The sequence below is a fragment of the Rousettus aegyptiacus genome, unplaced genomic scaffold (assembly GCF_014176215.1).
Source record: "Rousettus aegyptiacus isolate mRouAeg1 unplaced genomic scaffold, mRouAeg1.p scaffold_m13_p_9, whole genome shotgun sequence".
NCBI lineage: Eukaryota > Metazoa > Chordata > Mammalia > Chiroptera > Pteropodidae > Rousettus > Rousettus aegyptiacus.
In genome coordinates, this window is record NW_023416312.1 from 57,407,619 (window position 1) to 57,479,707 (window position 72,089).

Sequence of the window (72,089 nt, forward strand, 5' to 3'; positions counted from 1 at the left end):
CCACAGACCTCCAACTAAAGAGGACTTTCTAATATGTAGCTGTTTGAAACAATTGCTCAAGAATTTAATAGCCCCTTTGATGAACTAGCATTATGAGCCAAAACTGAAATGTAACAAAATCATAATGGCCTTCTCCTGTCTTCAATTCACTTCAAGATGAATCCAAAAGAGTGTCCTTAGATTCATTCAACATCCTTCCCATGTCTCATACACACATGAAATATCCCCTCTTCCTTCTTCACTTCTCATATCACATGCCTACCCATTGTGGTCTGCAGCCAACACTATCACCAAAACCTGGGCCCTTGTTAGAAAGTGCAGAATACCTGGCCTCATCTCAGACTTAGTGAATAAAAATTTACATGTTAGCAAGATTCTTAGGTAATTCATATGAACATTAAAGTTTGATAAGCACAGGTCTATAATGGAGTTTCTCAACCCTGGCTCACCATTAAAATATGTATTGAAGAACTTTAAAAATACTAATGGTTGGCTCTAACCCCTATATTCTCATTCGATTACCTTGGTGTAGAGTCTAGTGATTCTAATGTGTAGCCCAGGAAGTAATTTGTTTATTATTCTTCTAGATGTTCAGATATTTTGACTTTGTACTTAGATATGGATAATCCAACTTTGCTTTACTGTCATTAATCCCTAACATCAACTTCTGAAACCAAGCTGTTACCTTATTTCTGTTAGTGATGGTTGGGTGTCTTTGAGAAACAAAATGAATGCTCCCCAAATAATTCTTGCTGCTTTGCTACTGGACATAATTTTCCTTAATTTCTGTTCTTAAACAATGGGTACTGGCACACTCATGTCTGAGCCTTAAATATTTGTCATGTCACTAGTTGGGACTCAGCTGGGCCACATCCCTAAAATAAGAAATCAAAGAATATCTGACATAATAAACTTTAAACTACTTAGTTAAAGTAGAATTTCAGATTACCCATCAGCCTGGATTGAGAGCTATTAACTGCTATTAAAAGATACTACTGGCCAGGAACGTATTAACACAATTATTTGTTAGAGCTGGTATCTATATGAATTATCCTTGCATCTTCTTGGTTAGTCATAATTAATAAAAATGAAAAAATACCCTTTCATTAAGAACACTAACTCCAAAGTTCTTTGTCATTCATGTTGATACAATAGGTATCTCCAAAGAAATTATGTATTAAGGGGGACTTAAGATCATAATGCTTAGATTTCTCTGAAAGTGCCATATTTCTATATTTCTCAGACACATTAAATGAGCATGAATACAGAGAAAAATCACATTTTATTGAAAGTGATTAAAGTGTTAATTTCACATTGAATAGTGCAAGAGCAATACACTTACTGACAATTTTTATAAGAACTGAATCCCTTCTCGACATATTTAAAATAACCATCTAAAGATATGTGAATATCACTTTTGAAATACTGTGTGTGTATGTATATGTTTAATTTTCATAGTTTTGTTGAAAATAAATTATTGACAGCTAGTTCTTAGCGCACTGCCAGAATAACTTTGAAATCCCAATTATTAATCTCTATTTAAATGAATTGATTTTTTTATACTTAAGACTTTATTTTTTCTAGCTTTATTGAAATATAATAGATAATTAGTTGCTCATATTTACACTGTACAATTCAATGAGTTTTTTTCAATAATACTTTGCATTCAATAATATATTAGTTTCATTTGTACAGCATAGTGATTAGAGATTTATATAACCCACAAAGTGGTCAGTCCACTAAATCTAGTATCCCTCATCCTCCTCACATATTTCTAACAACATTGTTGACTACTTTCCTTATGCTACACTTTGTATCTCCATGACTATTTTATATCTATCCATTTGTACTTCTTAATCCCTTGCCCTTATTCATCACTCCTTCAAACCTCCCTCCCATCTAGTAGCGCTCAAAATAATATCTGTATCTATGAGTTTGATTCTATTTTTGTTCTCATTGTTTATTTTGTTCTTTAGATCCCAAATGTGTGTGAAATCATGAGATAAATGTCTTTCTCTATCTGACCTGTTTCATTCAGTGCAATACCCTCTAGGTCCATCAAGGCAATCTCTTTTTCCATCCCTTTCCTTTTAGTCTGTGTGTGTCTTTTAAACTGAAGTGATTCTGTTTTAGGCAACATATGTAGGGGTCTTATTTTCTTATCCATTGAGTCACCCCATATTTTGGTTGGAACACTTAATTCTTTTTCATTTGAGGTACTTGTTGATAGACATGTAGTTATTACCATTCTTTATTCATGTTTTTGATATGTTTTTTTTTTCCTCTTAAAGAAGTCCATCCAACATTTCATGTAATACTGGCTCGGTGTTGAAAAATTCCTTTAGCTTATTTTTGTCTGGGAAGATCTTATCTGTGTTTCAACTTTAAATGATAGCTTTGCTGGGTAAAGTATTTTTGGTCATAGATCCTGGGTTTTCATCTCGTCGAATATTTTGTGCCAAGCCCTTCTGTCCTGCAAAGTTTCTTTTGAGAAGTTGGCTGCCAGTCTTATGGGTGCTCCCTTGTGGGTAACTAATTGCTTTTCTCTTCCTGATTTTAAGATTTTCTCTTTGTATTTAACCTTTGGCATGTTAAATAGGATGTGTCATGGTATGGGCCTCTTTGAGTTTATATTTTGGGGACTCTCTGAATTTCCTGGGGTTGCATGTCTATTTCCTTCACCAGGTTAGGAAAGTTTTCCATTATTATTTCTTTGAATATATTTTCAACTTTTTGTTCTTCATCTTCAGGTACCCCTATGACACAGAGTTGTTACCCTTAATTTTGTCTCATAGGTTTCTTAGATTATTATTATATTATTAGTTAATTTTTCTTTGCCATTCTGATTAGGTGTCCTTGGATTCCCTAGCCTCTATGTTGGTGGTTTGATCCTCTACTTCCTCCACTCTGTCAATTCCCTGTAATATACTATTCATCTCAGATAATGTACTCTTCATTTCTGACTGGTTCCCTTTTATAGTTTTTATTTCCATTTTTATGTTTTTTGTTTAAATCTCTTTGTTGAAATTCTCACTGAATTCATTTACACTTACTTTAATTGAACAGAGGATCTTTATAACCAGTGTTTTGAACTCTGCATCTGTAAGATTGCTTGACTCCATGTTTCCTGGAGTTCTGTTCTCTCATATGATTTCTGCTTCTTTGTCTTCCCATTTGCCTGCCGTTTTGTGTCTATTTCTCTGTAATAGATAAAGTTCTTATGTCTTCTGGTTTTAACTGTGTGGATTTGTGTAGTAAATGTACGGCAGGAAAATTCTGAGAGGGGTTCAACTGCAGACCAAGTTTAGCCCCAGCCTGTGTCACGCTGGGGACACCTGTTAAGATTCAGCAAGCAATCCACAGATGCTATGCTTATAGTTGCCTCAAGAAGCCACACCAGAAACTGATATCAGCTGTCACCAGTGTGAGTATTGGAGCTGCTCGGCAAGTGGCACAGTACTTTTCGAGGACACAACTAGATGTAGCCTAGGTGGAGTCGTGAGTTGCGGGGGGTGGGGAGGGGTTTCAGGCAACCCTCTGGGAGAGCGACCTCTGTTATCCAGTTCAATGACATCTCAGCTATGGTGGCGCTGTGTCTGCACACTGGGATGGGGAGGGCTCAAGAGAGGAACAATGGATATTGCCTACACTTCTGCCTGGAAGAAAGCCTTGCCTCCCACCCTCACTCTAACAACCCAGCTTCCTCCTTTAAGTTCCCGGTACCCACCTACCACCCAACATAGCGCTGGTGGTCAGAGCAAGCAAGTCCATCACCATGAAAGTCTGGTCGAGGACTGGGCCCCTTTAAGAGGAATGTCTACTGCTGCCGGTGCAAGCCGAAGCTGCCATAGTCTCTGTCGCACTCATCCACTCATGACCAGGTAGCCTCACCCTCGCCTACCTCCAATTGTTGCAGGGTGATTTCTTATTTCTCTCCCTAATTGTAGGGCTTCAGTTAATCTAGATTCCAGGTGACTCTGCTTGTTGTTTGCTCTGTATTTCATCACAACTTTGATGTGATTTCAAGAGGGGATGAACAAAGCTTCTATCACCCGCGCCATTTTGTCCAGTCTTTCCAAGACTTCATTTTTTAGAGCAATTTTAGGCTTGTAGCAAAAGAGCTTACAGAGACCCTCCATAGAGCCTTGCTCTCACACATGCACAGCCTCTCCATTATCAAAATCCCCCATGAGAGTGGTACATTTGTTACAATTGATGAGCCTACATTGGCACATTGTAATCGCTCAAAGTCCATAGCTTACATTATTGTCTACTCTTAGAATTATGGGTTTATCACATGTGTAATGACTTGTATCCATGCCCTATAAGTTTCGTTACATGTATAAATGACTCATATCCATGATTATGGTATACAGAATATTTCTTCTGTGCTTCACCTATTTATCTCTCCTCCTGCCCAGTCCCTGGAAACTACTGATCTTTTTACCAGCTTCACAGTTTTGTTTTTTCCAGAATGACATATATTCAGAGTATATGGTAGGTAGTTTTATCAGATTGACTTCATTCACCTAGTAATATGCATTTAAAGTTTTTCTGTGTATTTTTTTCATGACTTGATATCTCATTTCTTTTTAGTTCAATAATGTTCCATTGTCTGGGTATACCACAGCTTATTTATCAACTCACCTACTGAAGGATATATTGGTTGGGTCCAAGTTTTGGCAATTAGGAACAAAGCTACTATAAACATAGTTTACAGGTTTTTGTGTGGATATCAGTTTTGAATTCCTTCAGGTAAAAATCAAGGAGTGTGATTTCTAGATCATATGGTAAGAATATGTTTTTTTTAATAAGAAACTGCTAAACTGTCTTCCAGAGTGGCTGTATAATTTTAGATTCCCACCAGCAATGAATTAGAGTTCTAATTGCTTCACATCCTCAGCAGCATTTGGTGTCATCATTGTTCCAGATTTTGGCCATTCTAATAGGTGTGTAGTGGTATCTCATTGTTTTAATTTGCATTTCCTGATGACATGTGATGTACAGCACCTTTCCATATACTGATTTTTCTATCTGTATATCTTCTTTAATAAGGTGTATGTTAAAGTCTTTGGTACATTTGTAAATTAAATTTATTGAACATTGATTAACATTGGCCAATAAAATTATATAGGTTTCAAGTGTACAATTCAATAATATGTCATATGTATATTACATTGTGTATTCACTACCCACAGTTAAATTTCCTCTATCACCACATAATTAAGCACTTCTTATTTGTTTTCTTGTTGTTGACTTTTAAGAGTGTTTTGTGTGCTTTAGATAACAGTCCTTGATCAGATGTATTTTTTTGCAAATAATTTCTCCCAATTTGTTGTTTGTTTTCTCATTCTTTTGATCATAATTAAACTTAAATATTATTCTCCAATGAATTTGCTATAAGAGAAGGTATATATGGAATAAAAAATATATAGGTGGATGTAATGTAAAAACAATAGAGAATAATCTTATTTTTTCATTTTAAGAAATATTTTAGAGGACATACTATGCATCAGGTTCTATGCTGTTCTCCTAGGAGAGATAAAAATAAAACCAATAGTCAACAAGATTTGGTAAGTGTCACAGTAGAAGTTTGTGTCAGACTTCAGCCTTCTATAGGATCAGGAAGAAAGAAGTATCCAGCCTTTATGGGAGTTTAAGAATGGATTCACAGAGAAGGTGACAATTAAGATAATGCTATTTCAATTATGTGTCTATTAAGTTCATCAATTTGCTATTTATCCCAGTAATAGTAGGTCATTGTCTCTTGTTGGGCCCTTAGCATTTTATTTTGTTTCCAGACCAGAGCTACCTTCTATAAAATTATTCTAATAATTCTCTTATCCTTGAAAACAAACAAAAAATTATTTCTTTGCAAGTGTCCCCCACCTAGCCTTACCCTTCCTTTCTAGAAAAAAAAAGTCTGTATTTTGGGGGCCTTTTCTGACTAAATTAGTCTTATCATTCCTTTTAATGTCATTGTTATTCACTATAACTCTCTATCTCTTGAATAAATTCACATAACACCTTATTTCCATTTCCTTGCAAAGATGTCTTTTTTCTTAAATGAAATTTATTGGGGTCACAGAACTCTTCTCTTCTCCTTATCTGTGGTTCCATCTCTTGCAGCAGCTGAAAGAGTCTGCTGATTTATCATTCTAAAACTATTTTTTATATTTTATAACATTTAAAACACAAAAGCATAATACCCAATAAACCCAGGTGGGAGACGATTAGTATTTATAAATGCTTTAAGATTTATTCAAATAGTTCTATTATTCTTTAAACTTCCATGCTCTTGGTAGGAAAATTGAATGCATGTTAGATTCACAATGATTTGTACGTGTGTATGTTTCAATTCTCAAAGATATGTTAATGTCATATGTAAAAAAGATATCAGGTAAAGGCAAGCTAGTTAGTAAGAAACAGCCATAAGGAAACAAATCTGGACTTAGTGGTGGCTGCAACCTAAAAAGCAAATGGCAATCTATTGTAAAATCTGAGCACATTCCTTTCTTTTTCTGAGGATCTCAGGATAAGAGGAAAAAATGCAGCAAAGGTAAGTAGAAATCCATGAGGCCGCAGCAAAAGTTGTTTGTATAGGACAAATAATCACATTGGCATCAGATTTGAGTTGTTGTTGTTGTTGTTGTTGTTGTTGTTGCTGTTGTTGTTATATCATAAAACAAAAACAACTTATTTTGTGTGCATAATTTATCCTTAGCTTAGAAGGAAATGTTTTTATTGAATCATAGTTGGCTTACAATATTATATTAGTTAGTTTCAGGTGTACAACATAGTGATTCAATATTTTTATACATTACAAAATGATCACCACAATAACTCTAGTTGCCATCTGTCATCATAAAAAGTTATTACAATATTGTTGGCTATATTCCCTATGCTGCACATTACATCCCATGACTTACTTATTTTATAACTGAAAGATTGTACCTCTCACCTATTTCACCCATTTCCCCATAGCCCCACCTCTGGCAACCACCAGTGTGTTTCGTGTATCAATGAGTCTGTTTCTGTTTTGTTTTGTTCATTTGTTTTGTTTGCTCTTTAAGATTCCACATATAAGGGAAATGATACGATGAGGTATTTGCCTTTCTTTGTCTGACTTACACTAGGTCATCTATGTTGTTGCAAATGACAAAATTTCATTCTTTAATATGGCTAAGTAATGCTCTATTGCATATGTGTGTGTATGTATGTATATATATAATTTTTTTACCCATTGGTATGTTAATGGACATTTAGCTGGCTGTGATATCTTGGCTATTTTAAATAATGTTGCAATGAACATAGAAGTGTAAATATCTTTTTGAATTAGTGTTCTCATTTTCTTTGGATAAATACTCAGAAGTGGAATTGCTGGATCATATGATAGTTTTATTTTTAATTTTTATGAGAAACTTTCATAACGTTTTCCATAATGGCTGTACCATTTTACATTCCCATCAAAAAAGTGTGCTAGGGTTCCATTTTCTCCACATTCTTACCAACATTTGATATTTCTTGTCTATTTGATGATAATTATTCTGAGAAAAATGAGGTAGTTTCTCATTTTGGTTTTAATTTTCATTTCCCTGATGATTAGCGATGTGGAACATTTTTCATGTGCCTATTGACCCTCTGTATGTTTTCTAAGGAAAATTTTATTTGAGTCCTCTGCCAATTTATTGATCATATTGTTTGTGCAGGGTGCTAGCCCGCCCCAGCTGTGGTAAAGCTGCTGGGCAAGGCATGGTGCTCTCACCTGTCCTAGTTGTGAACTGTACAGGATGCATATATATTAGTGCGAGCTTTCTAAAAAGAGGAGGCCAAAAATGGTGCTCACCAGCTCCATCACCAGCAAGTTAGAATGAGATTGTAAAAATGGCATGTACCATTGTTTTCATCCCCAGGGAAAGATTTTTCAGGTTTCTGCCTTTTTAATGCCTATTTAGGAATAGTAAGTATGTTTCCCTCACTTACCATCTAGGCATTTTCAAACTGTTGTTTTTTGTGTTGGATCACAGGATAAGCATGTCTGCACACAAGCCTTTTAAGGGTGGGTTGGGTTCTAGGGTGTTGTGCGGGCAGTGCAGAACGCAAGGCACACCTACTAGCACAGCAGGCTAGAGGGAAGATACCCAAAATGGTACCTACGAGCTCCATTACCAAAAAGCTAAAATGAGAATGCAAAATTGCCACCGACCAGCATTTCTGGCCCCGAGCAAATGATAGTGCAGGTTCCCACCTCTCCAGCATCCACTTTTAGGGATTAGAAAGTATGTATCCCTCACTTATAGACTAGATGTTTTTCAAACAGTTGTTTTATGCTGGATCTCAGGGTGAGTGGTTTGCATGCAAGCCATTTAAGAGTGAGATCTCCAATGGAAGACTCCTAAGATCATTTTACCAGGCCATGATTACCCTGATTCCAAAACCAGGCAAAGACACTACAAAAATTTTAAAAAGGGAAATTATAGGCCAATATCCCTGATGTCCATAGATGCAAAAATCCTCAACAAAAAAATATCAAACTGAATTCAGCAAGAGATAAAAAAGATCATATACCATGATCAAGTGGGATTTATTCCTGGGATGCAGGTTAGTTCAATATCCAGAAATCAATTAATATGATACACTACACTAACAAATTAAAAGGTAAAAATCATATGATCATATAAATAAATGCAGAAAAAGCATTTGAAAAAATCTACCACTATTTATGATAATATGATAAAATCTCTCAGCAAAGTGGGAATAAAGGGAGCATACCTCAACATAATAAAGGCTATACACACACACACACACACACACACACACACACACACACACATATAGCATTATACTCAGTGGGGAAAAGCTAGAAGTGCTTTCATTAAGATCAAGAACAAGACAAGAATGTGCACTTTCATCACTTTTATTCGACATAATATTGAAAATCCTAGCCACAGCAATCAGACTATAAAAATAAATAAAAGACATCCCAAGATAAAATAAAATTGTTATTTGCAGATGACATGATATTATAAAGAGAGAACTCTAAATATTCCACCAAAAACCTATTAGAACTGATCAATGAATTCAGTAAAATAGTAGAATACAAAATTAATATTCATAAATCAGTTGAATTCTTATACACTAATAACAACTATAAGAAAGAGAAATAAAGAAAACAATCCAATTTAAAATTGCATAACCAAAAACAATAAAATACCTAGGAATAAATTTAATCAAGAAGGTAAAAGATCTGTACTCAAAAAAAATTAAGTCATTAAAGAAAGAAATTGAAGAAGATACACATAAATGAAAGCATATACTGTGCTCATGCATAGGAAGAATTAACATCATTAAAATAGTCATACTACCTAAAGCAATCTATAGATTCAATGCAGTCCCTATCAAAATATCAATGGCATTTTTCAGACGACTAGAAAAAATAATCCAAAAAGTTGTATGGAACCATAAAGGACCCTGAGTAGCCATGACAACCTTGAGAATGTAGAACAAAGTTGGAGGCATCACACTACCTGATATCAAACTATACTAATCAAAACGGCATGGTACTGGGGAGAAAAAAAATGATACGTAGATCAATGGAACATAATAGAGAGCTCAAAAATAAATCTACCCCTATATGGTTATTTAATCTATGATAAAAGAGACAAGAATATACAGTGAGGTAAAGACTGTCTATTTAACAAAAGGTGTTGTAAAACCTGGACAGATACATGCAGGAGAATGAAATCACTTTGTGACATAATATACAAGAATAAACTCAAAATGGATTAAAGACTTAAATGTAAGACCTGAAATCATAAAACTAGAAGAAAATTTAGGCAGTAAACTCTCTGACATTGCTATTGGTAATATTTTTTCCTAATATACCTCCTTGAGCAAGGGAACAAAAGAAAAATAAACAAATGGGACTACATTAAACAAAAGTTTTTGCACAGCAAAAGTAACCAATAGCAAAATGAAAAGACAGCCTACTGAAAGAGAGAAGATATTTGTCTGTGAAACATCTGATGAAGGGTTAATATCCAAATTTATAACAAGTCATACAACTCAACCTCAAAAAAATTCAGTTAAAAAAATGGGCAGAAAACCTGAATAGACATTTCTCCAAAGAGGGTATACGGATGGCCACTAGACATATGAAAATATGCTCAACATCACTAATCATTGGAGAAACACAAATTAAAACCACAATGAGATATTATCACTTTATACCTGTCAGAATTGCCATCTTCAATAAACCAAAAAACGAGTGTTGGTGAGGATGTGAAGGAAAGGGAACTCTCGTGCACTTTTGGTGAAATTGCAAATTGGTACATTCACACTGGAAAACAGTTTGGAGAGTCCTCATCAAATTAAAAATGGAACTACCTTGTGACCCAGCAATTCCACTTCTGGGTATTTATCTGAAGAAAACCAAAACAACTGTTTGAAAAGCTATATGCAATCCTATGTTCACTGCAGCACTATTTACAATAGCCAAACTTACAACATTAAGTGCCCATCGGTAAATGATAGGAAGCCAAAGTCACGAATACCCTCAAATCAAACCACATCTAAAATTTTAACCAAGATTTAAATGTTAGCACACCAGGATTTTTCAGATCATTGAAGGAAGAGACTTCAAAAAGGAATTTTAGGTCATTTTTTCCCTCCAAGTTATACTGTTTATACTGTGAAACAATCCATATGAATATCTTATAAAGAAATTACAGAGCACTCTGTGGCTGTACACAAAGACTGTACATATTAATGTGATCACTGCAGCATTTGTCCTGAGGATTCCTTTGAAATTTAATAATGCTTTGTGAAAATATCACCTCAATTTTCAGCAATATTCTTTTTGAACTGGAGCAACTTGCTTCTAGGAGTTAAAATCAACTTGATAATACTGAACACAGAAAAACAAAAGCTTAGACTTGGAAACCTTGGAAGCTTACTAATAGAACTTTGAACTTGAATAGCAGTTTTGCAATGTAGACAACCTTTCTGCTCAATTCAAGCCAGTGAACAACACTAGCACAGTAGTCCACAAGAGGCTAATGTTATTGAGTGAAATCTCTGAACCGAGCCCTTAGAATCCTAGGCATGCAGGGGTTTAATAACTGACTAGTGAATTAAATAGAGAATTTTATATCTAAAAACTGAGTGTAGAGGGTGGGTGGATATGAAACGGGTAAATTACATGTGATGTTAACAGTAGTTCCAGGCAATTTTAGACTGTAGTGCTGCTTTGAGGGACACTGTATTGCCAGACATTCTGATAGCACCTGGAAGCAAGTCATCAAGTGGTTGTGATCTTGAATTCTCCATGTCAGAAAGGTCTCACCTGAATTAAGTTCCTGTCTATCTACAATCATGGAATCTCTATTTGATGCGCACTAGAAACTTGAATTTTAGGTGGTTTTAAGTGACAGTGTCATGAAGATATGCTATCAACCATGATTATGAGCCTGTAAATATACAAATTTATGGCTACTTGGGCCTGGCATTTCTATTACGATGTCTTTGAATCTACTTGGCTGGAAGAATTGCTTCTTTTTTTGTCCTTTGCTATCTATTGATACCTTCCTCCACTTAACTGTTTAAGCCAGAAGCTTATAAGCTATTTTCCTACTTAGAAGCTGTCCTGTAAAGCCTGGAATAAATGGAAGCAGATATTGTGGTAAACTCCCCCACCACTCACTCTCTCTCTCTCTCTCTCTCTCTCTCTCTCTCTCTCTCTCTCTCTCTCTCTCTCTTTCTCTCTCTGTCTCTCTCTTCCTCCTTCCATCTCTCCATCTATTCCTCCCTCTCTTTATTTTATTTTATTTTTGCTTTGCTGAGTGTTGAAAGTGCTCAGGCTTTAAAATACCAAGAGTAGATGTTTCTAAGAATTGGGGAAAACTTCCTTTTTCTCTCACTCCTCTCATCAGTTTCTGTTTCTTACTGCTACCATGCTCTGAATTGGCCTTCCCCTAACATTATAATGTTAATATCCAAAGTTCTAGTATTGGACTAATGTAGATAAGGCAAAATAGGAGGCTATTTGGCTTGCTTTGGTCCTAGGGACCAAGCTATCTCTAGTCTATGCAAAAATAGTTTGCCACATGGTCTAACAGAACTCACCAAGGACCCATATTTTTGTATGAGACAAATCTTAATGGTAATAAGGTTAGTTAAGATTTCTATGTCACAGTTTTCTTATATCTAAAATATGGATAAATAAAGGCACCTACTTCAAAGACTTGTTATAAACATTTAATGAGAAAATGTGTATGGTGTGCTTAAAAGAGTACCTGGCCATTAGTAAAAGCTACATAAATGTTTTCTATTATTTTTATTATTTACTACCAAAAAGTGGATTTGTGTTTTCAGAGCATGAGGATAATCAGAGATGTCTTAGTGGTTTGTCTCTAACTAAATTCATTATTAAACCTTAGTGCTTTCCCTGGATGCTGAAGATGTACCTTGGCTCAAATGAAGAAAATAATGAGAAGAGGTATTCATGTCTGCCAGCAAGATAGTCCCATTTAGGTGTAATCTCAGTGATGCAAAGATTACTTGAAGACAGTCAAAGGCAAGTATCCTTGTTGGATTGGCACCACATATAGTCTGATCCAAAAGGAGATACTATGATATAGACATTGGCTGGCTTAAAAATTAAGTTTTGCTTACTGATCACTCTAAGTTACACCTCACTCTAATAAAAAATTAACCTAGGTACACAGGAGTGGAGTGTGTATGTATGTAGAAAGAAGAGAAGAATGAGAGAGAGAGAGACAGAGAGAGACAGAGAGAGACAGAGAGAGAATTTATTTTCTAGCCAAGAAACAAATGGTGAGCAGTCTTCTTTATACGTCTTCCATTTCAGTCTTTCAAACACAAGGAATTCAGATAAATAGACATGACTGAACCCTGATACCAACTTAACTCTCTAAAGGAATCACTGTTTTGCACATTTTTAAAAGCAGAATTTCAAACTTCAGGACAAGAAGCTCCTTTCCCATTAGAAGTAAACACTCTTGCTTTAGTTAAACTTTAAGAGGCTCTGAGTTGCTGCTCTGTACAAAAATAAAATAAGAAAACAAATAAAATAAAAGCATTAAAATAAAAGCATTTCTCTATTCTTGCTTGTCATTACAATAACAAAAAATTAGTTATTTACTTTCTCTTTCAATCCTCTACCAAGATCTCCTTTTCATACCCATCTTCCCTTGGTTATGTGTCATGCATTTGATAAACTCTATTAACACTGCGGGTTTTTTTGTTTGTTTGTTTGTTTTGTTTTTTTGTTTTTTTGCTTTTGTTTTTGTTTTTGTTTTATGAAGGACTAGCCAAGAAAATCATACCTGTCTCAAGTTACAATCATAGTTTTGGTAAATTTGGCTAAATTGATATACTGACTTAGTCTCCTGCAAATAATTTAGACTGAATATCTAGTGTAATTAACAAAATCCACACACTTGGATATTAAATCCACACAAAGAAATGTAGGTATTGAGTAGTCCTTGGTACAATCTAGATGTGGTCTCTTGTGACTATTCTCCAGGAAGAGATGTGTAGCCTATATGCAGGAAAAAGCTTTTCAGGTTACATCTAAACTCACAGATTATTTTAATATATTATGATCACATTGCATCAAAAAGTTAATTACAATCCACTATTTGAGAGATTGTTCCCAACATTGCTTTGTTTTTTTCTACATCATTTTGTATGTATATGCAGTGCTTTCTATCTGAGCATTCTGACCATATTAAGAGGCATTCAAGTACTTTATTCATTGTGAGGATAAAATAATATAATACGGGGTTTCTGGTAAAGATCATGGAGTAGGTAAATGCTGTGCTTGCCTCTTCTCACAACCACATCAAAATTACAACTAAACTACAGAACAACCACAACTAGGAGTCGCATGAAATCTAGCTGAAGAGAAATCCTATAACTGAGGACATAAAGAAGAGGTTACCTTGAGACTGGTAGAAGAGATGTAATCAAGTAAAGGGCTGGTCCCACACACATATATGGTGACTGAGAATCAGGAGAAATATCTCAGCTATGGAGATCCCCTGAAGGAACAAGAAGTCCGGACCCTATGCCAGGCTCCTCAGCCCAGGATTTCAGTGCCAAGGAGAGAAGTCCCCATAACTTCTGGCTGTGAAAACCAGCAGAAATTGTGGCTGAATGAGATGAAGGGTTGCTTAAGTCACAGACATTTCTCTTAAGGGGCCTATGCATGGACTAACTTGCTGACGTTCTCACTTGTGCTAAGCTTCAGGGGTGGGGCAGCAGCTTGAAGTGCTCCAGAAACATACGGAAGGGACTGGATTGTCTGGCTTCAGAGCAAGAGCTGAAAAGGCAGCTTTCTTATGGACAGAATTTTTGGCATAAGCCATTGTTCCTTTGTTGAGCCCCCCCCAATATGCAGATACAAGCTGCCCCCATATCTGAGTCTCCATCAAACTGACTAACACTAGTCAACCCATGCTGGTGTTTCAAGAGACCCTCCCACCCACCCAAATTGTGAGCCCATCCAAACCACTTCCAGTGGATTTCCATACAAACAGCCTCTCTTGTCACCCACTACAGACTTTCCTAAAATCTCTCAAATATTTTCAAAACTCAAATAAGCAGCATCTGACCTCAACATACCCTGTACCTCTTGCTGAGGAGCCCCAAGCCCAGCACTAGCAGCAGTAGGTCTCAGTTTCTGGCTGGACCTCTCAAGGTATCTCCAAGCCCAGTGTGACTGGTTGCCATCTGTGGATTGCTTGGTGACTCTTGCCAGTTGACCCAGAGCAGGACACAGACTATAACTTAACTTGGCCTCGGCATGCCCCATATCTCTTGCAGCAGAGCACATCCCAGGAAGCCCTGAGGCTGGCATGCCCTGTGGCCAGCTTTGACCAAATCAAAGCACCACCCAGGACTGCATCCAAGGACAACACAGTCAAAAAGCAGACTGTTCCATATGGTCAATCACTCACCTGCCAGTCCTCTGAACCAATCAGCCCAAGGGGGAATCCCTCCTACTGTTGCACAAACAACAACCAAGGCCCAACTCCAACTGGAGGGCACATACAATCTATATGAGAAACACACCTGAAACACTCAACTCAGGTGATCAAGCAAGATGATGCCAATGGGCCACCCAAGACACTGACTAGATAAAGCCACTTTGCTAAGACCAGGAGACTTAAGAGTTTTAGCTAATACGTAAAAACAAACATGAAGGCAGCCAAAATTAGAAGACAAATAAACCTCTCCCACATGAAAGAATAGAAGAAAGCTCCAGAAAAATAACTCAACAAAATGGAGACAAGCAATCTACCAGATGCAGAGTTCAAAACATTGTTTATGAGGATGCTCAATTAGCTTAGGGCAAGAGTACATGAACTCAGTGAGAACTTTAATAAAAAGATATAAAACATAAAAATGGAGATAAAATTCATTAAAAAGAACTAGTTAGAAATAAAGAATACAATAACTGTAATGAGGAATACATTAGAGGGAATCCATAGGAGATTGGATGAAGCAGGGGATAGCATAAACAATTTGGAAAATAAAGTAGCAGAAAACACCCAATCAGAACAGCAATAAGAAAAAAGGAAGAGAAAAAACATAACGATAGTTTAAGGGCTTCTGGGACAACATCGAGTATATCAACATTTGCATCATAGGGGTACCAGAAAAAGAGAGAGAGCAATAAATGGAAAACCTATTTGAAGAAATAATGACAGAAAAAAAATTCCTAACGTGGCAAAGTAAGTAGACATCCAAACCCAGGAAGAACAGAGTGTGCCAAACAAGATGAATGCAAAAAGAGGCCCACACTGAGACATATTATAATTCAAATGCTAAAGTTTAAAGACAAAGAGAAAATCTTAGATGTAGCAAGAGAAAGGCAGCTAGTTACTTAGGGTACTACTATAAGAATGTCAGCTGATTTATCAAGAGAAACATTACAGGCCAGAGGAAATGGCATAAAATTTTCAAAGTAATGAAAAGTAAGACGCTACAACCAAGGTCACTCTACCCTGCAAAAGCTCTCTTTTAGAGTTGAAGGACAGATACAGAGTTTCCCAAAGAAGAAAAAAACTAGCTTGCATCACCAGCATACCATCATTACTAGAAATGTTAGAGAAACTTCTTTAAGAAGAAGGAAAAAAAAGATTAAAATTTATGAATAATAGAATGTCGATAACTACTTATCTCTCAACGATTCCTTTAAATACAATTGGATTAATGTCTCCAATCAAAAGACAGAGTGGGTGAATTGATAAGAAAAAAAAGACCCTTACATATGCTGCCTACAAGAAACTCACTTCATATCGAAAGACACACACAAAGGGATAGAAAAGATATGTCATGAAAATGGAAACAAACAAATAATAAGCGAGGGCAGCGATACTTCTACAGACTTTATAACAATAGACTATAAAATAGACTTTAAAACAAAGGCTATAAGAGGAGATAAAGAAGGACTCAGTCATCCCACTTCTGGGCATTTATCCAAACAAACTAAAACACTGTTTTGAAGGGACACATGCAACTATGTGTTCATTTCAGTATTATTTACAATAGCTAACGTACGGAGCTAACCTGGGTGTCGACTAGTGGATGAATGAATAAAGATGAGATGGTACATATACACAATGAAATATTATTCAGACATAAATAATAATAAAATCTTGCCATCTGCAACAACATGGATAGACCTAGAGAGTATTTCACTGAGTGGAGTAAGTCAGAGAAAGACAAATGCCACATGATGTCACCTGCATGAGAAATCTAAAGAACAAAATAAACAAACAAAACAGAAACAAAGTCATAGAGAACATTTTGATGGTTGCCAGGTTGACGGGAGCTTGGATTGGTGGGTGAAAAGAAGGAAGGAATTAAGTACAAATTGGTAGTTACAAAGTACTCATGGGGATGTAGAGTATAGCATAAGGAATATAGTCTATAATATTGTAATAACTGTGTATGATGTTCAGATGGGCATATTTGGGGGCTGATAACTTTTTAAGTTAAATAAATATCTAATCACTAAGTTTTACACTTGGAACTAATAAAATATTCTATGCCAATTATAATAAAAATATTTTAAATTATTAAAAATATAGTATGTATAAAAGCAAGATATAAACTGCTCCATACCATGCAAGAGTGTGATAGTATTATTACCATGTGGCATTTTCCAAGGAGATGTAGTGGCATACAAAGAGCTTAAGCTCTGTTTCTATATTCCTGTTTCTATAATATCCCTGGGAAGGGTAAAAATGTCCAGAAACTTGACTTACAGAGCTTTCTCAGTGTCACAATATCATGTGAGTTTGAAAGGACCACTAAATATAGATATTATTACCCTGTTTATTTGTCTTTTCAATGCTGTTAATGACCTTTTACTCTCTTACAAATCATTTGACAACTTCATATGATCACGTGTTTTCTCTCCTCCCTCTCTCTTTTCCTCTCTCTCCCCATACTTTCTCTTCCCATTCTCTCTCTCTCTCTCTCTCTCTCTCTCTCTCTCTCTCTCTTTGTCTCTCTCTCTCCCTCCCGCTCTGTAAAATGAGAATGCAAGCACTATTCAATTAAGGTTTCATGGTGGTAGGAAAGTGGGTTAATATTGATAAAGCACTTGGTAGTTTAAAAGGTCCATCCCAACACTAATGAGCATTATTAGAGGAGTAAATTACAGCTTAATAAAGTGACGATTCAACTGACATTACATTTTTAATCCCAATCAGCCAATTTTAAGTCCACTGAGTTTGAGTGCTCAGATAATCTTCTTTTTCCTGGTCAGGAACTAATTTTGCTTGGGTTTATATATTTTTACAAAATTTTCCTAGCTATATGTATAGTAAAAATGTACTATTCAATTAATGAGGGCTTTAAAGATAAAGTCCATGTTCTGACTTTCCCTTTAGAAGTACATAATAGAAATATTTGAGAAAATTACAAACAAAAAATAAGTGTTATTGGATAACCCAATATTGTGGTTAACAAACTCAATTGGTATTTTCTTTAGAAAGATGAAAACATTAAAAAGTTGATTATATAGTGATTTTCTATACATCAAATCCTATTTTTCTATTGTCTGTCATTACAAAATTATGTTTTTCTTTGCACTCCAAATGCTCTCAATACTTAATTATTTTTTGAGGATATGCTAATTACTTTCAAATGATACATCTAAAGGAAAACACAATATTATATATTTTTAAAAACACAATGTTTTAATTATATACAGTGAGCATATACTAAACATAGTTATAGGATAAAATGCAAGTTCATCAGTTTTGAGATTATAATATTAATATTATAACTAACTAAACTAGGAGAAGTCAAGAGGAAAAGTGGAAGGATTTATGAGTGTGAATTTGTTCATCTTCAATACTAAATGATTTCTGCTGTAAATTCGTCCCCATAAATTTGACACATTGTTTCACCTAGGGTGAAATTAGCTGTATTCATTCTCATAGCTTAATAATTAAAATATTTTAAAATGTCATCCCAAAGAGGATGGAAACAGAATTAGAAGAATGTATGCTATACTCAAATTCACTCACACAATGCAAACTAGACAGGGTTACTTTTGTATTTGACACAGGAGTTTAAAATTCAAAAAGAAAACTTTAAATGAAATGGACTCACAAAAGTAGACTAAAAAGTACTTTAGCATTTATCAGAATTTCTTCATAATATTCATCAGGGTATATGTATCTCCCATTTACCAGCACCTGGTAATAAAGTCTTAATTTTGGGAAATGATCTAAGATGAAGGAAGAAAGATGAAGAGAAACAATATGAACCAAACAGTTATAATTCAAACTGAAGCAACAAAGTGTATATAGGAGAGCATTTAATAAAAAAAAGAAAGAAAGAAAGAAAAGAAAAGAAAAGAAAAGAAAAGAAAAGAAAAGAAAAGAAAAGAAAAGAAAAGAAAAAGAAAAGAAAAGAAAACAGAGAGGAAGAATTTCTCAAAAGGGTTATAAACTGTTTAATAAGTTGGATCAGTATTCACATATCCTGGCCAACTGTAGGACAATGAGGAAACAATACATTCATAGGAGATACTCGTTGTTCTACTTCTAGTAAGACCAAGCATAACATTTTCCTCACCTCAGCACTGTGACACCATGATAAACACATAAGTATATCAAAAAGATAAAAATAAAGAGAAAATTCAGCACTGCCAGAAGTTAAACATGTTGTTATAAGAACTTGGGCACTGTTAGGTTAAGGCTCAGATCACTCAGATATCCCCTTCAACACTGCAAGACAAAATTAGATATGCCATCTACTGAAAGATTAATTCTTGCTTGAGGCAAGGAATTAGACTTTAAAATCCCAACCAACCATATCCATTTGATTCATACTATGCTATCCTTATAGCATTTAAAATATGTCATTCAAAGGTATATATTTTACTGCTATAAATAACTCAAAACAGAATTATTTCCTGAAATTTGAGGTTACTGTTCTTTAAAAAAATCCTCATTCGAAAAGTGAAATCAAATAGCCTCAAGTATAAAGACCCTTAATGTGGGAATCATTAACATAACCGAAGTAACACATGTCCTTAATATTTTTTTTTTGTTTCATGTGAAAAGAATAAGGCATGCCTCTCATTAGAAAATGTAGACAAAAAGAGGAAATGTATTGACAGTCTAGTACTTGGGTTAATCTAGGGATCAGGTAACTCCTCAATGCTTTAGATTAAAATAAAAGCACATCTAGATGGAATATAGGAGCACATTTCTGTAGTAAGTGTTCCTAAATTACTGAAAGGTAAAATTAGTCATATGTCACATTTTCCAAGTTTATTGCATATAAAACATATGCTTTCTGGACTCTATAAATACAAAGATTTTCAGGGGGTGTTTCTATAAGTTCATTCCCAAGAGAAGCCAGCTTCCAAAATCATTTTATTAATTTGCTTTGGTTAATTGTAACATAGGATGCGAACCTTGCCAAAAGTTTCTGGATAGGCATTTGACCCATGTTAAAATAGGGTTCACCAGGGATCTAATTGTTGTATTATTTCCTTTCCAATTCTGGTTCAAGGCCCAACTAAAACAACTAAATATTAAAAGAAGAGCCTAGAGAAAGTGTAACCTTTGATTCTTCTGGATCAGTGAATTTTCAGCTCATTGATAATATATAACCCTAGAAAGTCTTATTTAGTTAGAGATAATCTCTAAATATAAAACATTTGGCTGCAGGTGGTCAGTAGTCCACCTAGTGATAAACACTGTTCTAGAGATGTCTTTGACAATACAATGGAAGCTGGTTACTTTCTCATCATTTAAAACAATAATTTATATATAAAATTTCAGTCTCCTGAAACCCTAAAGTCTATCCAAGCATTCTAGTTTAAGATCTAGATCTATATCAAAGCAGAATGCATATTTAATTATAAGTAGCCTAGTTTTCTTTGGAAAACATTCGTAAATTTATAATGTAACAAAATTGTTCCCAGCTTTTACATCTTACTAATATAAGAATTGATTGTATAAAATGTTTATGCACTTTTCCCTACATAAAGATGTCTTTATCTCTGAATTTACCTGAGTCTATCAAAATATTAAAGCTTCCACCTTCCCATGCCTGCTTTGGAAGCTTGGATTCACATTTTCCCCACACCATCCATGTTAATCTACAGTAATTTTCTTCATGACAGTGCTAAAACTTATTCATTTTTATATCCTGCTCCTTTTCTTCCTATAATCTCAGTTCCTAAGATAAAATAGGTCCTCAATAAATACATTTATTTGGATTAGCTTATTATTTTACTAATTACAAAATAAATACACATGGACATCATAGAATATGTACAAAATAAATAAAATGATAAAATAATTGTCAATTATAATCTCATCTATTTATCATGGGGTTATTGTTTGGAAAGGTATTTTAAAAGTGAATCTTGCCTTATCCCAACTCCAAAAGATGGCCCTTGTTAACAGTCCAGTACCTTTATTGTATTTTTATATATTTCACTTATTATATTTTATATACTATATAAAAGTATTTTGTATATTATATATCGATAGTGTCTTTATCACATTCATATCCACATATAAATGTATACGTATGCATACACACATCCAATCCTGTTTTAAAAAATAAGATCATGCTATTTTTATGTTGCATTAGTTGCTTATTTTACCAAAATAAAAATTCTATGAACCTTTTCTCAAGTTAGTTTATGTAAATCTATTTCAATCATTTTAAGCGACACAGTATTTCATAAACGTTTTTGAACTTATCAAGTAATTACTTAGTAAATAAGTGACATTTAGCTAACATCTTATTGTATTATTTTAGAACTAAAAAAGACTGTAAATAAATGGAGATGGCTAATTTTTGTTATAGTATAATAGAATTCCAGAATTATTTTTTATTCTCATTTAGGATGTAAATTTTCTCTTTAAAAAACTAGCCAGACCATTACTGATTTCCAAAGATCAAGGAATAGACTTGAATTCATACTTCCTTTCAAAACTAAATACATGTAAAATTCCTTTCAATCAGTGTCAATTCTCTCACTTTATTTTGTGAGGCCACTAGACTGACACAAATTTTTCTGATACTTCAGAGGGTCTACCACCTACCCTGTGAATTGTACAGCAGTAATCCTAATCCTACTGTCATCACGATAACAATGGCAATAGGCACAGTGGTCATATTTTAATGGCACAACTTAAGGAATGATGTGAAAAAAGTAATGGTGAGAAATCTCAAAGTCAACAGCGTTTACTTTGAGGAATACCCAGCAATAGATCTGAGAAGACCTGCAGATGCATCCAGCACCTATTTCTGCATTGCCTGCAGTTAACAAAGATTTCCTTTCTTTTTCTTCATCTTCAGTAGTATATGTGAAGCAAAACCATTCTAGTCCCAGAAAAGTGATAGCCCTTGATGTTAACATAACAAGCTTGTATTCAAAGGAAAGGTTAAAAGAAAATAGTCAAGATTGCATCTTAAGAATTTTTGCATAAATTTAGGGTGAGAATTTGGACCAATACATTTGTTTCCAAAAGAAAAGACGATGCTCCAAGGACCCTTAGCTGAGAGTATAAAATTATGGAAAAGATGATAAAAGTCACATGGAGCTATTCTGTCTAGAGATTTGAAGATATTCACTGCCCCTAGGTATCATACCTAAAATTATAAATCTAAGAGTAAGCAAACAATAGCTGAACTGCTTCATGCAAGGGATAATACAGTTTGGAATAAATTCCTATGAAAACACTTAAGCATGAACATAAACAGGTCAATTCCCAGAAGCAAATAAAAATAACAAATAAATAATTTAAGAAAGAAGCAATCCTGAATGAAGATAAAAACTCCTGTGTATAGGAATAACGTAACAGATAGCCTGCACATTTTTCATGTAGTTAACCATTTCCAGTTTTTGACAGTGTCACAAAATAGCTCTTAATGCATTTCATGAATCTCTTAATTTTTTCCACATATCTACCACATATTACTATGATTACTATGAAGTTGAGAGTGGAAAGAGAGTCTCTCTCTCTCTCTTTCTCTCTCTCTCTCTCTCTCTCTCTCTCTCTCTCTCTCTCTCTCTCTCTCTCTCTCTCTCTCTCTCTCCCATAACACAGGACTGAAAGAAAGTATTGTGCATGTATTTATATATTTGTCCATATGTTTGTCCCTCTTTGTTTCTGTCTCTGTTCATAATGCATGCGTCTTTCCAAAAGTAACTATGGCTGGTTTAAATGTGGCTTGCTCAAGGCCATACACCAAGTCAACATATGAAAAAAAAGGCTGCAAAGAGGAAAGAGTGTTATTTAGCTATTAAATCTAGAACAGCAAACACTATAGCATCATAAACTGTCAGAGATGAAAAGTACCTTAGAGATCCATCTCTTCATTTACTAGATGAAACTGAGGCTTAGCAAGTTAAATACAGAAATTCAGTTATTCAACTAGTTAGTTAAAGAGCTGGCCTATATTTTTTACATAGTAAGATTTGAGAAGTGTTAGAAGGCCCCGTGTTTCAAAATACTTCCAGCAGAGCCTTCCAGAGGACTTGAAATCTTAAAGGTCAGAATCTTTTATCTGAATTATTAATATTCTGCTGTTCCAAATGTTATGGATTAACTATCCACATTTTTATCTAAGGTCGATTCTTTCCACTTGTGTACTAGATCTCATCCTCTCACCTACTCCAGAAATTAATCATCTCTCCATCTTTGTAGTCTATTTTTTCCTCTTTAACATATAATTTACATCAAAATGCTTTTTATTATTCTCTTATGCTTCTGTTAGTCCCTTCCTAAAAGTATATATTAAAATCTCTTTTGGTCCTATTTTCATTGCAGTTATGGTCATAATTCTCTACTCCCCTTAGCAGTAAAACTCCCTGAAAGAGTTGTCTACATTTGCTTTTGAATTCCTCCCTACCCTTTTTCTCTTAAACTTTGACCAGACTTTACTCCCCGAAACCTGCTCTTATTTAAATTTTCAATGATCATCTCTTATCTGACTTTGCCTATCAGCAGTACTTGATACAGTCAAACACTCTCTCTTCCTTGATACATTTTCTTCATTAAGCTTCCAAGATACCACATTCTCAGGGTTGACTTTATAGCTACCCATTTACTTCTTCCTAATCTTCTTTTTCCGACTATTTAGTATTGCATTTCCTCATACTCTAGTTCAACTTGGAAATTCCAATTACTCTTATCATTTTAAATATCATCTATCAATAATGCCTATATTTATATTGCTCCCAAACTCAAGAATCACATATCCAAATACCTACTCAACATCTTAACTTGGACATTGAATAGATAGTTCTTCTCAAAAACTGAATTCTTGTCCTTCATACCTTTATTTCTTTATCCTCAGCCTTCCATCATTCAGTAAATGTCAACTACATCTTTCCAGTTAGGCCCAAAACTTTATATAGTTATCTTTTATTTCTCTCTTTCTCTCACACCTCAATATCCAATCAGCAAAAAAAAAAAAAAACGTGTTGGAAATGTCTTCAAAATTACACCCAGAATCTGTTATTTTTACCAACCATTATCACCTTTCCTCTCAGTTACTTCATCAGCCTCTTAAGTGCATTCTCTGTTGCTGTCTTTTCTTTATCCTCTGTAGTATACTTTTAGCATAGTTGTGACAGTTGTCAGGTCTGGTTACTCTTTTGTTGAGAGACTTTCTGTGGCTATGCATTTCACTCAAAGTTAAATCAAAGATATCAAAGAGATCTACAATATCCTACATGTTCAAATTGCTCTTATTCTTAATCCCTTATAGGACCTCTTAAATACTTTATATTTATTTATTTATTTATTTATTTATTTATTTATGGAATAAGACATTATTTTTATTGTGGTAATATTGGTTAATAAAGTTATATAGGTTTTGAGTGTCAATTCTATAATGTATCATTTGTATAATTCATTGTGTGTTTACCATTCAAAGTTAAATTTCTTTCTGTCACCATATATATGACCCCCTTTACCGTGCGTTATCTACCTCCTTCTTTCCCCATTCTCTCAGGTAACCACTAGACTGTTGTCTATGTCTATGAGTTTCTGTTTGCTTGTTGCTTTCAGATGTATATCCCACATGTATATGAAATCATATAGTTCTTTACTTTTTCTATCTGATTTATTTTACTTAGCATGATAATCCCAAGATCTATCCATATTGTTTCGAATGACAGAATTTCATCTTTTCTTATGGCTAAGTAATATTCCATTGTATATATGTACCATTTCTTCTTTAGCTAATTATCTATCAAAGGGCACTTCAGTTGTTTACATATCTTGACCACCATGAATAATGCTGCTATGAACGTAGGGTTTCATATATCTTAACAAATAAATGTTTTCAATTTTGGAGGGTAAATACCCAGAAGAGGGATTGCTGGGCCATATGGTAATTCTATCTTTAGTTTTTTGAGGAACTTAAATACTCTTTTCTATAGTGACTGGTAACAGTTTACATTCCCACAAGCAGTGTATGAGAGTTCTTTTACCCCACATCCTCTCCAACACTTGTTATTACTTATCCTGTGGATAGTATCCTAACAGGTATGATGCGGTATTTTATTGTGGTTTTGATTTGTATTTCCCTATTATGTAGTGAGTTTGAGCATCTTTTCATATATCCTTTGGCTGGTTGTATGTCTTCTTGAGAGAAGTGTCTGTTCAGGTCCTCTGCCTCTTTTTTTTCATTGGATTCTTTTATTATTGTTTAGTTGTATGACTTTTTTGAATATTAGCCCTTTACTGAAGACATTGTTTGCAAATATCTTCTCCCAATTAGTTGGTTGCCTCTTTGTCTTATTAATAGTTCCAGTTGCTGTGTAGAAGCTTTTTAGTTTAATACAGTCTCATTTACTTATTTTTGCTTTTACTTCCCTTGCCTTTGAGGTCAAATTTATAGACTCTTTAAATCCAAGGTCCATGAATTTAATACTTATGTTTTATTCTATGTAATTTAGTCTATTAGGTGTCATATTCAGGTCTTTGATTCATTTTGAGTTAAGTTTGGTATACAGTGTTAGATAGCAGTCTAGTTTCATTCTTTTTCATTTAGCTTTATAATTTTCCTAGCGCCATTTATTGAAGAGGCTTTCTGTTCTCCATTGTATGTTTCTAGCTCCTTTGTCAAACATTATTGCCCATATATGTGTGAGTTTATTTCTGGGCTCTCAATTATGTTCCATTGGTCTCTGTGTCTGTTTTTCTGCCAATTCCATGCTGTTTTGATTATTGTTGCTTTGTACTATAATTTGAAGTCAAGCAGTGTGATACTTCTCTTCTGGCCTTATTCTTTTTTCTCAGAATCTGTTTGGTTATTTGAGGTCTTTTGTGATTCCATACAAATCTGATTACTTTTTGTTCTATTTCTTTAAAAAATGCCATTGGGATTTTGATGGAAATTGAATTATATTTGTATATTGTTTTGGGTGATATGACCATTTTATCTATGTTGATTCTTCCAATCCATGAACACATACTATCTTTGCATTTCTTTGTGTCTTCTTCAATTTCTTTAATAATGCCATGTAGTTTTAAGTATTTAGGTCCTTCACATTCTTTAAGTTTATTCCTAGGTATTTTATTATTTTTCTAGCAATTGCAAAATATTTTTTTTAATTTTTTTATCTAAAATTTTATCGTTAGGCTATAGGAACACAATGAACTTTTGTATATTGATTTTGTATTGTGAAACTTTCCTGTATTTGTTTATTGTTTCTAATAGTTTTTGGGTGGAATCTTTCTATGCAATATGCAAATGATGTATTATATAATTGTACACTTGAAACCTATGTAATTTATTATAAATGTCACCCCAAAACATTTAATTTAAAAAAAAATCACAACAAATCATATTAAAAGTAAAAAGAAAACTGTTCAACTAAAAAAAAACTAAAAACAATGTTTGAGTTAGTGAGTAGAATACAAATATGTCATATATATATATATATATAGATAGATATGGAATGTGATATGAGAGACTTAACATGCATTTTCTAATTTAAGCTCCATACACAAGTAAGTAATAGAGTCCACAACTATTTGAATACAGTACCATTTTAACTCCTTTTGAGTAGTATGGTATGTGTGTGTGCGCATGTGTGTGCGTGTGTCTGTTTGATGCTTGTAAAATTTTACTTTTGCTCACTATAATAAAAAACATTTTAAGTGTAGACATTATTTCATTTAATATAGATGGCCTTTTAACTCTTTAGTCTGTAGACTTTTTTTTTAGCTAAATCTGAAATAGAAAGGAAACTCCAAGTGTGGAAAACTTTAAACATGGATTTCCAGAACCTAAATTTTAATGAATCTGTCAGCAGAGGTAGGATGTCTGGATGGTCTATGAAGACATAACTCACCCATCAGTGTAAAACATATATTTATTAATGATAACAATGATCATTTATTGAATGCTTACTTTATACCAGGCACTGTTAAATGCTTTCCATGAATTGTCTTATTTAACACTCATTAAAGTCTGAGTTAAGTAATACTATTTTGTCCATTTTACAGATTAAAAGACTGAGAAACAAAGCAATTTAATAACTTAGTCAAGTGTCAAGCCCTGAATGTTAGAATTAAGAGTTCAGCTTTTAACACTTATATTGTAAATTACTAAGGTAGCATGAAACCTCTAATTTTCTCTTACCAAGTATTTCTGTTTAATTTTTACATAAAATATTTAAAGAAACAAAGCAGAATATTGCAATAAGCTTTTCATAATTTAGGCAGTGCTTCATGTATTTATATAATGCCATTTATAAAATGCCAGTTGGATATTGCCTGTCTACATATTCTGGCAAAATGAATCCATGCTTAGTGTTCTTCATAGCAATACTTTGTCATCCCTGAGGACTATTCAAAGGAAATGAAACACTGATTCAATAGAAATGCAATAATCAAAGTATGTACATGGGTACATACATAATTTTTTTTGCTTTGTTGATTCTAAATTTTGATTTCTAATTTCTCTGAGATTTCAGCATCATGTATTCTTTTCAGTCTCTTCATTTTTTAATTTAATATATGACAACATTTTGAGAAGTATAATTGTTTTTCTTCATCAATGAAATTTTATCACAGTAATGTATAACTGTCTCAACTTAAAACCTTGCTAAGTTATTTACCAATATAGCATATTGGGGACATATCAGTTTAAGAAGCATAGAAATGATAAATGCAGAAAAATAATACAGTAATATCATATGAAATATATAGTTAAATTCATGAGTTGTGGTGAATAAATTTTCTTATTTCAAGTAAAATACGATTTACTTCTGTATTTTGGTTAATCTCTTAGCATATTCTCCTATTGGAATTTCAGCTCTCTTCTTCCTTTATAGACTCAAAATGACAAACAGATAAAACTCAATGCAGTGCTAATGGGAAAAACACAGCTGGGCACATGACTTCTAAGTTGGTGGCTATACTGTGCAATGACTTTAGACACAAGGATGTTCTTAAAGCAAAATGAGATATTCAACAGAACCAAAATGCAATCCTCTAGACTGCTATGTATAAGCAAGGAACTTCAAAAGAATTCTGACACATTTTCTGTTAAGTCGTACCAATGTAATGCCCTTAAGTCACTCATGACTCATTATTCATATGCTCTTTTGAAACTATATATGTCACCTACTTACCCAACTTTAAGATCTTAACCTCATTAATTTTCTTGCATGCTCTTTCATTTCCTATTCTTTTTTCTTTTATAGCCGCATCTTTAAAATTTGACATTTACCCAAGATATATGCTTTTGACAAAGGCATTCTGCACATGTGCAGTCACTGACGTTAATAGTATATCCTGCTAAAATGTATATATATTTTTTTCATTTAGGACTATGAGTCAGAAATGGCAGGGCACAGTTGGAAATAAGTGTGATCTCCTCTTACTAGAATCTGTGAGACAAAAGTGAGTTCAGAGTTAAGCCAGAGTAAATAGCTACCCACTCAATGCCCTGATTCCTTTTATAACATGCTATGCAGAGGGCAGGGTCATCCAACCTCAGCTAAATAATTTCTAGGGATGAGGAAGCTGACATGTTATGAGAAGCATAATATTCCATTGCTAGGCTTTAGAAATGTGTTATTTTTCTCAACTTAAGTCTGGTTTTATGCAATTTCAAACTTTTTTTTTCATTTTCCTCGTTTTCTCAGCAATATAGACTAAGTCTAAATTGACCGTATAATAAATAATATGGTTTAAATTCTGGTAAATGGATATCATATTCTCCTGTCAAAATTTCTCTTCTCTAGGCTAAATGTACTTGATTCCTTTAAGAGCCTCAAACAATTATTTTTTTTTCTTTTTCCTGGAAGGTTTCTTATCTTTCTCTAAGGTCAAGTTTTTCCTAAAATTTGACATCCAAATGTTCATTTCCAGCATTCACTATATTAAATATATATAATATAAAACATTTATATTTAATATATAAATATAAATATGAATATATATATACACATAAACATAACATATATGTTTGCATTAAGATCTTTTTTTTAGTTCTATTTTTTTTTTAAAGTTCAGCCTGATAAATTTAGATACAAAACTCTGGAACATTTCCAGGCTTTGGCTGTCAAACTCATGATAATCCATCAATTACTTTGAGTATTGTAATCCAGTAAGCATTGCCCAGCCCATGTTTCTTAATCTTTTATATCAGGTTATAACAAAAATGTTGTCCAATGTATGCCTAAAATCAAAGATGAATTAGGGTTAGAAAGTGTACCATGAGATAAAATTATATAGGGTGCTACATCAGCAAGGTGGCAGAGAGAAAGCCCTAAACTTTGTTTTTCCCTATAAATATATTTATTAAGCAACAACTCATAAATAAATTTCTTTGCAAAAAATGCAGAAATGAATTAAAATAAACCAGATTCACTGAAATTGATAGGAATAGATTCAAGACACTCTCTCACTAAAATCACCACTCCCAGTATGATGATATATGATCAGAAATAGATACCCTAGCGACCAGCTTCTCCCAGAAGAAGGAAAGAGTTAGCTTACACATGAAGCACCCCAACTTTTTCAAAAAATCTCCCCAGAGGACCAAATTTTACCTTGCCAGTCTTGGAGCTATGATAGAGCAAGCTAGTAGAAGGTCAAGCTCTTTCTTTTTCCTCAAGACAGAACAAGTAAATAAAAGAATCCTAGCTCTCAGTTTCTCTCTGAGGAAACACAATATCGATCTATATACTCAATGTCTCAATTTCTCCAAGGCTGTCCAAAGAACTGGCATCTGTCTTGTCAGCCTTGGAGTTCTAACCAGCTGGACCCAGTCTAGCCTAGGGAAGAATGGGACTGGTGACTTGAGTTGCTAAAAGCCATGGATACTCTCCCCGATTCAGCACAGAGTGAACAGAATAAAAGCACAGCTTTCTGCTTCTCCTTGGAGAGGGAACAAATTGGTCTTGGCATGGAAAGCCACAACTTCTCTGAGGACACCCCAAAGGACAGGCTTCTTACTTTCCTGTCTCAGAATGTTGATGGGACCTGGCTTAAGCTAGCCACCTTGGGGCAAATGAGAACAGATATTGATATTTGGAATGGTGGTAAACGTAACCCCCTGAACATAACCAACACCTGTTTTAACATAGAGTGGGCAAATGAAAAACCTAGTTCCTAAATTATCCCAAGAGAGGGAAAGAGTTGGATGGGATGTCCAATGATCCAACTTTTATGAGGACTGCCAAAGGAACTGGTTTCAGTCTCTTTTTGTCACAGTGCATTGATTGGACTTGTCATACCCTGGGTGCCTAAGGGTTGCAAAAAACAAAGTGTGTTAAACTAGCACAAAAATGTCGAGAGGTTCCTAGGATCTTTATTGAGCTGACTGGTGCAGATATTCTCCTGTAAGAGTTCAAGAGGTGGTTTCTTTGCCTAATGTACAGACTTCAACACAAAGATTCAAGAACAATGAAGAATCAGGCAAAAATGTTCCAAAAAATAGATAAATCTCCATAAACAAACCTTATTGAAACAGACTTATATGATTTATCTGACAGAGAATCCAAAATAACTGCCATAAAGATGCTCAATGAGGTGAAAAATGTATCAAGAAAGTAAAAATTTTAACAAAGAGAAAATATTTAAGAAGTACCAAAAAGAAATAATGAAGCTGAAGAACACAATAATTGAACTGAATAATTCACTGGAGTTCAATAGCAAACTAGATTAAGCAGAAGAAAGGATCAGGGATAGTGAACACGAGTTATTGGAAATTAGAAGAGGTGGGGAAATAATTAGTGAAGAAAGCTTAAGGGACCTAAGGGATATCATCAAGCATTATAGAAATCACACTGGATTCTGGGAAACATGACAGAGTGAGAAACATCCTCAGATTTCTCCCCTCGAAACAACTGTAAGTGGAACATCTAAAACTCAATGAGAAACACCCAAATTGCACACTGGCGCTCCTGAATACGGGATCTGCACATAAGAGCTACCACGTATCAGAACCCTAGGTGTCATGCAGTGGACTAGAAGAAATAAAGAAGCTGCCTCTCACAGCCTCTGGAGCCCCTTGCAGGAAGAGTGGAAGGGGAGAAGGCATGGCAACTTCCTTGAACAGCCCTGCCTGGAGGTGCTGTGAGTTCCATGCATATGGCAACAGGGCCCAGTCATCAAGGCAGAAAGCCTGAAGCAGGACAGAACCACAGAGAAACAATAGATGATTTTTTTACTGGCCACTGTTGCAAAACTGAGGCTGAGACCCAGCCCCCAACTCGCAACCCAGAAGGCCCCTCCCCACATACCCTCCGAGACTGAACACTGTGGAGCTGCAGGGGAATCTGAGCAAAAGCTTCTGATACTGAAGCTGTCTCTCAAAGCCTCTGAAACTCCCTAAAGGAGGAGGGGGAATGGATAAGGTGTGATGACTTCCCTGAATAGCCCTGCCTGAGAGTGCTGTGAGTTCCACACAGCCAGCAGCAGGGCCAAGTCATCAAGGCAGAAAGCAGCGAAGAAGGATGGGTCCACAGACAAACAACAGCTGATTTTTACCAGCCGTGGTTACAAAACTGAGGCTGAGTGGCAGCCCCCAACTCTCAACACAGAGGGCTCCTCCCCCCATACCTTTCAAAACTGAGCAAGCGCTGCCTAGATTGTCGCAGAAACTGACGGAGACTGAAACTGATGGTGGCGAACGTGATTAAATGTCTACAAGAAAATAAAAAGGCATTATTAAGGTTTTATATTAAGTAAGGATCTAAGAGGCTTAGATGCCACCTACTGGAAACCAAAAGAAAAGTGTCTTCATTGCAGCAGGCTAAAGACCGACCTTAATATAATAAATCCTCTTTCTGGAAAAACAGCAGAATACATTTCCATTAATCTCCAGGTGGACAAATAGTCCATTAAACGCCATTAACAACTAAGGTGACAAGGCACCTCAGAAAGAAAGAGAAAATCTCCAGAAAATAAACTTACAGACATAGAAATATTCTACTTAAATTAGAGAATTCAGGATGATACTTCTAAAAAAGCTCAGTGAGTTCTAAAATGAATCATATCAAAATTTCAGGAATTGAAAAACAACTAGATGAGTAGAACAAGAAGATTGAAACTGTCAGAAAGAACCAAATAGAACTTCTGGGGATTAAAAAACACACTGCAAGAGTTACAAAATAAAATAGCAAGATTAAGATATAGAGCAGACCGAATGGAGGACAGGATCAGTGATATTGAATACAGAAATCTAGAAATAAATCAGAATGAAGAAGAGAGAAACCAAAGAATAAAAAATAATGAAAGAGAAATTCAAGAAAGAGATGATACCATCAGGAGAGTAAACATAAGAATAATGAGCATCATCGAAGGCGAGGAAAAGGAGCAGGGATTAGAAAATATTTTCAGACAAATACTTAACGAGAATTTCCCAAATGTAAGGAAAGAGCTAAGCTTGGAATTCAAGAAGTCAACAGAACATTCAATTATCTCAATCTGAAAAGGCTTTCACCAAGACACATTGCATTAAAGTTATCAAAAATCAATGACAAAGATAGAATTCTCCAGGCAGCCAGGGAGAAGAAAACAGTAACTTATAAAGGAAAACCCATTAGATTATCATCGGACTTCTCAGCACTAACATTACACGCCAGAAAGGAATGGAATTGAACATTTAAACCATACTCTGAAAGGAACTACCACTCTAAAATAGTGTATCCAGCTAAACTCTCATTTAGATATAAAGAAGAAATTAAGACCTGTCCAGACATAAAAAAAAATGATGGAATTCTCCAGTATAAGGGCTGCACTACAGGAAATAATGAAAGGAGTCAGTTCATCTAAAACAAAATGACAAAAAAATACATAATTAGGAGTAAAGTAACTATTAGGCAAATAGAAGCAGAGGAGTGCAACCCTTAAAATAACAGGGCATTATAAGCTTAAATAATAACAAGAGAATTGCTATAACAAAATAGTAATGAACATTCAGCACATATAGGGACAAACTGAAATAATGATGACTGAAAAAGGGAAGATTCAAAGTTCCAAATTTGCAAATTGGAATGGAGATAAGGTACATGCAAAAGAAAATGGATGACTGTATATATATGTATATATATATATATATATATATATATATACACATACATACACATATCCTTCTCATATTCATAATGGTAACCACGCGCCAAAGATTCCAAACTGAATCATATAACATAAAACAAGAAGAACAAGAGGAAAAACCAAAAGCCAACCAAAATAAAGAAAACAGAAACATGAGCACAAGGAAGCAATGGAAACACCGAGCTACCAGAAAGTAAAAGATAAAATGGTTATAAGAAGACCTCATATTTCAATAATCACCCTAAACATAAATTGATTGAACTCATCGATAAAAAGGTACAGAGTTGCAGAATGGATCAGAAAACAAAACCCAACCATATGCTGCCTCCAGGAGACATATCTCAGCTCCAAAGACAAATATAGACTCAAAGTGAAAGAGTGGAATATGATATTTCAAGCAAATGGCATTCAGAGAAGTGGGAGTAGTGGTACTAATATCAGATGAAATAGGCTTCAAAATAAAAAAAAAGTAAAGAAAGATACTGAGGGACACTTTATAATGATAAAGGGAAACATCCACCAAAAAGACATAACACTTATTAGTATCTCTGTTCCTATTCAGGAAGCCTCGAAATATGTAAAGCAATTACTAACAGGACTAAAATGACAAACAGACCAAAATACTATTGTAGTAGAGGACCTAAATACCCCACTGTTAGAAATGGACAGATCACCCAAACAAATATCAATAAGGAAATAACGTCCTTAAATGACACTTTAGACCAATTGATATAAACAGAGCTTTCCATGCCAAAACAGCTGCTTATACATTCTTCTCTAGTGCACATGGAACATTCTCAAGAATCAACCACATACTAGGAGACAGAAATAGCCTCAACAAATATAAGAGGGATGAAATCATACCAATCATATTCTCTGATCATAATATTTTGAAACTAGAGATCAACTGCAAAAAAAAATCAGGAAGAACCACAAATACATGGAGAGGAAACAAAATGCCACTGAAGAATAACTGGGTCAGGAAAGAAATAAAAAGAGAGATCAGGAGATATATAGAAACAAATGATAATGATAAGACAATATATCAAAACTTTTGGGACATGGCAAAAGAGGTTATAAGAGGAAAGTTCATAATATTACAGTCCTACCTCCAAAAACAAGTATGAGCCTAAATAAAAAACCTAATGTTTCATCTTAAAAAAACTAGAAAAGCAACTTAAATTAATTAATTAATCAATTAATTAAAAATAAACTAGAAAAAGAAGAACAAATGGAGCCTAAAGTCAACAGAAAGAAAGAAATAATCAACATTAGAGCATAAAAAATAAAATTGAAAAGAAAAATAGTAGAAAAAAATAAATGCAATAAAGAGCTGGTTATTTGAGAAGATTAATAAAGTTTACAAACCCCTGGCTAGATTCACTACAGAAAAAAGAGAAAGAACACAAATAAACAAAAGCAGGATGAAAGAGGGGAAATTACAACTGACATCACAGAAATACAAAGAATCACACATGAATACTGTGAAAATGTATATAACACCAAATTCAATAACCTAGAAGAAATGGACCAGTACTTAGAAGGATACAACCATCCTTGACTGAATCAAGAAGAACTGGAAAATCTAAATAGACTGATGAGCTGTATGGAAATTAAAACAATCATCAAAAACCTACCAAAAAGCAAAAGCCCAGGACCAGATGGCTTCACCAGTGAATTCCACCAAACATTCAAAGAAGATTTAATACCTATTCTCCTCAAAAAATCAAAGAGGAGACAATACTTCCTAACTCATTTTATGAGACCAAGATTAATCTGATACCAAAACTGGTAAAGATAATACAAAAAAGAAAAAGAAAACTACAGACCAATATCTCTCATGAACACAGATGCAAAAATCCTAAAAAAGATACTAGAAAACCGAATACAGCAACGTATTGAAAAAGATTATACATCACGATCAAGTGGGCTTTATTTAAAAGGCACAAGAATGGTTCAATACACAAATTGATTAAAGTGATACATCACATAAACAAATTAAAAAATAACAAACATATGATCATATCAATCAATGCAGAATAAGCCTTCAAAAAGATACAGCATCCGTTTATGATCAAAACACTTAACAAAATTGGTATAGTAAAATACCTTAACATAATAAAGGCCATATATGACAAACCCTCAGCCAACATTATACTTACTGGTGTAAAACTAAAAACCTTCCATCTAAGATTAGGAACAAGGCATGGCTGTGCACTATCGCCACTGTTATTCAATATAACATTGCAGGTCCTAGCAAGTGCAATCAGGCAAGAGAAAGATATAAATGCATCCAAATAGGAAATGAAGAAGTCAAATTGTCACTATTTGTAGATGACATGATTCTCTATATTGAAAACTCTAAAGACTCCACAAGAACACTAGTAAAAACAATAAGCAAATACAAAAAAAGTTGCTGGATAAAAAGTCAATGTTCAAAAACCCATAGTGTTCCTATACTCTAATAATGAAGTGTCAGAAAAAAAATGTGGAAAAAATAATTCCTTTTGCAATTGCAAAAAAAAGAATAAAATACCTAGGAATCAATTTTACAGAACATGTGAAGGATTTATACAATGAAAACCACAAGACCCTATTAAAAAATCAAACATGATACAAAAAAAAGGAAAGATATTCCATGTTCTAGGATTGAAAGAATCAATTTAGTTAAAATGACCATAATATCTAAAGCATCATACAGATTTAATGCAATCTCCATTAAAATGCCATAGGCATTTAAAAAAAATGAACAAAAAACCATCAGATTTGTATGGAAGTACAAAAGGCCCCAAATTGCCAAAGCCATTCTGAGAAAAAAGAATGAGGCTGGAGGCATCACTCTGCCCAACTTCAAATTATACCAAAAAGCGACAATAATCAAAACAACATAGTATTGGTAGCAAAACAGATACATGGACCAGTGGAACAGAATTGAGAATCCAGAGGTATACCCATATTTATATGGGCAAATAATTTTCGACAAAAAAACCAAAAACACAGTGGAGAAAGGAAAGCCTCTTCAATAAATAGTGCTGGGAAAACTGCAAAGCCACCTGCAAAGGAATTAAGCTAGTTTTTTGTCTATCGCCACACACCAAAATTAACACAAAATGGATCAAATACCTGCATATAAGACCTGTGTGAAACAATAAAATACATAGAAGAAAATATACAAATGAAACTCAAGGACCTTGGACTTAAAAAGGATTTTATGAATCTGACCTCAAAGGCAAAGAAAGCAAAAGCAAAAATAAATGAATGGGACTACATCAAACTAAAAAGCTTCAGCACAGCAAAATAAACTGTCAACAAAATAAAGAGACAACCATCCCAATTGGAAAATATATTTGCAAGCAATGCCTCCAATAAGGGCCTAATATCCAAAATATACAAAGAACTCAAATGACTCAACAACAACAACAACAACAACAACAACAACAACAAACAATTGATCCAATCAAAGAATGGATAGAGGATCTGAATAGACACCTATCCCTAGAAGACATACAAATTGCCAACAAATATATAAAAAGATGCTTGTCATCGCTAGCTATTAAGGAAATACAAATCAAAGCCACAATGAGATACTCTTTCATACGTGTTAGAATAGCTATAATCAACAGGACAAGTAATGACAAATGCTGGAGAGGATGTGGAGAAAAAGGAACCCTCATACACTACTGGTGGGACTGCAAATTGGTGCAGCCACTATGGGAAATAGTATGGAGGTTCTTCAAAACAATAAGAATTGATCTACTATATGATTCAGCAATCCTTCTACTTGGCATTTACCTCAAAGACTTGAAAACCCATATCTGAAAAGATATTTGCACACCAATGTTCATAGCAGCATTATTCACAGTCGCCAGGACATGGAAGCAACCCAAGTGTCCTATGATAGATTATTGGCTAAAGAAGCTGTGGTACATATATACAATGGAATATTACTCACCCATAGAAGAGATGAAATACTGCCATTTGCAACAACATGGATGGAACTTTGAAATAATCATGCTAAGCGAAATAAGCCAGACTAAAAAAGTTGAAAATCACATGATACCACTTATACGTGGGATATAAACCTAAAAACAACAAATGAACAGTACAAACAAACAGAGACTCATGGACATGAATTATAGACTAGTGGTACTAGAGGGTGGGTTGTGGGGGAGGAGAGGGGAGGTAGATGGGGTAAAGGGAGTCAAATGTAGGGGGATAGGGGTGGTGAAATTGGTAAAGGAGATCAAATATATGGTAGTTGAAGGAAACTGGAGAAATTAAAATGTACACCTAAAAATGATATAATTGTATTAGCCAATGTTACCCCAACAAATGTAATTAACATTAAAATATTAAAAAAATTAAAAATGCCTACTCAGATCTTATTAAAACTGTACTTAGAGAAAAAAAAGAAGTCATGCTGCTTAAGAAAAGAGAAAAAGAATTAGAAGGCTTATATAAAGAAACAATAATTAAAAACTTCCCCGATACGTGGAACAAGATGGACATAATTTCAAGAAGCCCAAAGACTCCAGACAAGATGAGTTGAAAGAATTTAACAATGAGAAACAATATAACCGAATTGTCAAAAAAAATGAGGACAAAGATAACTTTGAAAGTAAGAAGGACAAAATGACTTATTATGTACAAAGAAGCTCCCATAAAAATTATCAGTGGATATTTCAGTAGAAACCATGTAGAACATAAGGGAGTAAACTACTAAAAGTGCTGAATACTATACCTTGAAAATATGCTCTTCAGAGAGATGTTTTTTCTCTGAAAAACAAAAGTTTAAGGAGTTTATCATAGATAGACCTGTTTTATAAGAAATGTAACAAACATCAAAATACATAAACGTATAAAGCAAACATTGACAGAACTGAGGAGGAAATAGATAAACACATAATAATAATAAGAGAATTCAATATCCCACTTTGAATAATGGGGGGAAAATCCAAATAAAAGATCAATAAGGAAATACAGGACTTAAATAACACTATAGTTCAAATGGACTTAGTAAATATTAAGAACATTCCACCCAACAGCAGCAGAATGCACTTTTTAAGCACAGAGAGAATTTATCCAGTATAAATATCATGTTAAGTTACAAAAAAAGGCTTAATGGATTGAAAAAGATCAAAATAATATCTAGTGTTTTTTTTTTACTACAATGATATGAAAATAGAAATATCGAGGAAAACTTAGAAATTAACAAATACATGAAAAAACAACACATTTCTGAACAACCAACGAATCAAAGAAAAAATTAAAAAGGGTATGATTTAAGACAAACAAAAATGAAACAACATACCAAAACTTATAGAATGCAGCAAAAGCAGTGTTAAAAAGGAAGCTTTTAATGATAAACACCTACATTAAAAAAAGACAGATCTTAAATAGATAATCTAACATTATACATCGAAGAGCTAGAAAAAGAACAAAGTAAGCTCAAATTTAGCGTAGACAGGAAGAAAGACTATAAAATAAATAAATAACAGATGATAGAAAAATAATTTTCAAAATCAAGAAAACTAAGAGTTGGTTTTTAGAAATAAAAATTTTAAAGACCTTACCTAGACTAAGTAAAAAAAGAGAGAAGATTTAAGTAAATACAATCAGATATTAAAATATAGGCATTAAAACCAAAGCCACAGAAATTAAAGGATCAAAAAGTCTACTATAAACAATGCTATACAAACCTAAAAGAAATAAATTCATAGAACCATAAGACATGCAAAGACTGAATAATGGAAAAGTAGAAAATCTAAACAGGACTACAACTACTTTGTAGTTAAAATCAGTAGCCAAATGCCTGTCAATAAAGAAAAGCCCAGAGCTGGTGGCTTTACTTGTGAATTCTCCCAAACATTTGAAAAAGAATGAATGCAACTTCTTTCAAACTATTCAGAAAAACCGAACACCTCTTAACTCATTGTATGGAGCCAAAATTACTCTGATGCCAAATCCAGACCATAAAAGAAAAAAAAGAAAAGAAAGAAAGAAAGAAATCTCAAGGAGAATAAATAACACTTTAGTTCAATGTCCCTGATAAATATCTGCAAAAATCCTCAGAAAAAATACTTGCAAACCAAATCTAGCACTACATTAACAGAATAAAGAAAATAGATGATTGTCTTCATACATGCAGAAACACATTTTATAATATTCAAACACTTTAATGAAAGGCAACAAACTAGAATAGGCAATAAACTAAGAAGAGAAGAAAAGTAGCTCAACATAGTAAAGGCCATATATGAAAAGTCCACAGCTAAAATCATACTCAGTGGTAAAAAATTGAAAAGTTTTTCTGTAGGATCAGGATAAAAAACAAGAATATTCATTCTTACTACATCTATTAACACAATACTAGAAGAGCTAGACAGATTAATTACAAAAGAAAAAGAAATAAAAACAGTTAGCCCTGTTCTCAGATAACATGATCTCATATAAAGAAACCCTTAAAGATTTGATTTAAAAAATCTGTTGGAACAAATAAATTCAGTAACTAACAATAAAGTATCAAAAAAAGAAATTAAAAAATTATATTTATAATAGGATCAAAAAGAACAAAATATTTGGGAATCAATTAAGCTAAGAAGTTTAAAGCCTTATATACTGAAAACAGAAACACATTGATGAAAGAAATTAAAGAATACATATGAAAATATATGTAAAGGAATTTAAGTGTTCAAGGATTGGAAAAATTAACAGAGTTGAAATGTCTATACCACTCAAAGTAATCTACAGATTCAAACCAATTCCTATCAAAATCATGACATTTAAAATATAATTTATTGCATCTATAGTAAATCATTCTTTGACAAAGGTGCCAAGAATAACAACGGAGAAAAGATAGTCTCTTCAACAAATGGTGTTGAGAAAACTGAATGTTCATATGCAAAAGAATTAAATCATAACCTTATCTTATACCATACACAAAAGTTAACTCAAAATGGATTGAAGACTTAAACACAAAACCTGAAACTATAAAACTCCTAGAGTAAAAGAGACGGAAAAATAATAATGACATTGGTCTTGGCAATGGTTTCATGTGTATGACAGAAAAAATCCAGGCAAAAATAGACAAGTGGGACTACATCAAACTTCTTCACAGCAAAGGAAGGAGGCACCAACAAAATAAAAGGTAATTTATAAAATGGGAGAAAATATTTTTGAACTATATATATATATATATATATATATATATATATATATATATAGCAAAAGACTAATCTGCAAATGTAAAAAGAACTCAGAGAACTCAACAGCAAAATAACTAACGGTCTGACTTAAAAATAATAGACTGAATGGAAACATTTTTTCCAAAAAAGACATACAAATGTCCAAGAAATGTATAAAATGGTGCTAAACATCAGTTATAATCAGAGAAATGCAAATTAAAACCAAAATAAGTCATCAAGTGACCACCTGATGTCATCAAGATGACTTTTGATCAAAAAAAAAAAGGCAACAAGCATTGGTATAAATGTGGAGACATTTAAAACATTTTACACTGTTTTGGGGAATATAAAATGATTTAGCAACTATGAAGAATGCCATGGAGGTTCCTCAGAAAATTACAAATAGAAGAACCATATAATCCAGCAATCCTAGGTATTTATACAAATAATTGATATAAGAATCTTAAAAAGAAATTAGCATGTTCATATTCATTATAGCACTATTTACAATACCTAAATGTTGAAAAAAAATAAATATACATTGACAGATGAAATGATGAAGAAAATACAGTATGCAAAGCATCATACATACACCTCCACAAACGACAACCCAAAGGGCAGACTCTGCAGGCAATAGAGCACTTTCTAAAGCAAATCCTATGCAATAGGGTCAACTTGTGCACAACAGCTCCTCCACTGGTCATGGCCAGTCATCATAACTGATAAATAAGCCTGAGGTGACCTTTATGAAGTGACTTAGATAGCAGAGATTACCTGTGGAGTGTGGCACCAACCTGTATTCTGGATGACACTTGAGAGTCTCTTATTCACACACACTTTAAATTTCCCAGATAGTGAAGTGTTTCACAGTTCCATGTTACTGTTGGCTATTATAACTTATCAGTTACATGTAATTAGGTTATAGCTGATTATTAATAAGGTCACAACTAATTTTATTCAGTTAGTCTTTTTAAAGGAATCATAGATAATTTACTGATTAAAAACTTTTTAAAAATGATAACATCATGGTAACTAATCTTTAATCTTATGTTGGAGTTTCAGGATTTCTTTGCAAAATCAAAAAAATGGCATGTAAGACATCAAAAATTCAAATAATAAGTCCAGGGCAATCACAATTTTCTCATCTGTAAACTGGAATTGGTAATACCTTCCTGGTTTTTCGGCATGACCTTAGTATGATTCAAATGTGATAATGAATGTCAAAATGAGTGAAAATTTGTAAATTAATATACACATGTGAATTATAACAGTAATACTAACTATAATGATCATGTATCTACTCTGGGCTAGGTGCTTTTAATAATGAAAACATGGATTGTAGTGTTACTCAATGCCAGATGCTATCCTACAAACTTTACATGAATGAATTCCAACAACAGCCTTAGTACTAGTGTTTATCTACTAAGGCTGTTGTTGGAATTCATACCGCCATCATCCCTGTGGTACAGAGATGATATGACACTGATGTAGGAAAAGATGAAATCACTTGTTCCAAGCCACATAGTTGGTGAATGACAGATCTGGGATTTGAACCCAAGTAGTTTGATTGTGGAATGCATGCTTGTAACTACTATACTACTGTACTATATGCTTTCAGAAAGAGTCTTTTCAGATTTATGTGGGGTATTATTGTTGTTTAATGACAGTTAATCTAGTCTGAAAAGCCCTCCCACTGGTCAAATAGTGACAAGTAAAAACGAACAAAAAACATACACACAGTAAAACAAAGGATGACAATTAAAATGAGTTGAGTCTATAAGAATCTCGACTCTATGAGCATGCTAAAAAACACAAATAAAATCACCGATTCAGTAGAATTGGGCAGATATACCTCAGACAGCAACGATAATGACAATAACAAACATTTATTGAGTTCATTGCTTATTGAGTTTATTAGCCCATTTATTATGGATCAAGCAAATAATGTATGCATATTAGCTCATTTAATTATCGCAGCTACTGTATGAGGTAGATACAATTATTATCATCCCCATTTTACACATAAAATAAATGAGGCATATTATATCCAAGGTCTGACAGCTAGTAAATTGTAGGTTGATTTATAATCTAGGTAGTCCAGCTCCAGAGTCCCTTGTGTTCATCCCTCATATAATGATGATGTGGAGCGATCAAATTTAAGACCCACGGAGCCAATTGAATTGAATTGTGAGCCTTTATTAGACACCAGTAACTGACTCTCCCCACTAGAGAATCAGCCCCGATTCTCCAGAAGGGATAGCATAAAAGCCCCAAAACCCCCTCTAGCAAGCAAGCAGGTTTACAGAAGCAGAAGCTGGCCATTAACATATCTTTACACAGGATAACTACACCCTTAACATTAGCATATCTTTGCACAGAATATCTCCTAGAACTACACCCTGTTTAACATTAAACAATGAAAGTAGAAGTTGGCCATTTGAAGATTTTCCACCCTTAACAATAATACTGCCTAAATGCATTCACTTATATTTATTTCTGAGGCTAAAGCCTGTGTTAATAAGTATAATAATATTTACTGAGTGCTGACCTTGTGTCAAGCACTGTGGCAAGACCCATTACAAATAAATAATGTATTTAATATTCGGGATTATTGAATCCTGAGAATCAGGGACTATTTTTTTAAATCCCTATTTGACAAGAGGAAACAGAATTTAGAAAAGATTATATGAGTTACTACTACAAACAAAACACCTAGAACTGTACCTGATGCATATCAAGTGTTATGAGGACCCAGGGTCATAAAACTAATAAGTGTTGGAGTTGGCATTTGAAGTTATGTGTTTTCCCCACCCAAGCCTGTGGCAACAATACCTTCTCAATGTCTTTATCTTCTTAGTCCCTCTAGATCTGCTCTCCACCCTTCAGCCTGAGGGATCTTTTTGAAATGTAAATCTAAGCAAACTCATTTAATGGCTTCCTTCTGGGTTTTGGATAAAGCTCCTCTGAGACCCAATGACTATAGCTCTGGGAGAGGAAGGCATGGTAGGTAAATGACTTCAGAGAGGTAGGCTAGTAGCAGATCTTGTAGAGCCTTGGAGGCCTGGGCAAGGAGTTCAGATTTTGTTCTGTGATGAGAAGCCACTTATAACGCAGGAGCCCCAGGCCTGGAACTTGCCCCTGAGTTTGGATAGTCTGGAAAAACCACAGAAGTACCAGAGGGGTGAGAAATGCTGTTTTTTTTTAATTACTCACAAGGCAGGGAAGCTTCAGCAGTAGCTAATTGGAGCTGCAGGAAGAAAAACTGCTGCTAATTGAAGAACCAAAGTGACTCCATTTTGTAATAGGCCTCCATTTTGCCAGTTCTTGGAAATACCACAACAGCCACATGAACGTTAACCCCTCCCAACACCAGAGGTGGTCAACCAGTTAGAATAGCCCTGGAATTCCCATTCTGTAGTTTACTAGCTAGACCTCCCCTGCGGCTACTCACCCACCAATGTCTGTAAAGGTCAAATTTAACTTACCAATCCTGCAATGCCAAGATAAGTCACCCCAGCTTGTGGTTTTACCCTTTAAATATGTTTGTAAAATCAAGGAGGGGACTCTTCTCTTACACATTGTTGTGGCAGTGTGTGGAGTTGGGTCTGAACTCGAGTTCGTCAATAAACTCCCTTATGTGCTTATATTGGTGGTCGTTTCCTTCGCGGCTCGTGGGGTTCTGAATCGGGGCATAACATTTGGGGGCTCATCCAGGATCCCCCCCAGCCCCGAAGGGACACACCGAAGGGAGTCAGATGGTCCGGCCAGCCGGTAAGTGTCTTCTAAGTGTTTGAGTACGTCTGCTCTGTGTTGCAAACTGGGATACTAAGGTTCAGTTAGTATATCCTGAAACTTCTGCTCTTCTGTGTGGTCATTAGTGGTAGAGTGGACGCACTCGCGAACCACAACCGCGGGGACTCGGGAGACGTCCTGAGTCCCTAAACTGGGTCTCACAAGGAAATCTTGGGAGACCATCAGAGTCTTCACGACCATCTGGATCTTGTGATCAAATTAGTTCTCTGTTGATGTCTTGTCGAGGGTGGTCTCCTGTCACCATCCTCCTTGTCGCCCTGTTTATCCTACTTCTCTCTCTAGGACTGATCGCCGTGGTGCCTTCTAGTTGGACCCTCAGTCAAAGATAGATTTTACTTATAAGTAGTTTAGTCTTTATTGGAATCGTGTCTGTTTGTACTTGCTTTTAAATCATGGGACAAACCACTTCTTCTCCCCTAGACCTTCTAACCAGCCACGTCAAGGACGTCCAAGAGCGTGCCCACCGTCTCTTGCTTGAGGTTCGAAAGAGTGGCCCTCCTTTGGTGTTGATTGGCCTCCAGAGGGCTCTTTTGACCTTGCTCTCATTCAGACAGTAGAGGGCGTCATTTTCCGGCCGAAGATAGGACACCCTGATCAAGTCCCTTATATCACTGTATGGAAGGATCTTGTTATAGACCCGCCATCTTGGTTGAAACCTTTTCTTCATCCACAGAAGGCTCCTGTGGAGCCCTGAGAAAAACAAGCCTTCTAAGACTTCCTCACCCTCAGCCCCTTCGTACCCAATTCTGCAGGGAGGCTCGGAGAAAGAAGTCCTCTTTCCTCCCCCACCTTACAGGCAGCAACCCTCCCGGCATGCTTTCCCCCCTAATCCCCAGAACGCCTTCTTGGATCCCCTGCCAGGCGGCCCAGCTCATAATTCTCGAGGGGTTCGCCAGCGACCACCGCCATCTGAGGCAGACTCCACAGTCCTGCCACTGCGCGCAGCAGGACCTGTGGAGGTTGACGGTAACAGGCAGTTTCACTACTGGCCCTTCGTCACTAGTGACCTTTATAATTGGAAATCTCAGAATGCCCCTTTCTCCGATTGCCTTAAAGATTTAACTAATTTGCTTGAGACTATTTTGTTCACTCACCAGCCCACTTGGGACGACTGTCAGCAGCTCCTCCAAGTTTTGTTCATGACAGAGGAAAGAGAGCGAATCATCTCTGAAACCCGGACACTGATTCCGGGCCCCATTGGTGTCCCCACCACCATCCAGGCTGCTATAGACGCTGCCTTTCCAGTAACTAGGCCTGACTGGGACCATAATATGGCAGAAGGTAAGGAGCAGTTCCAAGTGTACCGCCAGGCTCTATTGGCAGGTCTCAAAGTGGCCGCTAGAAGGCCCACTAATTTGACTAAGGTATATGATTTGAGACAGGGACTAGAAGAGAGTCCGGCTGCTTTCTCAGAAAGAATAATGGATGCTTTTTGCCAAAACACTCCTATTAATACTGAAAAACCCGAAAATCTCGGGATGGTGGCGTTAGCATACATTAACCAGTTGGCACCAGATATTAAGAAACAGTTGCAGAAGATAGAAAGATTAGGGGAAAAAACAGCTTAAGGACCTAGTTGAGGTAGCCGAAAAAGTATATAACAGCAGAGACACTCCCGATGAGAAACAAATCAAAGCTGAAAAGAGGCAGATTTGCGATTTAGCTCGGATCCTGTTGGCAGCAGCAGCCGAACCTAGAGAGCGCCACCAACAACTTAAACAACTGTCTGAAGATAAGAGATCAGAAAGAAGGCCCAAGAATCAAGGTAGGCAACCCCTGGGCAAAAACCAGTGTGCTTATTGCAAGGAGGAAGGTCACTGGGTTCGTGACTGCCCCAAGAAGATGCCGAAGGTAAAAGTTTTAGCAGAAGATGATGAATAGAGGGGACGGGGTTTGGCTCCCCTCCCTGAACCCAGGGTAACCCTTAAGGTGGAGGGGAAGCCCACTCAGTTTTTAGTAGATAAAGGGCCTTGATCCAGCAAAACCTCATGGGTCCAAGGAGCCACTGGCACCAAAGAGTACTCATGGACTACTTAGAGAACTGTGGACTTGGGCACTGGCCAGGTATCACATTCATTTGCGATTATACCAGATTGCCCCTATCCCCTGTTGGGAAGAGACCTCCTCACCAAACTAGGGGCCCAAATTACTTTCCACTCCGGAGGGGAAGCTATCGTGACGGATGCTGCCGTCCGTCCGGTGCATACACTTACCCTCAAATTAGAAGATGAATACCGGCTACTGCCCCAGCCTCCCTCAGCTCCAGATGACATTGACCATTGGCTTCGAGAATTTCCTAAGGCATGGGCTGAGACAGGAGGAATAGGCCTAGCTGAGCACAGACCCCCGATCTTCGTTGAGATCAAGTTGGGTGCAGAACCGGTCCAGGTTCGACAGTACCCAATGTCTCAGGAGGCTAAAGAAGGGATTACGCCACGCATTAGGCACCTCCTGGACCTCGGCATCTTACGACCTTGCCGGTCGGCCTGGAACACTCCCCTGTTGCTGGCACGTAAGCCAAGCTCAAATGACTATCGGCCTGTACAGGACCTCAGGGAAGTCAATAAGAGGGTCACTGACATCCACTCTACTGTGCCTAATCCGTATACTCTTTTAAGCTCCTTGCCTCCAAACCACATTTGGTATACTGTGCTTGATTTGAAAGAGGCTTTTTTTCAGCTTGCCGCTAGCCCCAAAGAGTCAGGACTTATTTGCCTTCGAATGGGCAGACCCGGAATGAGGTCTACATGGACAACTGACTTGGACTCGACTGCCTCAAGGATTTAAGAACTCTCCCACCCTTTTTGATGAGGCACTACATGAAGATCTAGGTGGGTTCCGCAGAAATCACCCAAACCTGACCCTCCTGCAGTATGTAGATGACCTCCTCATAGCGGCCGATGACCTGGAGATTTGTCGGCAGGAGACCAAGGCCTTGTTGCAGACCCTTGGCGACTTAAGGTACTGGGCCTCTGCCAAAAAGGCCCAGATCTGCAAGCCCCAAGTAAGTTACTTGGGCTACCTACTCAAGGATAGCCAACGTTGGCTATCACAGGCCAGGAAAGAGACAATCCTTACTTAAGATCCCCACTCCGACCACCCCGAGACAGATGCGGGAGTTTCTCAAGACTGCCAGGTTCTGCAGGTTGTGGATCCCAGGATTTGCTGAACTGGCTAAGCCCCTGTACGAGGCCACCAAACCAACACCAGATTTCCACTGGACCTAGGAAATGGATGATTCCTTTAATCAGATAAAGCAGGCCTTACTGAGTGCCCCGGCCTTAGGGCTACCCGACATCACTAAACCTTTTCATCTCTACATTGATGAGAACAGGGGAGTGGCAAAAGGAGTTCTACTCCAACAGTTGGGTCCCTGGAAAAGGCTGGTAGCATACTTTTCAAAGAAACTAGACTCGGTGGCGGCTGGCTGGCTTGCCTGCCTGCACATCATTGCCGTGACTGCGTTGCTGGTAAAAGATGCTGATAAGATTACTTTAGGACAGACTCTGTACATAACCACCCCTCATGTTATTGAGGGAGTACTGAAACCGCCACCCAATCGATGGCTCAGCAACACTAGAATCACTCACTATCAGAGTTTACTGCTTAATCCTGCCAGAATCTTTTTCCAGCCTCCTTCAACCTTAAATCCGGCCACTCTGCTGCCCAATCCTGACCTCAACACGCCCCTGCATGACTGTGATGACATCCTAGCCCAGGTCCACGGGGTACGAGCGGACTTGCAGAATCACCCTATACTGGGAGTGGACCATACATGGTATACGGATGGCAGCAGTTTTATCCGAGATGGACAGAGGTATGCTGGGGCAGCAGTGGTATTGGAAACGGAGGTTGTCTGGGCTGAGCCATTGCCTCCCGGGACCTCAGCCCAGCGTGCTGAGCTCGTCGCACTAGCTAAGGCCTTAACATCAGGAAAAAATAAGGTACCGAATGTGTATACAGATAGCCAGTATGCGTTTGCTAAGGCTCACATTCATGGGGCTATATACAGAGAGCGGGGCCTGCTGATGGCAGAAGGAAAGTCTATTAAGAATAAAGATGAGCTCTTAGCATTATTGACTGCTCCTTGGCTACCTAAAAGATTAGCAATCATACATTGTCCGGGACCTCAAAAGATAAACGACCCAGTGTCCAGAGGGAATGCCCTGGCAGACAAAACCGCTAAGGATGTAGCTCGGTCTGAGGTCGTCCTAGCAGCTGCTCTCCCAGACCCCGGAGACCCCAGCCTGCCTGACAGCCCTATATACTCCCAAGAAGACATAGACTGGATAGAAAAACAGCCAGCTTCCACGGAACACCTTGGCTGGTGGCACACTAAAGAGGGTAAGGTAATCCTCCCAGAGAGACTTGGAGAGCAGCTCCTGTTCAAAGTACATCGGACCATTCACATGGGTGCTTGAAAGATGCTGGACCTTATCAGGTGGGCAAATATTAAGATCAAAGATGCTCACCCCAAGATCGAAAACATTGTAGCAAGCTGTAAAGCCTGCCAAATAACCAATGCCAAGCACGGCTCGGGCCGGCCAGGGACGAGGCTGCAAGGAGCCAAGTCTGGAGCCTACTGGGAGACAGACTTCACTGAGGTTAAGAGAGGATCCTTTCGCTACAAGTACTTATTAGTTTTCATAGATACTTTTTCAGGTTGGGTAGAAGCACGAGACCGCTCATGTAGTAGCCAAGAAGCTTCTAGAAGACATCCTGCCAAGGTATGGTTTTCCTGCTATGATTGGGTCTGATAACAGACCAGCTTTCACCTCTAAGGTAATTCAAGGGCTAGCTTCTATAATTGGGGCAAATTGGAAATTACATTGTGCATATTGACCCCAGAGCTCAGGACAGGTAGAGAGGATGAATAGGACCCTAAAAGAGACCTGAACTAAATTAGCCCAAGAGACTGGCGGGGACTGGGTGACACTCCTTCCCTTTGCCCTCTATAGGGTCCATAATACCCCCTATAGACTTGGCCTAACCCCTTTTAAAATTGTGTATGGCAGACCTCCCCCGATTATTCCCACACTACGAATGGAGACTATTAATGCTTTTGATGCAGATGATAATAGGCTTATCAGTTCTCTCCGAACCCTACAGCATGCTCACAAAGACACTTGGACCAGGCTGAAAGTTCTGTATGAAACTGATTCTCCTCCGCAGCCACACCACTTCCAGCCCAGTGACTGGGTGTTCGTCAGGAAACATCAGCGTGAGACTCTAGAGCCACGCTGGAAGGGACCTTACATTGTCATCCTCACCACCCCCATGGCACTTAAGGTAGATGGCCTTGCCACCTGGATACACCATACCCACGCCCGGCCAGTGGACCTTCATGCACTCCAGGACCAGAACAACCCCTCTTCACAATGGACTGTCTCCAGAAACTCAGACAACCCCTTGAAAATCCGTATACAAAAACTGTAGGAATGTTGCTTTTTCTCTCTGTATGCGTGGAAATAACAGGGATATATATAAATGTTCATTAACCACGGATTTGGGAGCTTATCATAACTGAGACAGGTGAAGTAGTAGCACAGAATATTACCAGCCATGAGAACCCACAGCTTCAGGTAGACTTGTGCAAGCTTGGTAAGAACCCCCTCACTGTCATAATGGCCGGACACTATCTGGGTTATAAAGGGGGACCCGGCTGTGGTACACTATGGGCGGAAAAACGCCTCTTAAACACTGAGTTATATATTTGTCCCCAAGAAAGTACAAGATCTGAATGTGGGGGGCAGCAGAGTGATTTCTCCTGTGCTACCTGGGGTTGTGAGACCATCTCCACCTTAGGTGGCTACACTAAACAGACAGATAGCCACATTATACTACAGAGGGGGCCGCGCTCCCATGCTTGTAATATTGGGTCCTGCAACCCCATTCTCCTGACTATTAAGATTGGTAGTAGGGCAGAACAAGGCTATTGGATCACGGAAAGAACCTGGGGACTCGGACTTTATAGGTATGGATATGACACAGGCTTTTACTTCACAATACAAGTGAAAGACATTCCTAGAAGGTCTCTCCCCATAGGGCCCAACTCTCTGATCCTAATGCCGGACCTACCACAGGAGACTGCTCCTAAGGCCTCTCCTAAGGCCCCAGAGTTTTCAACCTTAACTCCTATCCCAGTCCACATTAGTCATAAGCAGCCGCTACCCAAGCCTGAGAGACAGCTAGTGAATATGTTAACTAAGGTGCATGGGGTGCTTAACAGAACCTCCCCAGATATTAGTAGAGATTGCTGGCTCTGCTTATACCCGAAGCCCCCCTATTACATCGGAGTTTCTGTCTCTCTCAGTATAACTGAGCTTAATAGGGCACGTGACTGCGACTGGGAATCCCCCAGGCTTACCTTAGGAGATGTACAAGGAAAGGGGACTTGCTTAGTTTCGCAGAATTACTCCAGAATATTAGCCAACTTCTTGTACTCTGGGAACTGTAACGAGACCACCATAGTGCCCGCCTCAAGAGATAAGTTTTATCAGGCTCCCAATAATACCTTGCTTGTATGTGATAGTGGCCTCACTCAATGTGCCGCCTCAGCCCCTTTTAACACAGGAAAAGCTAACATTTGTATTTTGGTCATCCTACTCCCTCAGGTCTATATAATGGACCAGAGGGCAGGTGTCATTTCTTCAATTGGGACAGGATTCAGAAACGGCCTGTACCTGTTCTCATCCCTCTGCTTGTTGGTCTCGGAGTAGTGGGGTTGGCGGCAGTAGGCATGACAGCCCTTATCAAGGGAGAGAATGACCTGCGGGAACACGGAGTATGGGTTGATAGGGATATAAAAATGCCGAAAGACACCATTAGCTGTCTAGAACTACAGGTTGACTCGTTAGCTGAGGTTGTCCTCCAAAATAGAAGGGGACTAGATCTATTGTTCTTAGAACAAGATGGATTGTGTATGGCCTCAGGTGAGACCTGTTGTTTCTATGCAAATAACTCTGGGATAATTAGAGAAAGCCTACAGTTAGTACAGCAGGACTTGGACACCAGAGAAAAAACAAAGAGCAGAAACTGATAACTGGTTCCAGAGATTGTTCAATTGGTCACCCTGGTTGAACACCCTGCTCTCAGCCATAGCTGGGCCCCTAGTCATCCTTCATCTCCTAGCCACCTTTGGCCCATGTGTCCTTAATTTCATACTGTCATACGTACGGAAAAGAATAGATACTGTCAAACTGTTCGTACTACATAGTAGAGGATATAATCACCTCCCCCATAATGAAGATTCCGAAATGTAACATTGCGATTAATTCGTGCTTTCTGCTTCTGTACCTATGCTTGCATCCCTTAGACCATCCCTTAGAGCTCAAGATTGAGCTAGTTTCCAGAAGAAGGGGGGAATGAAGAACCAAAGTGACTCCATTTTGTAATAGGCCTCCATTTTGCCAGTTCCTGGAAATACCACAACAGCCACAGGAACGTTAACCCCTCCCAACACCTTCTGTAGTTTACTAGCTAGACCTCCCTTGCGGCTACTCATCCACCAATGTCTGTAAAGGTCAAATTTAACTTACCAATCCTGCAATGCCAAGACAAGTCACCCCAGCTTGTGGTTTTGCCCTTTAAATAAGTTTGTAAAATCAAGGAGGGGACTCTTCTCTTACACATTGTTGTGGCAGTGTGTGGAGTTGGGTCCGAACTCAAGTTCATCAATAAACTCCCTTATGTGCTTACATTGGTGGTCATTTCCTTTGCGGCTCATAGGGTTCCGAATCAGAGCATAACACTAATCAAGTGCAAGCAGAATTATTTATGCTTACAAGCGGAGGATGGAGTTACTTCATTGGGGAAGGAGCAGCCACCTCCTCAGACAGATGGAAGCAAGTTGTGCTACTTGGTTACAGGAGCAGATAATGTTCATGGGAGCAGCAGAAAACGTCCTTGGGAGTGGGCAATGTTGAAAGAATTTTGTGTACTGTCTTCCTTGGGTGCTGCCTTGGCAGCTATCGGTCTTCTGAGTATGTGGAGGGGCCATTTTCTGAGTTAACCATATATATTCTATTAACCAATGGCACCCCAATAATTTTAATAAAAAGTTAAATTAAAAAAAAAGAAGAGGTGGTACATATATACAATGAAATATTATTCAGCCATGAAAAAAGAATTAAATCTTCCCATTCATGACAAATAAGTGAACCTAGAGGTTATTATGCTAATGAAATAAGTCAGACAGAAAAAGACAAATACCATATTATTTCATTTTTATGTGGACTCTAAAGAACAAAATAAACAAAACAAAAACAGACTCATATATATATAGAGAGAGAGAATGTTTTAATGATTGCTAGATGAGAAGGTGATTGGAAGGATAAAAAACAATTTGAAAGGATTAAGAAGTGCTATTATGGGTGGACAATTTTCCAGTAAGCCAGTGTTAAATATTTACTTCTGATTTTGTTAACCAGGGTGTGGTAATCTGATCAAGGAGATACTGTTAACCAGGGTAATCTGATCAAGGAGATGCTAACGGACAACTGTTAACAAGGGTGTGGTGATCTGCTCAAGGATGTGCTGGTAGCTATATAAACTGCCTCTTCTGGGAGTTCGGGGCTGATCTCTTCTAACCCTGCGTGGTAGAGAGTCAGTCGCCGGCCGGCTAATAAAGGCTCACAATTCATCTCGATTGGCTCCGTGGGTCTTGGATTTGATCTCACCACAACATTTGGAGGCCCCAGCGAGATATCTCCAAGGGTGGAGATCTCCTAAGACCCATGACCCTGGCCACCTTGGGCGAGGACCTGCCCCGTCTAGGGGACGGCCGCTGAGAAACGTTCCTCAGCCCCAGAAGCCAGGCAGACTCGCCCAGGAGAGCAGGTGGACAAAAGGTACAATTCTGTAACAATTGGGCACGAGCCATCTGGAGCAGCTTCACTGGTGAGTCAGACTGCATTACAGGTATCCAGATTTCTGGATATCTGTTGGGGAACTAGTGGAAGGCTGGATGCAGCAATACTTCCCTAGTTCGGTCAAGGTCTGAGACGTCAGACTTGACTTCTTGTATTACAGGTATTCAGGTTTCTGAGTATCTGTCTGTCTGTGAGCTCTAGGGTACGTATAAGTTTTAGCTTAGACCTGTCTGCTGGTAAGCCCTGGAATTCGTCTGAGTCTAGGCTTGGACCTGTCTGTGAGCTCTAGGGTATGCCTAAGTTTTGGCTCAGACCTGTCTGCCTGTAAGCCCTAGAGTTCGTCTAAACCTTGGCTTAGACCTGTTCCTGTCTGTGGGCCCTAAGAACTAGTGGAAGGCTGGACGCGGCACAACTTCCCTAGTACGGTCAGGTCTGAGACGTCAGATTCTAATCCAGTATCTGACTGATACGCTAGCATTTTGTGTAGTCTGTTTTGTCTGTCTGTATTGTGTCTGTCTGTCTGGACTGGTCTACCTTAGTCTGTTACCATTCTTGTCTGTCTGTATTGTGTTTGTCTGTCCAGACTGGTCAAAACGCACTGTTACCTTCTTATTGCCTTGGCTTTCATAAGCGTACTCCATATATTGATGTGTGGTATTTTAATTCTTTCCTTAGATCTGGCCTCCGTGGCCCCATCTGATTGGACGCTAGGTCAGAAGCTGATCCTAGCCCTGGCTTATTTGGCTTTTGTGGGGGGTCTTGCCTGTTTTTATTAATATGAGTCAAGCTTCTTCCTCGAATCATCCTACCCCCCTTCAGTGCCTCCTTAATCATTTTAAGGATTTCAGGAGACGAGCCCATGCCTAAGGAGCCTGTGTCACTCCCTTTGACCTTCAGAGGTTCCACCAGTTAGATTGGCCCACATTTGGAACAGGGTGGCCATCAGAGGGGTCACTCGACCTGCAAATAGCCTTTCAGGTGCGGAATATTATCTACAGAAATCCTGGCCACCCTGATCAGGCTCCATATATCGATGTGTGGATCGATATTGTTTCTGATGCCCCCAAGTATTTGAAGGACTGCCGCAGCGGAAAAGAATCAAAGACGACTCCCAAGTCTATCCTTTTCTCTACACCAAAGGAGCAAAAAGATAAACCATCCAGACAAAGACCTAACCCTCCTTACCCTGTCTTACAGGCGCCCCCTGAGGACCCTGAGGTCACTAATCCTCCCCCTTACGCCCCTTATGACCCAGTCCTATCTCCATCTAACAGGGAGGCAGAACCCCTCCTGAGTCCTCCCCACACCCACACTGGGGTTGTGTACCAACCCCCACAATACCCTGATACTGTCCCTGACTTGTCGAACTGGACAGCAGTCCTGGCCCAACTCTGGCAATTGGCTCCCCTAGTTGGCGGAGAAACTCAGAGGCCATTCATGATCCATGACCCTTTCTCCACCAGTGATCTGTACAACTGGAAACACCAGAACCCCTCATTCTCAGAGAAGCCCCAGGGATTAACCTCTCTCCTAGAGGCTATTTTCTTTACCCACCAGCTGACCTGGGATGACTGTCAGAAACTCCTCCAGGTCCTGTTTACCTCAGAGGAGGGGGAGCGGATCCAGAGGGAGGCTGCAAAGGCGGTATTAGAACCCAATGGGCAGCCTTCCACTGACCCGACCCGCATCCAAAATGTTCTCCCAAACACCCGTCTGCCTTGGGACCCCAACACCAACCATGGTAAGGAGGCTCTCCAACAGTATCACCAGCTTCTGCTCCAGGGCCTCTGGTTTGCCGACCGACAACCCATTAACTTATCTAAGGTAAGCAAGGTCATCCAAACTAAGGATGGGTTGCTGGCGGTGTTCCTGGAACGACTCTTAGTCAGACCGGCTATATACCCCTATTGACCCTGAGGACCCTAATAATAGGAGGGCTGTGAATTTAACCTTTGCCAGTCAGTCAGTCCCAGATATTAGAAAGAAATTGCAGAGGATGGAAGGGTTTGAAGGAAAGAACCTATCTGAGCTGGTCGAGATAGCCCAACGAGTATTCAACAATAGAGGTGAGGTAGATATAGCACAGACTAAGAGGATGACCAAGGTCCTGCTTGCAACCATGCAAGAAGCCCAGCCTAAGGGACCGCCAGGAAAAGGCAGAGGCCAAGAACAGGCACCCAGGGCGAACAATAGACCCAGAAGAGTTGGGTTAGAAAAGGACCAGTGCGCATATTGCAAGAAAAAGGGACATTGGAAGAATAATTGCCCTGAAAAAGGACAAGCCCCCCAAAAGAAGGCCCCTCTCATTCTTTTCGAGGATGCAGGATGAAGAGGTCAGGGCTCTTACATTATGAGCCCCCGGGAGCCCAGGATAACTTTAAAGGGGTCCTGACACAGACCCTAGGGCCCTGGAAGCGACCAGTTGCATACCTCTCCAAAAGATTGGACTATGTGGCAGTAGGATGGCCCAACTGTTTGAGGGCAATTGCTGCCACTGCAATCCTCTCTAAGGAAGCCATAAATTTGACACTAGGGCAGACTCTCCAGATTATCGCCCCAAACACAGTTTAGTCAATGCTTTGCAGCCCACTGGACTGGTGGATTTCCAACATTCGGATCACCCAGTACAATTCCTGAAAACTACCGCACTCAACCTAGCTACCCTACTGCCCCATGATGCCAACCCTTGCATGACTGCCTTGAGGTCCTAGAGAACGTCACCTGCACCAGACCAGACCTGACAGATAGCCCTTGGCCAAATCCAGATGCTACTCTATTTAGGGATGAGAGTAGCTTCGTCTCAGAAGGAGTCAGGTTTACCAGAGCACTCACTTGGGAGGACCCAAGTTAACTGAACTGTTTAAAAGAGACTATTACATTCCGGGGATGCAACGAATGGCCAAGCAGATATCAGCCTGGTGCCACATCTGTGCACAAGTAAATCCAGAGCCCTTCAAGGAAATACAACAAGGGACGAGACTTCGTGGACAAGCACCGGGGGAACATTGGGAGTTAGATTTCACTGAGGTCAGCCCGGGAACTTTTGGATTCAAATGCTTGCTTATGTTCATCGACACATATTCAGGATGGACTGAAGCCCTTCCCACCAAGTAGGAGACTGCTCAGGTAGTAGCAAAGAAATTAATCTCAGAAATAGTGCCTCGATTTGGCCTGTCCGTAACACTGTGGTCCGACAACGGCCTGGCGTTCATTGCCCAGACCAGCCAATCTCTAGCAAAGGCATTAGGGATCAATTGGATAGGCCTCAGAGTTCAGGAAAGATAAAGGGTGAATAGGATCTTGAAAGAAACCTTAACTAAGTTAAGCTGGAAACTGGCAAAAACTGGGTGAGTCTCCTCCCCTTTGCCCTTTTAAGGGCACAGTGCACACCCTATTGTAAGGGCTTCAGGCCTTATGAAATAATGTTTGGAAGACTCCCACCTGTCTTTCCCAAGTTAGGGGAGAAAAGCTAACAGAAATTCATAATTTTTCACTGCTTAAATCTTTGCAAGCTCTCTCTCACATGACAGGAGACCCACCGACTGGTCTCTGCTACCAGAACAGCTGTTCAGCATCCACTCCAGCCACACAACCACACTCCAGGCGATTAGATCTTGGTGAGAAAGGTACAGCCTGCTTCTCTTGAGCACCGCTGGGACGGACCTTTTCCTGTCATCCTCACAACACCCACTGCGGTCAAGGTAGCTGGATGCCATCATTGGATTCACCATACCAGAATCATGACTGTGCGTCCACCACAGACATCAGAGCAATGGACTCTGCGTCAGACAGAGGACTCACTAAAAATAATACTATCAAGGGTCCAGTCTGGACCATCTTGATTCTCTCCGTCCTAAAATGAGGGAATCTTTGGCTTTAGACGAGGCCTAGACCTACTGTTCAATGATTTGAATTCCCCTAGAAAACCAGTGGGGAATGTTATGGGTGGACAATTTTCCAGTAAGCCAGTATTAAATATTTACTTCTGATTCTGTTAACCAGGGCGTGGTAATCTGATCAAGGAGATGCTGTTAACCAGGGTAATCTGATCAAGGAGATGCTAACGGACAACTGTTAACAAGGGTGTGGTGATCTGCTCAGGGATGTGCTGGTGGCTATATAAACTGCCTCTTCTGGGAGCTTGGGGCTGATCTCTTCTAACTCTGTGTGGTAGAGAGTCAGTCGCCGGCTGGCTAATAAAGGCTCACAATTCATCTCGATTGGCTCCATGGGTCTTGGATTTGACTGCACCACATCAGTACAAATTGGCAGTTACAAAATAGTTCCAAAGATGCAAAGTATAGCGTAGAGAATATAGTCAATAATATAGTAATAATTATGTATGGTTTTGGATGGGTTCTAGATATGGTGGAGTGATTACTTCATACGTTATATAATCACTATATTGCACACCTGAAACATAATATTGCATGTCAACTATAATTTTTTAAAAAATAAAAATATTTTAAAAAAGAAACTGCAGTATATACATACAATGGAATATTATTCAGCCTTAATAAGAACATTCTTCATCAGGCAATAAGATGGATGAAGTTTGAGGTCATTATGCTGTGTAAAATAAGCTATTCACAGAAAGAGTTATACTGTATGATTCTACTTAAATGAAAGATCTAATATAGTCCAATTCATAGAATCAAGGAGTTCTGGTGGTTGCCAGGGTCTGTGGTGAGGGGAAGATGGAATTGCTAATTAATGGGAATAAAATTTCAGTCACATAAGATGAATAAGTTTTACAGATCTGCTGTCCAACACTTTACCTATAGTCAATGATATTATATTGTGCACTTAAAAGTTTGTTAAAATGGTAGATCTCATGTTAAGTATTTTTACTACAATAAAATAAACTTTAACAAAAGGAAATTGTGTAAGTTTGGCATGTAGTTTCCTAAGTACATCCTAATTGGTTGTAGTAATTACTGCTCTCCTATTAATAAATTAATTCTAAAATTTGGCAGTGAATAATCCACATCCCACATGAAATCTTTTTTTTATTTGCAAATTAGGAGACATTTTATCCATCACCACATTGTTAGTATGTCTGTGTATGCCATGACTACTCAAAGATATCACCTTTTATACTGGAAGAATTCTCATGGTACAGATATGTTAAGCTGAATTTGGAACTTTAAACTATTTCGAGTGTATTAAAAGCAGTCAAGTTATATCATGGCTAGCTGACAAGCTGTACACAACTCTATTTTGCTAGGAAACCTGCAGATAATATCTTGAATGTTTGAATTTCATAATAAAAAGATAAGCAGAATAATGGAAAGAATCTATTCATCTATGGATATAAGGGACCAGCCGCAAGAATAATTATGGCTAAATGGTAAGTTAATTTCCAAATAAATTGTCCAATTCAGTGCTCAGATATAAATCACCACTTGGAAACAAGAATCATCTGCAGTAGTTGTGCCTTGCAAAAATATCGTGGGAAGCTCTTCATTCTCCAGGATTTCATCCTGAAGCAGGGAAAGCACCCTGAAGCAATTCCTATAGAGAAATTTCTATAAGATCCTAATGAGACAAAAATGGCAAGTAAGTCTATTTATTCATTTGTTTTCTGCTTCATTTGAACAGCATATTTTGTGAGCAATTTTGATGTTAACATTTTCAGCATGATTGCAAATGCAACCATATACCTTTTGCTACTGTAACAGATGTGTGGTGTAAAACGTAGATTGTTTCATAATTTTTAATAGTTCTTTATATTGAATATTTAAGTACCAACATCTTATTCACTTTTAGATGAATCTGTGTTCCTTATAAACATTTTGACTTTTAAGAAAGGCAATTAGGTCTAAACAGGTAAATTTAATGGCGATCATATTTGACATTCCCTGAGCATAGGAATCTTTTCTGTTTCCACGTTCAGCTTTCATTTCTTGCAAATAACTCACATACATTTTCAAATGGTTGCAGCTGCACCTGACTGCTGCTAGTGAAGAGAAATTTTCCAAAAACTTCTGTAAAGATGAAAGTTAATATCCAGCTTTCAATCATTTACTTAGATTTTGAAGAAGCAAGCTGTCGTTCCTCAATTTACTTTAGCAAGCTTTTGGTGTATACAGTAAATTAGTTGTGTGATAATCAAACAGAAGTGTGCAAAGAAGGAACTATTTTAAGAGCTAAAGTCATATTGTGCATGGGATTATTATCAAAAGATATATAAGTATATTCAAAAGATTGGGAAGCAGTTCAAACCAGTTTTTAAACTGTAAGAGCTTCATAATCAAATATTTATGGCTTTCTCTGCCATGATTGAAAAATTAAACTATTAAAAGTAAATATTGTAGCAAAAAGGTTCTCATCAATCTCAATAAAAGTTACATTTCACTATCACTGTCACATTATTACTTTTTTGCTTTCACTCTTTTAACATTGAAGAGAATTGGAACAAACTTTAGTAACAAATCAAAGCTTTTCAATGTAATTTACTTTGTGAGTAATTTCTAATTGATTCGGACTGATGGAACTGCACAGTTTGATGTATTACTGAAGAAGGAGATACTTTGGACCAAGTAAATTTATAAGCTCCTCTTCTTGAGAGGAAAATGGCTGCTATATTTCATGTTGTATGTTTTTAGTTGTAACAATTAGTTCTGTACCAGTGTAAATGGTTACAAAGAATACCAAACAGTGTGTACACTTGTAACTGTCTCACCCAGCTATCAATTTCCAATTCGACTAGCCCAGCCTTCTACTTGCTCAAAGTGAAGGGTTGAAGCGAAATGCAGGGTTAACACAAAAGGACCAATTTTATATAGAAGAAGCAAAGTTGTCTAGCAACATGACTTAGCCATCTGCAGCTCAGAGTTCATATCGTGTTAATGTCATTAAAATTAGAACAATGCAATGGCTTGTTTTTGTGTTTTGGTTAGATCATTTCTGTTACTGTTGAGATCTGCTCTGTGATTTGCTCAAAAAGTCTGAATACTATTTTTTTCAAAATGCTATTCTGGACATGGATCCCAGTATTTTGAAAATGAGGAGGGGGAAGATTGTGTTCATGTGTCTTATCTGCTCAAAATGTCAGAGGCACTTCACCTCAATTCAGTGACACATTACCTTATTTTACAACAGATGTAACACTGGAATTTGAAAACAGCCATGTCTGACATACTTTTGGGTTTTAACTAAAGGTCCTCCACCAAATATGTATGTTCCTTGCCTGATAGAACTTTATGGAAAAGATAAAAACAACAAACAATTTTTTATCTTTTCTCATCTCACCCACTGCAGAATGGAATATCTGTGGAGGCCTGATTCTGAAGGAGTCTCAAAATCTCACAACATAATGGAAACTCCTCTATGGATATCTTGTTTCCCTTCAGTTTGGCATCATGCCATCTGGCTAAGAAGCCACTTATTACCTCTACTATTCCATGATGTGCTATAACAAGAGGTGTCCCTAGGCCTAGATAAAGACTTGAGATGCAGTGACATAAGATCCTCTTTAGAGGACTCTAGCATATCAAAGGCTATGACAAGTTTAGCAAAATATAGATCTATAACCGTGGAACCATAATGCGATTTCAAGACCCTTACATGGCCCAGTTCTGTGTAATTCCAAACACCAACTTGTCATTAAATATGAAACTCTTCATGTTCAAGTGTTGTGGTGTAGAAGATGATAGGCCAGATGATGAAGACAATTCTTTATTTAATTTAGAAAATTAAACTATACATTTTCTGCTTAAAGTAAACATTTTATGCACATTTCATTATAAGTTAATTGAACTCTCTCTCTATTCCTCCTATCCTTGCCCATTGCCAGACTCCTTTTCTGCCGTTTGATTTGTAAGATGACCACCATTCTGAAATTTAAAATTTTGAGTTTATCTCTAAGTCATGCTTTTTCCTTAATCTATCAAACTTGTCATTGAATCATTTAATTTATTTTTCTGAAAGCACTTCAAATTAACTTCTTCTTTTCCATTCCCACTATGCTAGTTCAGAATGTCCCATACCCATATTTGAATGCCATCTCATTATTTCCCTAATATTGAAGCTGTCCTATCTGTAGTGCACTTTATTTAGTGCTATTAGGGTGCATTTCCTAACATACCTGCAAGCATAGGTGTGCTCCACACTGGTTTCTACATCAAGACCAAACAGCTTTGCTTTATTATCCTGTCCAATCTTATTTCTCCCTTTTCTGATTAACTATATATTTTCTTCATATTCATCATAGTTATTCTTGGGCTATATCATGCTATCATGTTATCAACTGAAATGTCATGAGTCTTAATCTCTACTTTCTTATGGTTGAAAATTCTTTAAAGTCTGAGTTAAATTGCATTTTTATAAAACCTTATATTTCAATCCACATTAATCTCTCCATATATAAACCTGCACGGTAGTGAATGCTTAATGCTTCCTGATAGAAGAAATCAATTATATGATTTCAATACTTTAAAATTTCCTGTTACATTATTACACATGGAATATGTCTTTCTTACATTTTAAATATTCATAATTATAATGTGTTTAGGCAGTTTCAAAAGAGAAAAAAGTCACTGAGAAATGCTATATATTAGAACATACATTTATGGAAATACATAGGAAAAGGTAAGGATATTAGCTTCAAATCAAACAGCGGTTGCCTCTAAGGAAGTGAGCAAGGGTAACAAAAAGGGTCAGTAAAGAGGATATTTCAGGTTTTATTCTAAATATACCTATGCTACTAGAAATTTTCCAAGAAATATGCAAATGGTCTCTGACTTATGATGGTTTAACAGAATTTTTCAACTTTATGATGGTGCAAAAGTGATACGCATTCAGTAGAAACCTTACTTTGAATTTTGATCCATTACTAAGATAGTAATGTGATACAATACTTTCTCATGTTATTGGACAGTGGCAGCAAGCTGCAACTCCAGTCAATCATGCAATCGGGAAGATAAACAACCAGTACTCTACAGTGAACTACGTCTCCAGTACTCTTTGGATATTGTGTTCTGAGCACCTTTAAATTAGGCTACACTAGTCTATGATGTTTTGTACAAAGAAAAGTAGAATAGCAACTAACATAACACAATTTTGACCCCAAGACAAATATTAAAAGGAATAAAATGTTATTTAAAAATATTATATTTAGTGAAAAGCCAATAGTTCTAAAATAATATCCAAAAAAAGTAACTTCATGGATGTGGAAGGAAAATAGGCCAGGGTTTTCTTTAAAGTACTTGTTTGAAAATAATTTTAGGAAGAAATTTACAACTTAATAAAATTCACTGGATTGAAAATTACTCAATTTTTATCAATTTCCTGCCTTAGTTTTTTTACAAGAAAATGAAACTCTTTTAGGTGTTTGAACTAGGACTTTATTGGAATATATACATATATACATATATACATATATAATATATCTGAATATATATATAAAATGTCAAGGACACTGAGGTTACTTCCATGTCTTGGCTATTGCAGTAATGTTGCAGAGAACATGGGGTGCAGATATATCTTCAAGATGGTGATTTTGTTTTTTTAGACTACATACCCAAGAAGGGGAATTGCTGAACCATATAGTAGCTCTATTTAAAATAAAAATTGAAGAAATTTCATATCATTTTCCACATTGGCTGTGTCAATTTACATTCTCACCAATAGTGAGCAAGAGTTCCCTTTTTATTCCACATACTCATCAGCGTTTAGCTCGTCTGTCATAAAAGTCATTCTAACAGGTGTGACGTATTATATCGTTGTGGTTTTGGTTTACATTTTACTGATGACTAGTGATATTAAACATCTCTTTATGTACTTGTTGGTCATTTGGATGTCTTTTTTGGAAAAATATCTATTCAGTTCCTCTGCTCATTTTTAATCAGACTTTTTTTTTGCTATTCAGTTTATGAATTATTTATATATTTTGGAAATAAACTCCTTATCAAATATTTGGTTTGCAAATACTTTCATTCTTTAGGGTAGCTCTTTATTTTGTTTATTATTTCTTCTCTTGTGTAGAAGTTTTTTTTTTTTTGTTTGATGTAATCTTACTTGTTGATTTTTGTTTTTGTTATTTTGACTTTTGATGTCATATCCAAAAGAAATCCTTTCCAAGAACAATGTCAATAAGTTTTCCCCTGTTTTCTTCCAGGAGTTTTAGGGTTTCATGTCTTACATTTCTGTCCTAATCCATTTTGAGTTAATTTTATCAATGGTATAACATAGTGGTCAAATTCAAAATTGTTTACATGTGAATATCCAGTTTTCCCCAGCATGATGTATTGAGATGATCTTTTCCCCATTGAATATCCCAGCTCCTTTGTTAAATATTAATAGGATGTATATGTACGGATTTATTTGGGTGCTCTCAGTTCTGTCCTATTGGTCTATGTTTCTGTTTTTATGCCAATAACATTTCGTTTTGATTACTATAGTTTAGTAATACAGTTTGCAATCAAGACGTTTAATTAATCTTTCTTAAGATTGCTTTGGCAATTTGGGAATTTTTGTGGTCCCATATGAGTTTTAGGATTATTTTTTCTATTTCTGTATGTGTACCTCTTTACTCCCCCCCACACACATTTTTATCATTTTCATGTCACAACTTCATCTTTTTATATTGTGCCTCAATTAGCAACTTATTGTAGCTATAGCTTTTAACACTTCTGTCCTTTACTCTTTAAGGGATAAGTGATTAAAACAGCACCATATTACAGTATCTAAGTATCTTAAATTTGACTATACAATTACCTTTACCAATAGATTATATATTTGTACATGTTTCTACATTACTAAGTAGCATATTTTCATTTCAGCTTGTAGAATTCCTTTCAAGTATTTCTCGTACATCAGATCTAGTGGCAATAAACTCCTTCAGCTCTTGTTTGTCTGGCAAATTCTTTATCTCTCCTTAATTCCTGAAGGTCTACTTTTCCAGATAACATATTCTTGGTTGGAAGTTTTTCTTTTAGCAGTTTAAATAAAAATATCATCCTCCCTTCTGGCATGTCAGGCTTCTGCTGAGAAACCACTGATAGTCTTATGTGAGGCCCCTTGTAAGTGACAGGTTTCATTTTCTTGCTGCTTTCAAGATTCTCTTTGTCTTTGATTTTTGGCAGTTTTATTATAATGTGTCTTGTAGAAGATCTAATTGTGTGGAATTTGTTTGGAGACTTTTTGAGTTTTACAAACTTGGACATCTAAATCTCTGCTTAGTTTTGGGAAGTTCTTAGTCATTATTTCTTTAAGTAATCTTTCTGTCACTTTCCCCCTCTCTTCCCCTCTGGAATTCCAAATATGTGTAGACCATTTCTCCTAATGATATCCCATTAATCTGGTAGACTTTCTTCATTCTTTTTTACTCTGTTTTTCTTTTGGTTCCTTTGACTATATCATTTCAAATAATCTGCATTCCAGTAAATTGGCTGTTTCTTCTATTTGGTCTAGTATAATGTTGAAGCTCTCCATTTAATTTCTCAGTTTGTTTTATTCTTCAGTTCCAAAATTTCCAGGTTTTAAAAAATGTTTTCTATCACTTTGTTGAACTTCTCAGTTTGTCCTTGTATTGTTTATCTGATTTTGTGTCCTATTGTAGCTCTCTGAGCATATGTACAATAATTGTTCTGATTTTTTTTTCAAACAATTCATGTATCTCCATTTCTTTGAAGTCAGTTATTGAAAGTTTACTATGTTCATTTGGTGCTGTCATGTTTCTTTGATTTTTCATGTTCCCTGTAGCCTTATATGTGTCTGTGCATTTGATAAAGCAGTCACCATTTCCAGACTTTATAGACTAACCTTCATCTGCAGATTGAAACATGCTGAAGTGTGCTGTGACCCTTGATCATATGAGGTAGGGTGCTAAGATCAGGAGCATGCAGTGGCTCTGGATCAAAGAAGGGCATGAGGTCTCATTGGCTCAGGTCTTTGGGGTCTACATCATCAACAGTGATGTAGTCCATAGTAAGCACTGCTGGATGTCCACAGTGGCTGTAAGGGCTTTGGGGAATCCTCAGTAGTTTCTCCAGTTCTAGTGGCTTGGGACCAAGATAAGCATTAGTCGTGGCCAGAGACAGTGGTGTGCACACACACTCGGCTTCAGAATTTGGCTACAGATGCCTTTTAGTGGCAGGTCCCAGTTGCAGACACAGGTTATGTAAGGGCCAGAGCCAGTAGCAAGATCTAGGACCAAATACAGGTGTATTAGAAGGTATAGGGAATTATATTCACTCCCATTGTGTGGTTGATTCTGGTAACCCCTACCCTTCTTCTTTGTTCCAAGCCATCTCTCTATATCTCAGTTTTGACAGTATCTGGGTGGAATGAAACCGAAGAGGGTCTTTTATTCAGTGTCCTGAATGAAGGGGGAAGATTGTTGTTCATTTCTTAGTGAGAACTTTTTCAAGCTGAGGAGTTCCTTATTGTCACTGAGTAGTGCATGTCTGGAGAATGAGATAATTCAGGCAAAATAAAGTTATTCTTCCTTTATTTTTTGTATGGTTATTCTAGTTTTTCCCCCCACCATCTACTACATGCAGAAGTTTCTTAAGTGGACTCCTGAGCTATTTTTGTTCATGGATAGCTGTCTACCTGTTTATCTTCGTGGGAGATGTAAGCTGGTGTCTCCTACTCCTGAGGTGATGAATATAATTATTTTTCCTCTTTCCGATGAAATTTATCACTCCTAAAGAAAAATGCAATTTTATTTAGAGAACTTATGCTTTACACCCAATATTTTAAAAATATAATATATATTGAAGAATAGCTAGAAGAAAGAATGCACTGTACAAATATATTTGCTATGTTTTCTGGAGGCATACAGCTTTATTTTCCCTCAAAGATTAGGATTTGTATAATGCAGTTGTTTGAATTCTAATTTTTCTCCTTTAGTTAGAACCAATTCACATCTTATGAATGGGTAATATTTCAGGAGTAGAGTCTAATTGGAAAAAATATATTATCCATGGTGAACATATCAAATTTCCAGGCAAGTTTAAAATAAACTAAAAGCCTACTCACCTCCTTTTACACCTGAAATTAAATATGAATGGTTCACTCAAATCTAACTAACTACTTTATCTGTAAATGTTTCTGTAGAAATAAACTTTTTAAAATTTTAAGCTAATCTATTAAAAACTGTCTACTACTACTGCAGGAAGAACAGATATTCACCTAACTATATGCCACCAATAATAACCATACTGGTCTGAAACAGACCATAGGAAACATTAAAATTGTTTATTCATTCATTAAATAAACATAGTAACTGCTATGTCTTCAGACCTTGAACTATAACTCAAAAGAGATATATTTCTTATTCTCACTAATAAAAAGTCATTAGAGCAGAAGCCTGAAAGAGGTTAATATGTGATTCATGCAGCTCTTGGAAGAAGACTATTTTGAAGCAGATGAAACAGCAAATACAAAGGTCCTCCCTGAAGGGAGACAGTGCCTGGCAAAGCTGAGGAACAGTAACAAGTAAGTCAGCATATCAGTCAATATTTCTGGAGTGGAATTGAAAGAAGGGGCATGTAGTAAAAAACAAAATCAGAGATAGGGAAGATAACAGAGTCTTGTTGGCCATTGTTAGGGCATTAAGTTTCACTCTGAATACTAATTTAAAGAAAAAAATAGTAGCATATTCTAAATTATGTTTTAACTTTATCCCTCTAGTTGTTGCATTGAGAATTTTCTGAAGTGGGTAAAGGGAAATGAGATAGAAAATTGTTGCAATAGTCCCAGTGAAAGAAGATGGTGACTTGAACTCAATATGACTCCAAGATTTTGTCCTGAGAAAGTGGAAGAAATGAATTTGTCATTAATTGAGATAGGGAATAATAGGAAGAAAACATATTTGAGGGGAATAAAAAAATCAAAAGTTTAATTTTAAACATATTAATTTTGAGATGTCTATTAGCATTCCCAAAAGAAGGTGTTGAATAGACAATTAAGTATGAGTCTGGAATTTTTCGGGAGCAGTCAAGACAGAGAATATACTTTTGGGAGTCATTGGTACATGGATAGTATTTAAAGAAATGAGACTGGATGTTAATATGGCTTAACACAATTGCCAGATAAGAGTACAATTGCTATGGTAATAGAAGGCCTGGGTGCTATGGAAATGTAAACAAGCAGTATCCACCTCAGAATGGCAGGCAGTTTTGAGAGAAAGTTTGAGAGTTGGCATCTCTTCAGAGAATAAAAAATAATAATAATAATAGAAGTCAGTTAAAAGAAATATTGAAGAAATAATCATGGTGCAGTGGGAAGAGCTGAAAAAAGTTTAGACAGGTAACAACATAGATTATAAGAAGTGGGCCTCCTGGGAGCAAGGAGAGAAGAGTGGTGCAAAATGAGACTAGAGAGAAAGCCAAGGGAAAGGCTATCTAACATTTTGTAAGCCATATTAATGAGATTGAATTTTAGAAGAGAATTAATGGAGATTGGAGACAATGTATTATGTAAACTACAGCCTCCTGTCAATGGTGCTGAATAACTACCATACCAAAGACAATGCAACCCTACAAAGAAACATATGTATTTCTCAGACTGTAGAAATGAGTTCACTATGCCTTACAATATATTTCTTTTTTACAATCTATTTCTGCCAGTCTTAAGAAATAGCTCCTCACATCCTTTTTCACTTCCAATACCTACTGCTTCAAAGACTCTTTCCTTTCAGACCTTTGACCCAAGATGTATACAGTGAGAAAGAGAGAAACTAGGGAAGCTTTTTCATACATCCTTATTTTCACCAGTCTCATCATCATCAGTATGATGAGGTCCTTCCCTAAGTTGAACTTCAGCAATATAGGAGTAAGGAGGGTAGGATGAGGAAGAAACTTCGGCGAGCTTCTATCTACATGGAGTGAGCTACATAACATCATCTCAAATTAAATGAAATTTTTAAAAAGTCAGAATATAGTATGAAGCCATTCCCTGCCAGATTTGCAATGAAAATATTTTAAGGACTGCAGGAAAAAGTATTCTTACATTTGATTGTTACTCATACTTATTATAAAAAGAAAAAGATGGAAAATGAAGGTAGTATTGTGGCCCTCATACATTCATACAAAGTTAGAGATAAACCAGATATAGAGTCGTTGTTATGCAATATTCTCACCTCTCTTCCCAGATGAGTAAACCGAGGCCCAGAAATGTTGACTGGTAAAATCTCATGGCAGCCCTTTATAGAATGAGCTTTCTGGCTTTGAATTGTTTTCTTTTTTTCTTTTTAGCATGATTTTAGAGGAGTCAGGGCCGAAATTTCAAATGATCCCAGTAGAAAGTGAGTATGGTAACATATTGCATGCAGTGGTATAGATTTTAACTGATTATTTTTTTAAAGAAGAAATTCCTTCATGTACGTTCTTAAATAGCCCTATTAAAACTTAAGAAAATCATGTTTAGTGGTTTGAGATTTCACTGTTGTATTATCTCTGTACTCTTTCTGTTGTCTTCATGTTGAGTCTGTTGTTACTAGACTTCAGAACTATTGCTGATATGTTACCTACTCCCTTACAAGTCGTAGCAAAAGTCTTAGGGTGAAAGACTTTGTAATAATGTAAGTGTTCATTATTAAGCTTTGAGTACCCCATGCATAGCTGTTTTGAATTTACAAAATGATAGTAGTTGGTTCTATTCTCAAGTTTATATTATGGCAGTAACTCAATACTCTCCCCTTAATTTTGCTGACATTTAGGTAAGGGGATTAAGGACATCGAAAATGGAGGAGACCCTGGAAAACCTTCAGCACTACAACTAATGGGGATGGAAAGATAGACCAGAAAGTTTTTAGAATATTGTTTTAGCACTGAAGTTTCTCATACTCTTTACAAAGAAGAAGCCTGAATACAAAATTGCAGCAACAACAGGTGGCATGAGTTCAAGAATGGGCTTGCACTCAAGAGGAGAAACAACACTGATTCATGAGCATAGCTACAGGGTCTGGTACTAAGCCAGATCCAAATCCTCCTGCTTTTAGAACAGCTTTAATTTTTTTATCAACTTATAAAATGAGAGTGAATTAGATATTGATGATTGGCAGCACATTTTGCCCTCCTATGTCACAGGGGTATTTATATCCAGGTGTGTCAACAGTGTCTATAGCCACATGCTTAAAATATAATCTGGATAAACATCCTATAGGATCCTTAATTCTGCCTGAATCTAACATGAGACGAGAGATGATAGGTCTTTCTGCCTCATGAAAACAGTTGCTCACTCAAGAACAAGGCTGGAGCACATCAATTTTGTTTCACTGAGAGCATCATGACACAGCAAGTCTAAAGGAGTCCTTTCTTACTTTCTCTTAACCTGAGGTGGCAGACAAATTATGTATAAAAAGATAATTTGAGTGTTCCAAAAGTGAAAAGTATATCAGATTCATATGATTATTTCTCCAATGAGAGGGGAGTATATAGATGTCTCTGTTTATCTGCTTGAAAAAGACACCAAGAACTGGGTAATTGACCTGTGGATCTACTCACAAATTACCTTGGAATTCTTTGTAAGCTGTTGGGCAATGACTTTGCAGTTCACAAAGGATAAAGCAACAAAAAATGAAACTCAAAGGATTAAATAAAAAGAATGGATGGAGGAGGAAAGACATACAAATTTAAGAAGAAAAAACGGAAGGATGAAATTTTTGCTGTGTAATCTTGAAAATGTTTTATAACTTCTTTATGTTTCATTTTCCTTATTTCTCCTGTAAAATAAAAATAAAACAGTATTTACTTTATAGTTTTGTTTGAAATATTATTTGCATTTATAACATATATATAGCATCACAGTCATTGACTTATGATAACTGCCCAATAAATGTTTAGATATAACAATGTATATTTTTATTTTTATTAAAATTATTGGGGTAACATTTATTAATAAACTCAAATAGGTTTCAATTATACAATTCAATAATGCATTATATGTATATTGCATTGTATGTTCACCATCCAAAGTTAAATCTCCATCTGTCACCAGATATTTGACCCCCCTTTACCTCTATCTACATCCTCTCTTTCCCTCTTCCCTCTGATAACCACTAATCCACTGTCTGTGTCCACGAGTCTCTGTTTGTTATTTTTGTTTGTTGCTTACAGTTTTATATCCCACATGAATGAAATCATATGGTTCTCAACTTTCTCTGACTTATTTTGGTTTGCGTGATAATCTCAAGATCCATCCATGTTGTCACAAATAGAATTATTTAATCTTTTCTTATGGCTGAATAATATTCCATTATACACACACACACACACACACACACACACACACACACACACACCCCATATCTTCTTTATCCAATCATCTATTGATAGACCTTTGGTTGTTTTCATGTCTCGGTCACTGTGAGTAGTGCTGCTATGAACATATATCTTTGTGGATAAATGTTTTCAAGTTTTTTGGGTAAATACCCAGAAGAGGGATTGCTGGGCCATGTGGTAATTCTGTTTTTAGTTTTTTTGGATTAAATGATAATTATTTTTCATATTTTGTGTTTATTGCAATGTAATATTTAATATTGTATTACATAATCCTCATGTTTCTTATTCTCTTTTTTGACAGATGAGGAAGCATAAGTAACTTACCTAGGGTACCCAGGTGGCAAATAGAGGCATGATCAACACCTAGAGCTGTGTGATTTTGAAGTTCATGTCCTATAGATCAAGCTACATCTATTATTGCCAGTTTTCTATACTCAATTTCTTCTGTAATAGAAAATAGATCATTCTCAAAATTGTAAACAATAATATTGTGTTTGGTAAATTTTACACATCCCTTTTGTTATGCCAACTATACCAATCTCTTCTAAGTGTTAACTCAGACATGATGGGTTCTTGTAATCTCCAGAATATGTGATCTGAATTCTGTTAAACATCATTAGTGCAGGGATATTGGGTATCAATACATAGTATTTATCATTAATCTTATCTGCTAGTCAAAGTAATGAACTCTCGTTATTCTGGAAAATAAAAAGAAATGTATTGTAATATTATATTGTACACTATTATATTGTCTAGGGAAATAGAAGTTTAAGATTGGTGGAAACCAAATGAAGTTTTGAGGGATTAAAAGCAAAGCAAAACAAAACAAAACAATAATCTTTTAGCCAGAACAATTTGGCCAAGAGAAAGCCACCAATACTCGTAAGCCTCCATCTCCTCTAAATGTAACCACTACTACTGCTACAAATGAGAGCAGTTGTTCTAAATTAATTATGACCATCATTTCAATCTTGTGTTACTCACTTTAGATTCATAGTCTGGAATATTTGCATCCAATTAGCTGAGATAAGTTTATATACTCATACCCTGGCTGCTACAGAGTAGGGAAATCATGTTACATGATTTCAAGTTTATTTTTTTAAAGAAGATACACCACAGTGTACATACTGCTTTTTTTTGAAACTTTGAATTTTTATTTTATTTTTTCAATTACAGTTAACAAACAACGTTATATTAGTTTCAAGTGTACAACATAGTACTCCAACATTTATATACCTTAGAAAGTGATCACCCCTGTAAATCTGATACTCATCTGACACCATATAGATTATTACAATATTATTGACTGTATTCCTTATACTATACTTTACATTTTTGTGACTATGTTTTACTAATTTGTTAATTTTTAAATTACAGTCAGCATACAATACTATGTTAGTTTCAGATATACAATAGAGCGATTAGACATTTATATAATTTACAAAGTGATCACACTGATAAACCTAGTAGTGATCTGTCACCATACATAGTTATTACAATATTAATGATTGTATTCCTTATGCTATACTTTATATCCCCATGACTACTTTGTAACTACCAATTTGTACTTCTTAATTCCTTCTCCTCTTTCACCCATTCCCCTGACAACCTTTCCATTTAGCAAGCAACCATCAAAATGTTCTCTATATCTATAAATTTTTAATGCTTTTTTCGTTTTATTATTTTTTCTTCAGATTTCAAATGTAAGTAAATTCATATGGCATTTGTCTTTCTCAGTCTGACTTACTTCAGCACAATAGTTTCTAGATCCATCCATGTTGTTTCGGATGGTAAGATTTTATTCTTTTTAATGGTTGAGTAATATTATATATATATATATATATATAAAATAGAAGATAAAGAAGACGTATATATATACATACA

At 36.5% G+C, this 72,089-nt stretch overlaps 1 protein-coding gene across 1 annotated transcript; it reads left to right on the plus strand.

Moving 5' to 3' along the window:
• The first annotated feature begins 29,862 nt into the window (after window positions 1–29,862).
• LOC107505962 lies at window positions 29,863–49,537 on the plus strand. Its single transcript, XM_036226548.1, is given in 8 exon segments — window positions 29,863–30,088; window positions 43,879–44,059; window positions 44,775–45,657; window positions 45,659–46,771; window positions 46,773–47,174; window positions 47,176–48,315; window positions 48,403–48,776; window positions 48,778–49,537. Coding segments are annotated over 8 exon segments (5,079 nt in total).
• Window positions 49,538–72,089: the final 22,552 nt, after the last annotated feature.